The 54,278-nt window shown below is 51.2% G+C and overlaps 1 protein-coding gene across 2 annotated transcripts; it reads left to right on the forward strand.

Annotated features, from left to right (window-relative positions):
- The first annotated feature begins 20,773 nt into the window (after nt 1-20,773).
- MAP2K2 (mitogen-activated protein kinase kinase 2) lies at nt 20,774-42,126 on the forward strand. Of its 2 annotated transcripts, none has more exons than XM_005208931.5 (11): nt 20,774-21,174; nt 24,831-25,041; nt 29,332-29,478; nt 34,392-34,469; nt 35,123-35,174; nt 35,245-35,369; nt 35,937-36,150; nt 37,975-38,039; nt 39,185-39,246; nt 40,132-40,177; nt 41,461-41,826. In XM_005208931.5, exons 1-11 carry the CDS (start codon nt 21,083-21,085, stop codon nt 41,758-41,760), a joined length of 1,392 nt encoding a protein of 463 aa, XP_005208988.3. In that variant the 5' UTR covers nt 20,774-21,082; the 3' UTR covers nt 41,761-41,826. The 2 variants fall into 2 exon arrangements, with proteins under 2 accessions (XP_005208988.3, NP_001033160.2); NM_001038071.2 differs by lacking the exon at nt 41,461-41,826 and adding an exon at nt 41,847-42,126 and having other exon boundaries at nt 20,822-21,174.
- The last annotated feature ends 12,152 nt before the right edge of the window (nt 42,127-54,278 follow it).

Genomic DNA, 54,278 nt, shown 5'->3' on the forward strand with positions numbered 1-54,278 from the left:
TCTAGGCATGTGGGATCTTTTAGTTCCCCAACGAGGGATCAAACCCAAACCCCCTGCACTGAAAGTTGAAATCTTAACCAGTGGATCATCAGGGAAGTCTCAACAAATATATCTTGAAAGGAAATATAACACTGGGATAATTTTTTTTATAAGTATTAGGTGCCTACAACAGATGCAAAGGAAAGTAAACAGTATTATTAAATTCTGGGCAGCTGCTTTTGCCTGTGGGAGGTTCTGGATTAGGTGACTGTTAAAGAAGTCAGCAAATACGTGTTCACGACTCAGCAGCACCCAACTTGAGTGCTTCTTGGTAGAATCCGTTTAACAGAGGACTGAAAAGGAAGTCATTTCTTACCTTTCATTAGGTTTATTTCGCATATGCAGTTTGCATCCAAACATGCGTGGAGAACCCCAGTGGGGTTTTAAAACAAACAACAAACATGCGTGGAGAACTCTGTGCATGGAATTCTCTCAAACCATTCCCCGCCAGCTCCCGCCCCCAACACACACAGACTTCCCTTCTCCAAGAAAAACAGTGCCATTCCTCCTAGACCCAGCTCCTGGGTATAAGCACCCAGTCTCATCAAAACCACAGCTAAAGTTTGTTGGTTACTCATCTTGCCAGAGACTGTATGAAGTACGCAAATAAACTTGATCTTCCAAAACCCCCAAATGAGCGAGGGACTTTGTTATATCCATTTTGCAGATGAATAAACTGAGGCTTGAGGAAGGATGTTCTCACCCAAGGCTGTGCAGCTTGTAAGCAGGGATGCTGAAATCACAGGCAGTGATGCTAAGTTGGAGCTGCCCCCAGGGGGAGCCAGGACTGACATCAGGTGGCAATGCCTGGGGCAGGATCAGGCAGGGTGCTGGCTTCTTTGTCGTCTTTCTGCACAGAGGGGATGTCAAGGTTACCCCTCTCCGGATTCAATTCCAGCCCCTCCTCTTGCAAGCTGTGTGATCTTGGGCAAGTCACTTGGCTTCTCTGTGCCACTACTTCCTCCTCTCTAAATAGTAAAGATCTAGTGAGTTCTCATATGTAAGCAGTAGCATACCATGGCTGGGGCCAGGGGAGGAGCCCACCCCAGTTCAGTTCAGTTCAGTTCGGTCGCTCAGTTGTGTCCGACTCTTTGCAACCCCATGAATCACAGCACGCCAGGCCTCCCTGTCCATCACCAACTCCCGGAGTTCACTCAGACTCACGTCCATCGAGTCAGTGATGCCATCCAGCCATCTCATCCTCTGTCGTCCCCTTCTCCTCTTGCCCCCAATCCCTCCCAGCATCAGAGTCTTTTCCAATGAGTCAACTCTTCTCATGAGGTGGCCAAAGTACTGGAGTTTCAGCTTCAGCATAATTCCGTCCAAAGAAATCCCAGGGCTGATCTCCTTCAGAATGGACTGGTTGGATCTCCTTGCAGTCCAAGGGACTCTCAAGAGTCTTCTCCAACACCACACTTCAAAAGCATCAATTCTTTTTTTTTTTTTTTTGGTCTTACGTTGAGATCTTTAATCCATTTTGAGTTTATTTTTGTATATGGTGTTAGAAAGTGTTCTAGTTTCATTCTTTTACAAGTGGTTGACCAGATTTCCCAGCACCACTTGTCAAAGAGATTGTCTTTAATCCATTGTATATTCTTGCCTCCTTTGTCAAAGATAAGGTGTCCATATGTGCATGGATTTATCTCTGGGCTTTCTATTTTGTTCCATTGATCCATATTTCTGTCTTTGTGCCAGTACCATACTGTCTTGATAACTGTGGCTTTGTAGTAGAGCCTGAAGTCAGGTAGGTTGATTCCTCCAGTTCCATTTTTCTTTCTCAAGATCGCTTTGGCTATTCAAGGTTTTTTGTATTTCCATACAAATTGTGAAATTATTTGTTCTAGCTCTGTGAAGAATACTGTTGGTAGCTTGATAGGGATTGCACTGAATCTATAAATTGCTTTGGGTAGTATACTCATTTTCACAATATTGATTCTTCCAATCCATGAACATGGTATATTTCTCCATCTATTAGTGTCCTCTCTGATTTCTTTCACCAGTGTTTTATAGTTTTCTATATATAGGTCTTTAGCTTCTTTAGGTAGATATATTCCTAAGTATTTTATTCTTTTCGTTGCAATGGTGAATGGAATTGTTTCCTTAATTTCTCTTTCTGTTTTCTCATTATTAGTGTATAGGAATGCAAGGGATTTCTGTGTGTTGATTTTATATCCTGCAACTTTACTATAATCATTGATTAGTTCTAGTAATTTTCTGGTGGAGTCTTTAGGGTTTTCTATGTAGAGGATCATGTCATCTGCAAATAGTGAGAGTTTTACTTCTTCTTTTCCAATTTGGATTCCTTTTATTTCTTTTTCTGCTCTGATTGCTGTGGCCAAAACTTCCAAAACTATGTTGAATAGTAATGGTGAAAGTGGGCACCCTTGTCTTGTTCCTGACTTTAGAGGAAATGCTTTCAATTTTTCACCATTGAGGATAATGTTTGCTGTGGGTTTGTCATATATAGCTTTTATTATGTTGAGGTATGTTCCTTCTATTCCTGCTTTCTGGAGAGTTTTTATCATAAATGGGTGTTGAATTTTGTCAAAGGCTTTCTCTGCATCTATTGAGATAATCATATGGTTTTTATTTTTCAATTTGTTAATGTGGTGTATTACATTGATTGATTTGCAGATATTGAAGAATCCTTGCATGCCTGGGATAAAGCCCACTTGGTCATGGTGTATGATCTTTTTAATGTGTTGTTGGATTCTGATTGCTAGAATTTTGTTTAGGATTTTTGCATCTATGTTCATCAGTGATATTGGCCTGTAGTTTTCTTTTTTTGTGGGATCTTTGTCAGGTTTTGGTATTAGGGTGATGGTGGCCTCATAGAATGAGTTTGGAAGTTTACCTTCCTCTGCAATTTTCTGGAAGAGTTTGAGCAGGATAGGTGTTAGCTCTTCTCTAAATTTTTGGTAGAATTCAGCTGTGAAGCCGTCTGGACCTGGGCTTTTGTTTGCTGGAAGATTTTTGATTACAGTTTCAATTTCCGTGCTTGTGATGGGTCTGTTAAGGTTTTCTATTTCTTCCTGGTCGAGTTTTGGAAAGTTGTACTTTTCTAAGAATTTGTCCATTTCTTCTTCGTTGTCCATTTTATTGGCATATAATTGTTGATAGTAGTCTCTTATGATCCTTTGTATTTCTGTGTTGTCTGTTGTGATCTCTCCATTTTCGTTTCTAATTTTATTGATTTGATTTTTCTCCCTTTGTTTCTTGATGAGTCTGGCTAATGGTTTGTCAATTTTATTTATCCTTTCAAAGAACCAGCTTTTGGCTTTGTTGATTTTTGCTATGGTCTCTTTTGTTTCTTTTGCATTTATTTCTGCTCTAATTTTTAAGATTTCTTTCCTTCTACTAACCCTGGGGTTCTTCATTTCTTCCTTTTCTAGTTGCTTTAGGTGTAGAGTTAGGTTATTTATTTGACTTTTTTCTTGTTTCTTGAGGTGTGCCTGTATTGCTATGAACTTTCCCCTTAGGACTGCAAAAGCATCAATTCTTCAGCGCTCAGCCTTCTTCACAGTCCAACTCTCACATCCATACATGACCACAGGAAAAACCATAGCCTTAACTAGACGAACCTTTGTTGGCAAAGTAATGTCTCTGCTTTTGAATATGCTATCTAGGTTGGTCATCACTTTCCTTCCAAAGAGTAAGCGTCTTTAATTTCATGGCTGCAGTCACCCCAGGTGCTATCAAAAAAGAGGCCGATTCATGATCATTCAATGGATTCATGATCATTCTGTGGACAAAAAAAAGAGATGTGCCACACATACACTATAGAATACTACTCAGCCATAAAAAAAGAATGAATAGTGTCATTTGCAGCATCATGAATGGACCTAGAGATGATCACATAAGTGAAGTCAGACAGAGAGGAAAATGCCATATGATGTCAACCATATGTGGCATCTAAAATATAATATGATACAAATGAACTTATTTACAAAACAGAAACAGACTCACAGACAGAGAACAGACTTTTGGTTACCAAAGGGGAAAATTGGGGGTGGGAGGGATAAATTAGGATTCTGGGATTAACAGATACACACTACTATATATACAATAAACAGAGGTCCTACTGCATAGCACCGGGAACTATATTCAATATCTTAAATCATAATGGGAAAGAATCTGAAAAAGAAAATAAATATATGTATACCTGAATCACTCTGCCGTATACCAGAAACTAGCACAACACTTAAATCAACTATCCTTCAATTTTTAAAAAAATCTGGAAAAAAAGGAGGGCATTGTAGAGAATTCAAAAAATTATAATAAACCTGATTTTATTATTTGCTTTTTTCATATTACCATGTATAGACAATTCTGAGCAATGTCAGAATAACCTCCCTTAAGACATCTCTTATTGATCTAAACCAGTAAGAGGGTCTGCAAAGTTGACAGCTTCTCAGCTTGTGAGCCCAGTGATAAAACTGTCAATGAACATGGCCCAGTGCCAAAAAGGTTTTTTATGGGCGCTGAAATTTGAATCCTCTGTACTTTGCACATGTGAAATATCAATCTCCTTTTGATTCTTTTCCCAAGCAGTTAAAAAAAAAAAACCTCCTTAGCTCTTATAAAAATAGACTGGATTTGGCAAGTCGTGGTCTGTCCAGTCCTGGTATGAGCAATTGCTGTGGTTTGGCCACTGGAAGTTTTGAATTATCACATTTTATTATGTAGCCTTTAATAAACATTGTCTTGTACACAGAAGTGAACTGGGAGAATTTCAGGCAATACATTTGGCCCCAGACTCACACAGACTCAGTGACACACATTCATTTGGAGAGTTAGTTCTTATTGATCCTAATTCTTTGGAATTCCCTTTGGACACAGTTCATATTTCCAACCCTTGTGGTGATACACGAGCTTGTGTTTAAACAATAGATTTGAAACAAACAATGATGGACCAGTGATTTTTAATGCCAAGAAAAAGAGTTTGAACTGCTTCACTTTTTTTTTTTTTTAATCTGTCCACTTGGACTCTCTGAGTGAGTGAGTGAAGTCGCTCAGTCGTGTCCGACTCTTTGCGACCCTGTGGACTATAGCCCGCCAGGCTCCTCTGTCCATGGGATTCTCCAGGCAAGAATACTGGAGTGGATTGCCATTTCCTTCTCCAGGGGATCTTCCCAACCCAAGGATCGAACCCGGGTCTCCTGCGTTGCAGGCAGACTCTTTATCCTCTGAGCCACTAGGGAAGCCTGGACTTTCTATTTCTGTTTAAAAGTTTAGTTGTTGTGTGCTGATGTTTAGTTGCTAAGTTGTGTCTGACTCTTATGACCCCATGGACTGTATAGCACTCCAGGCTCATCTGTCCATTGGATTTCTCAGGCAAGAATACTGGAGTGGGTTGCCATTTCCCTCTCCAGGGGATCTTCTCGACCCAGGGATTGAACATGTGTCTCTTGAGTCTCCTGCATTGGCAGGCGGATTCTTTACCACTGGGCCACCAGGGAAGCATAGACAGTGCACCAATTGGAAAAGATAATATTCTTGTTTGGTAAGCTCTATTTTTAATTCAAACTCAGGTCATTTTTACTGGATTTGAGCCATATCTTTAAAATAGAAATATTTTCTTCCTTTAAATTATTATTCTTATTTAATGATTTACTTCTTACTAAACTGTAATGTTGGACTTCCCAGATGGCCAATGCAGGAGAGTTCGATCACTGGGTCAGGAAGATCCCCTGGAGACGGAACTGGCAACCCACTCCAGTATTCTTGCCTGGAAAATTCCAAGGACAGAGGAGTCTGGTGGGCTACAGTCCATGGGGTCACAGAGTCAGACATGATTGAGCACAACTCTAATGTTATTATTCATTGTTGTGATAGACCGATAAAGACATGTACATCATGTGAACACATGTAGAAAGAAGTTTTTCCTTTAAAAAAAATCATTAATGAAATTAAAAGGTATTCATTCATTACCATTTTTCCTTTACTGGACTGGATATTTTTTTATGTATATTAATGGTGTGATTATATAGAGCTGGTGTCCAATAAAAGAAAAAAATTCACTCAATATTTCTTTCTTGGCTATTACAATTATTGGTTGTTTTTCATAATTTTTACTGATAAACCTTTTGGCTTAAAGAGGAGTAAATGATAAAACAAGATTTTTCCCAGCTTTTAAATGTGCTATGTAAGCCTCAGCATTTAAGCACTTAATACGTGGTTCCCAGTGTCAGACAAATATTTATTAACATCCATACTTCATTGAGGGTTTCCCCGGTGGCTCAGAGGTAAGGAATCTGCCTGCAGAGCAGGAGACACAGGAGACTTGGGTTCGGTCACTTGGTCGGGAAGATTCCCTGGAGAAGGAAATGGCAACCCACTCCAGAATTCTTGCCTGGAAAATCCCATGGACAGAGGAGCCCATGGGTTTGCAAAAAGGCAGATATGACTGGGCAACTGAGCGTGTGTGCACACACATACACACATACACACACATACTTTACTGACAAACTATACTTCCGTTGTCTGTCTTTAAAAAGACTGAGAGCAAAAAGCAGCTTTCACATTTTTAAATAATTTTAAAATATAGAGTAAAGCAATCCAATCAAATTAATTAAATAAAATATGGAGTAATTATTTAGGAGAAACATTATTTCCCAACACAAGAAAACTACCATGAAATAAAAATTTCGGCCTCCAAAAATAAAATTCAAATTTCAGCCTCCAAAAATAACATTTCATTGGTGCACAGCCACGCCCTTTTGTGGACTGTATGGCTTGTGGCTGTTTGGGAAGCTAAAAGGGCAGAGTTGACTAACTGTGACAGACTGTGTTTAAACTATTTGCTGCATGGCCCTCTAAGAAAAAGTTGCCAGACTCCTGCTCTAATTTTTCAACTCCTTTCCTCCAAACTTCCAGCTCTGAAAGCACAGAAATAGCCCTCCAGTTACCAAGACTTAGACCCTCGCCTCTTCTTCCAGCCCTCTGGATCCCCAGTGGACCCCTCGCCTTAACCAGGCCAAGCCTGAGGATGGGGGAGATGGGTCAGCATATCAATCCCTGGCGCCCTCTAGTGGGCGCCATGAGCAATTGCCTCTTCAACCTCCCTCCCTGGCAGCCGACACCTAGCCGCCGGCCTGCCAGGTCTCTCTGCAAGTGGGAGGTTTATTTTGTGCGCCCTTCTGGCCCTGATTCAGCTCCCTGCCCCGGGCCAACGTCTCCAGGGCTACCCCCTCCTGGAACCATGCTTCCACTCTCCCATATGCTTTACACACTAGAAGGACTCTGAATGAATTAAATCCCACTCTGTGACACTCTGCCAGTGTCAGAGATGTTGACTAGTTTGAATAGCATTGTGTTGTTACTTTCCAAAGCTTCCTGGTGCATGAACACACCATGTCTTAACTTGTGCTTTTTACCTGTATGTATGCCTTGCATCTGTGTAGAATGGCAGTTTTTCCTTCTGTTGTTGTTTTCATTTTAATATTTATTTATTTTTTGGTTGCACTGGGTCTTAGTTGTAGTATGTGGGATCTAGTTCTTTGACCAGGGATCAAACTCAGAGCCCCCTGCATTGAGAGCTTGGAGTCTTAGCCACTGGACCACCAGGGAAGTCCCTCCCCGGAAGTGTTTTGACCTGCATCATTTCAACCAATATCTGCAGGGACTGGCTGGTGTTTCACTGTGAAAACATAGAAGGTCGGAGGAGGTGATATATATGCTCAGACTGACAGAGGATGTTGGCACCAAGGCGAGAAGAGACCCAGGTACAGTGGTGAGCTGGAGCTGGCTTCCTCTGGCTGGTGAGATTCAGTGACATCACAAGGGTAGCTTGAAACTGGCCATGGTTGGGGTATTTACACCACAGGAATTGTCAGGTGCTACAAATTACAGATTTTCTGTGTGTTTCATGTAAGGGAAGAGCTAGCCATTGCGTTTTGTGATGTGAGCCAAGCATCACCAGCATGGCAGCCAGGTAGGAAGATGGGCCTCCTGGGAGAGGGTATCCATATCAGTTGTGCCAGGGACTGTTTGGAAGATAAATCACTCTTCTTCAGAGCCTTCCTTTCTTCATCACTCATTCATTCATTCAATTCACTCATCAAATATTTATCAAAAAATTTAATATGTTTATTTATTTGGCTGCACCAGGTCTTAGCTGCAGCATGTGGGATCTGGTTCCTTGACCAGGGATGGAACCCAGGCCCCCTGCATTGGGAGCAGGGGATTCAATTGCTGAACCACCAGGGAAGTCCCAAATATTTATCAAATATTACCTAAAGTAACAAGAAGGCTTCCCTGGTAGCTCAGATAGTAAAGAATCTGCCTGCAATGCAGGAGACCTAAGTTTGATCCCTGGGCCAAGAAGATCTCCTGAAGGAGGGCATAGCAAACCACTCCAGTATTCTTGCCTGGAGAATCCCATGGACAGGGGAGCCTGGTGGGCTGCAGTCCATGGGGTCAAAAGGAGTCAGACACAACTGAGCGACTAACACTCACTTTCACTTTTTTCAGTGTGATAAGACTTTACCCATTCCTTCTCAAATATTAAAATAATGCTTTGATATTTCTCCTAATAAAAAAAAAAAAGCAGTGATTATTTATAAAGTCCAGTACTTAACCTTTCCAAGATATCAGATGTGAGATATTAGACTAGCTTAATCCCTACCGCAAATGCAGCAAGTGTTTCTGCTATGCCTGTCATTTCTAGTAAGTCTGAGCTTGTTTTGGGGGTCTGCTGCGGAGGGTTGGAAAATGGTTTGTATATCTGATTGCCTTTTGACATCTCCAAGTGCGGATCTCACAAGCCTCCAAAATCCAACCTTGCTGACATCACCTTCCCTTCCTCCCAACCTGCTCCTCTCTCTGCCCTTCCTGTCTCCCTAAATGGAAGCTCCAGGCTCCCAGGGCTCCAGGTCAAAATGTGGGGTTGTCCTTGCGTTTTCTCTTTCCCTGACACCCTGACATCCATCCATCAGCAGTCTTGTCCACTCTGCTTCACTCTGTTCCAGCCACTAGGGCCTCCCTTCTGTTCCTCCAACACTCCAGGCCTGGTTCTGCCCCAGGGCCTTTGCACCTTTCTGTCCACCTCTAAAATCTTCCTCCAGGGACCTCCCTGGTGCTTCAGTGGTTAAGACTCCCCCTTCCAACCCAGGGGATTTGGGTTTGTTCCCTGGTCAGGGAGCTAAGATCCACATTTCCTTGGGGCCAAAAAAAACAAAAAACAGAAGCAAAACTGTAACAAATTCAATAAAGACTTTTAAAAAATGTCCACATAAAGAAAGTCTTATTAAAAAAAAACAAAACCCTCTTTTTCCAGATCTCAATGGGGCACACTCCCAACTTTCTGTGCTTTTGCCCAGATGTCACCTTCTTGATGAGACCTTCCCTGTTGTCTTATTTAAAACCGTGACCTTTGCCCTGTTCCCACCTTCTGTGCATCATCCTTCCTTACCTCTGCTCTTTTCTTCCAGGGCGTTTAACCAATGTGGGACATGGTCTTTATTTTGCCTGTTTGTGGCCTATTTCTTCCCTCATCAGACTGTGAGCTCCGTGAGAGCTTAGTGCAGAGTAGGGGTTCAATAAAAACTTGTTGGGACTTCCCTGGTGGTCCAGTGGTTGGGAATCCGCCTGCCAGTGGATTCAATCCCTGGTCCGGGAGGATTCCATGTGATGCCAGGTGGCTGGGCCCTTGAGCCACAACTACTGAGCTCGAGTGCATGCATGCTAAGTCACATCGGACCCTTTGTGACTCCATGGACTATAGCTCCCACTGCACAATTTGAGAAAGTCTGCACACAGCAATGAAGACCCAGTGCAGCCAATAAATTAATGAAAATAAAATAAAATGAAAAATCTTTAAAAAAGAAAGGTTAAGATAAATAAATAATAATGGACCATTCAGCTACTACCATAGGGGAAAGGAATCTGGATTCAAAGCACATATGACATACAAAACTGATGAATTAGAAATCTAATTGCAAATTATAAATTTAATCGTAAGATGTAAAACAGGAAAATGTCTTTAAAAATATTTTTTGAGTGAATGAACGGTATAGTTGTTGAATGAGTGGATTATTTGCCTTCACTTTATGAGGAACATGCCGTGTTTATGCTGCAAATGCCTCCTTGTGGAACAGATGTTCCAATGCCCTAGACCAGGGATTGGCAAACCACAGCCCAGGACCAAAGCCAGCTCACCACCTGCTGTCATACTGTCTTCAAGTTAAGAATGAATTTTACTGAGGGAGGCTCAAGGCAGATGGGTATGTGTATACTTACTGCTGATTCGCGCTGTTGCACACAGAAGCCCACGTAACACTGTGAAGCAATTATCTTCGTGCATTCACGCATGCTCAGTTGCTCATGTCTGATTTGTGACCCCATAGACTGTAGCCCACCAGGCTCCTCCTCCAGGGGATCTTCCCCACCCAGGGAGGAAACCTGCATCCCCTGCATCTCCTGCATTGCAAGCAGGTTCTTTACCACTAACGCCACCTGGGAAGCATGAAGAAATGACCCTCCAATCAAAAATTTTAAAAAATGGAGAAGGAAATGGCAACTCACTTCAGTATCTTGCCTGGGAAACCCCATGGATAGAGGAGCCTGGTGGGCTACAGTCCATGGGATCACAAACAGCCGGACTTATCAACTAAACAACAACATAAGATGGATAACCAATAAGGGCCTACTGTACAGCGTAGGGAATCTGCTCGATGTTATGCGGAAGCCCGGATGGGAGGGGAGTTTAGGGGAGGATGGACACATATTTATGTATGGCTGAGTCCCTTTGCTGTCCATCTGAAACTATCACAACATTGTTAGTTGGCTATACTCCAATATAAAATAAAATGTTTAAAAATAGTATTTTAAAAAAATACGCTACAGGAGTACACTGATAGCAAAAATCTCTCTCCTACTTGGGAGTTGAGGACTGACCTAGTTGTAATCAAAGAAATACTATAGAAATAAAAAATTTATGAATTTTATACTATTTAACTGCTTGAAAAAATTTTAAGAATGTTTTCTGATACTGAAAATTATATAAAATGCAAATGTCAGTGTCCCGTGGTCATACCCATTTGTCTACAGATTTTTTCAACAGAGACTGGCCCTCAAAACTGAAAATACTTATTATCTGGTCCTTTACAGAAAAAGTTTGCAGAGCCCTGTTCATGTGTCAAAGGAGAAAATCCTGTTGCCCAGGGGGATGCTGAGACCTACAGGGTTGAAATGAGCTTTCAAAGGTCCCCGTGTTTCCTTTTTAAAAATACTTATTTATTCATTTGTTTGGCTGCATCAGGTCTTTCTTGCAGCACTTGGGTCATGCAGTATCTTTCATTGCGGTGCACAGGCTTAGTTGCTCCACAGAATTTGAGAATCTTAATTACCTGACCAGGGATTGAACCCATGTACCCTGCATTGCAAGGAGGATTCTTTTTTTTTTCTTTTATATATATATATATTATTGCAATGTTTCAGGTACGCAGCAAGGTGATTCAGTTATACATATACACATATATTATTTTTCAAATTATTTTCCATTATAGGTTATTACAAGATATTGACTATACTTTTCTGTGCTATACCGTAAAGCAAGGTAGATTCTTAACCACTGGACCACCGGGAAAGTTTCCCAGGGCCCCACGTTTCTGAGGGACTCTGCATTTGCTGAATTACCTGAACTGTGTCTCTGATGCTTTATAGGAAACAGAACTCAGACTGATGAAGCCATACCTTCAGAAACTGAAGGTCACCTGAGGTACTGTCCTTGAGAGACAAATCTGCAACCAACCATCTGATCTTGCCTAGCCCCAGAGATTTTTAATTGCCCCTGTAAAAAGAGAAGAAAAAAAAGTACTCGCTCTTTCTAGAAACTCTGAGTTTGGGACTTTGATCACAGTGATGACAACATCCGATCAGAACTCTATTCTGCTTCACTCCTTCTGCAGGCATTTATGGGCAGTCAGAAGCTGGCGGTGAAAGCAGCGTGCCCCACGGAGGCAGAAAAATTAGTTTCTGGGGGCTGCGGAGTGACTGCTAATGGGGAAGGGAAAGTTTCTTTTGGGGTGATGGAATGTTCTGGAGATAGATAGTTAACATAGCAGTGAGGGTTTCACAACACCGTAAATATGCTAGAAAATCACTTATCTGTATACTTAATTTTTAATCTTATTTATTTATTTTGGCTGCACCACAGGATCTTAGCTCCCAACCAAGGCTCAAACCAGCACCCCCTTCAGTGGAAGCTCTTATCCACTGGTAAAGTAATGTAATGTTAGTCTCTCTCAGTTGTGTCCTACTCTTTGTGACCCCATGGACTCTAGCCTGCCAGGCTCCTCTCCCCGTGGAATTCTCCAGGCAAGAGTACTGGAGTTGGTTGCCATTCCCCTCTCCAGGGAATCTTCCCAACCCAGTACCACCAGGGAAGTCCCTGACCCACACATTTAAAAAATAGAGTGGATTTTTACTGTTGTATGAAAATTGTATACATTGTAATTAAGTTGAATTGGTTCATGGTGCTTTTCAGGTCTACTCTATCCTTCTACTTTTCTATATATTCATTCTAATTTTTGAGAGTTTGATATTGAAACTCCAACTGAAGATCTTAATTTATCCACTTAAACATAATTTTAATATAAAGTGAAACTATATAACTTAAATGGCTTCCTTGGTGGCACTAGGGGTAAAGAACCCACTTGCCAATGCAGGAGACCCGAGAGACACAGGTTTGATCCCTGGGTTGAGAAGATCCCCTGAAGAAGGGCATGGAAACCTACTCCAGTTTTCATGCCTGGGAAATACTATGGACAGAGAAGCCTGGTGGGCTATGCTCCATGGGGTCACAAAGAGCTGGACATGACTGAAGCAATTGAGCCCACAGGCATATGTAACTTTGTTCTGCATTCTCCAAGTCTCCTGTAAGTGTGTTATCAAACTTTCATAATTTAAAAAATAAAAAAGAAAGAAAAAAATAGAGTGCATTTTACATTGCATTTATGATGCCTTAATAAAAATAAGTTATTTTAAAATAACTTTTAAAAATAATTAAAAAGGCAATACTATCTCTTTCTTACTAAGTAATAGTGCTATGAAATAAGTAAATAATAGTAAATAAGTAAATAATAGTAAATAAGTAAATAAATTTCACCTATTAAAACTCCTGCCCCAAATCACACTTCTTTTCTGTGTTCCCTCCTGATTCTTGTCCATCTGCATGGACTCTTTTTGCACGGCTATAAAGTAGATATCATGTTGACCATCCATTGGTCACGACATGGTACAATATCATTAAAAAAGAAAAACAACTCCAGGGCAGAGGGTGGGAGAAAGGGGTGAAGCAGGTCAAAAGGGACAAAGTTACTATCAAAAAAAAAAAAGGGACAAACTTGTAGTTATAAAATAAGTCCTGAGGACATCACGAACAGGATGGTGACTGAAAGTAAGAACACTGTGCTGTGTATTTGAAGGATGCAAAGAGAGGAGATCTTAGAAGTTTCCATCACAAGAAGAAAAAGAAAAACATGTGTGTTAACTGTGTATGGTGATGGATGTTAACTAGTCTTGTTGCAATGATCGCTTCTCAATATATATTTACATAAACCAAATCATTATGTTGTACACCTGAAACTAATATAATGTTGTATGTCAATTATATCTCAAGAAAAATACTAATATAATAAAAGAAGGACTCCCCGGTAGTTCAGTGGTTAAGAATCCTGCCATTGCTGGGAACCTGGTTTCGATCCCAGGCCCGGGGAAGATCCCACATGCTGTGGGCCAATTAAGCCCATGAGCCACAACTGTGAGCCCATGTGCCTAGAGCCCGTGCTCTGCAACAAGAGAAGCCACTGCAATAAGTCCTCCGGTGAAGCTAGAGAAAGCCCATGCGTGGCAACAAAGACACAGCACAGCCAAAAATCAATTTTAAAAAAAATAAAATGAGGTAAAAATAAAGAAAAAGGAAAAATGGAAAGGAAGAAGAAAGAAAGAAGGAGGAAGGGAGGGAGGGAAAGAAAGGAAAGAAAAGGAAGAAAACTCTAGGGATGGCATGTCAGAGATGAACCTCCATGCTTCTACACATATTAGCTACTTCCTGAGTCCCTGCCCCACCCCACACCCCTTCCTCTGTCTGGGTAGTTAAGCATCTGGAGCGATGCTGATGCAGGGCAGGATTACAAACATTTCTACTGAATGGAGTAACTCATGAATATCCACATTCCCTGGGGTAGGTCTTTACTTCTGGCAGGGAGTGGACACTCATTACATGTTAGATGAATGAATGCACACAGCGCTGGTGGGGGAAGATCTCAGCTTGTCAAAGTGTAACAATAGTGGTAGGCTGGTCAGTGTTTAACAATCAGCTCTCTTGGAGGGGAATTTAGATACCTCTATATATCCAATATGGGGCTTCTCTGGTGGCTCAGCAGTAAATAATCTACCTGTGATGCAGGAGATGCAGGAGTCATGGGTTGGATCCCTGTATCGGGAAGATCCCCTGGAGGAGCGCATGGCAACTCCCTCCAGTATTCTTGCCTGGAGAACCCATGAACAGAGAAGCCTGGTGGGCTACAGTCCATGGAGTCACAAAGAGTTGGACACGACTGAAGTGATTAAGCATGCATATATCTAATACACATATAAAATACATGCATTATAGACATCTCTACATGTCGAATATATTACACATATAATAACATACATGCATGGTGGGTATTTATATGTGTAGAATACACATACATGTGTGTAACATACATGCATTGTGGGTTTCTCTATATGTTGAACATACACTACATGTATATAATATACATGTATTACATAATATACAACTTTATTATAAATGTTTTCAAAATAAAGGAGGTATAGGATACAGTTTACAAGTAATAATCACAGGACTTCCCTGGTGGCCTGGTGGTTAAGAATCTGCCTGCCAATGCAGGGGATGGGGGTTCTATCCTTGGTCCAGGAGGATCCCACATGTCACAGAGCAACTACGCCCATGTACCACAACTACTGAGGCCATGCACCTTGGAGCCTGTGCTCTGCAAGAGAAGTCACCGCGATGAGAAGCCTGCGCATCACAATTAGAGAGTAGTCCCCGCTTGCCACAACCAGAGAAAAGTCAGAGAAGCAACCAAGACCCAGCATGGCTAAAAAAATTTTTTTAATAAAAGAAATGTTTTAAAAGAATGTCATATGAATGAAACAGTGCACCATGTTACTTTTTGAGACTGCCTTCTTTTGGTGACTGTAATGTCTGTGATGCTCACCCAAGTTCATGCATGTACCTATAGTGTGTTCCTTTTTGTTACTGAGTAGCATTCCATTGTGTGGAATTAATCCTCATTTTCTTTTTTCTTTTTAAACTTTATGTATTACTTCTTTGTGGTTGTGCTGGGTCTTCACCGCTGCCCAAGGACTTTCTCTAGCTGTGGCAAGCAGGGGTTACCCTCTTGCTGCGAAGCACAGGCTCTGGGGTGCGAGGGCTCCAGTAGTTTTGGTACACAGGCTTAGTTGCTCCTCGGAGTGGGAAACTTCCCAGAGCAAGAATCGAACCCGTGTCCTCTGCATTGTCAGGCAGATTCTTAACCACTGGACTACCAAGGAAGTTCTAATCTACATTTTCTTAATTCATTCTATTCACAGTTTGCTTGCTCGGTTTACCCATTGAAGGACTTTTGGGCAGTTTTTATGAATATTCATGTTCAGGATTTTGTGCGAACCTGAGCATTCTTTTCTCCTAGTAAACACCCAGAAGTGGGATTGCTGGGTCATTTGTGTGTTTAACTCTCTAAGAAACTGCCAAGTCATTTTCCAGAGGGGTTGGACTATTTTTGTATTCCCACCAGGAACACAGGAGGGTCCCAGGTGAACTGTAGCTTCACCAGAAGTTGGTATTGTCAGCCTTTTTTATTTTAGCCATTCTAACAAGCACAAGCTCCAGGAGACAGTGAAGGACAAGGGAGCCTGGCACACTGCAGTCCATGGGGTCATAAAGAGTTGGACACGACTGAACAACTGAACAGCAACAAGCATGTGGTAGTATCTCACTGTGGTTTTTAATTTGCGTCTCCCCAGTGGGGATAGGTTTCTAGCCATCTTCATTTTATAAAAGCAGTGTCATAAAATATCTTCTGTAACTTCCTGTTTCCAAGACTTTTACATTGTTGTTGTCATTTGTGAGTTTTGTTGTTTCGCCGCTAAGTCGTGCCCGACTCTTTTGCGACCCCATGGACTGTAGTCCACCAGGCTCCTCTGTCCATGGGACTTCCCAGGCAAGAATACTGGAGTAGGTTGCCATTTCCTTCTCCAGGGGAACTTATAGACCCAGAGATGGAACCCGGGTTTCCTGCATTGGCAGGCAGATTCTTTACCACTGAGCCACCGGAGAAGCCCAGTATTGGTGAATTTACTATTGCCTAATATTTCTTTAGGGGCTATACGGGAACATGTTTTTCCATCAGTGGCTGTTTCTGTTGCTTCTAGATTTTTGCCATGGAGAACATTAGTTCCACTCGCACTACCATGTAAGAACTGTGCGCTAACCGATTGTGCCACTGGAGCTTCAGTGGAGGACATTAGTGTATGTGTTCCCTGGTTACACAAGGGCTTGTGCCTAGAGGTAGAATTGCTGGGTTGTAGGTAATCTAGATGGAGTTCAACTGCAGTATTCAAAAGGGTCAAGTCAGCCGTTCCTTCAGTTAATCCCTTGCCCAGGTGAGAGAGATAAAGTTCAGGGTGCATTCTGAGATAGGCAGCGTGTACCCATGTGATATTAATACTAAACTGTGCCTGAGCAAGATAAATGTCACTGTGGATTGAATCAACAAAGCTATTAGAAATTAATTTCCAGGATGGGGGAGGGGAGATTTCAGAGACCAAGTCTCTGTGACCAAGGAACAGATGTATTACGAAAGATGTGATTGGAACTGAAGTAAAGAGATAGGTAAGAGGGTGAGGTTACAGAACAAAATGTCCTCAGCAGGTCAAGATAGAGAAGGGGGTGGAGGTGACAGTCTGTTGTAATCGCAACAATAAAAGCTTGTGTTGCCTGACAAGGCTGAGCATCAGGTGATTGGCAGGAAATGTGTCTGCTGAGGACAGAAGCATCCATTTCTTTCATTCAGATAGTCTATATTCTGAGCTTCCACCGTCCAAGGAGCTGGGCTGGGAGAGAGAGAGACAAATGCAACATCTTCCTTGCTTTCAAAATGTTCATAATGAGAAGGGAAAGGAGAGCAAGATAGAGGGGATGGGAATTAGAATACAGCAAGAGCCAAATGCCAGAAACAAGCAAGTGTATTGGGAATTCCAAGAAATAGGGAACTGGTAGAAATGGGGAGAACTGAAATTTTTTTGCACCGAGCCCCCAGCTAGGAATCGAGGAGAAAATTCTGCTCGTTAGAAAAGGTCTGATCTCTTGATCCTCCTCAAAATTGGGGATCCCTTGATCCACAATTTAACTCAGCCATAAAAAAGAATGAAATAATGCCATTTGGAGCCACATGGATGGACCTAGAGATGATCGTATTAAGTGAAGTCAGGCAGACAAATATCATATGATATTACTTATCTGTAGAATCTAAAATAGGATACAATAAACTTTACAAAACAGAAAGAGACACAAAGACGTAGAAAATAAACTTATGGTTGCCAAAGGGAAAAGGGGGAAGATAAATTAGGAATTTGGGATTGACAGAAATATACCACTATACATAAAATAAGCAACAAAGATGTATAGCACAGGGAAATATATTTAATATCTTATAATAACCTGAAATGGAAAATAGATTCATATACATATATATATAGATATTGTAAATCACTTTGCTGTATACCTGAATCATTGTAAATCAACTATACTTCAATTTAAAAAAAAAAGAACTGATTTATTGTTCTACTTGAAGGGCAGTCCCCAAAATACACATGATGGAGTATCATACAGCAAGGGAACAAACAAATTACTGTTACATGCAATCACATAGATGAATAACAAAAATATTTTGCTGAGCAAAAGAAGTTGGATACAAGAGCATGTACTGTACAATTCCATTTTCACAAAGCTTTAGAACAGGCAAAACTAATCTCTGGGGATAGAAATCAGAATCTAGGATGCCTGTGGGGGAGTGGGGGGGCTTCAGCCAGCTTGTCCTGGCTCATAAGTGCCTTCCGGTACCATCCTTTCCAACTTCATGGTAGTTGGAAATTAGTCTTGGTAGGAATATACACACCACCGAAAATGACAAATACTGCAAATTAAAAACCAGCCTTTCTCTCTCTCTCTCTGTTCCCCCACCCCCTCCTATTTCACAAGCCCATTGTTAAACATTTACCAGCAGACTACTGCTGCTCGGGGCAAGGGAGATTAACTGAACAGGACACTGAGAAAACTTTCTGGACTAATGGAAATGTTCTGCTTCTTGTTTCCGGGAATGGCTTCACGGGTATATATAATTGTAAAAGCTTAAGGAATTGAACATTCAAGAACTGTAAGTTACAGCTCAATAAAAGAAAGACTATAGCCTTTCTTTTATATATAGCCTAAAATAAAATGGTAGAGAAATCACTTTGCAGAACAGAAGGACTCTGCAAACGCCCACATCTGGGAAAGGTCATGGTGTTTTTTGAAGCTAGATGGGCATTCTGAATTTTGAGTGAGTGACTGGGAATGGTGAGAGGCAAAATGAAAAAGGCTCAGATTGGAGAAGTGGAGGGGCAGGTGTGTCTGGTAGCAGTTTTCATCAGGGGAGGGATGGTTATATCTTTGTCTTTTTAAAGCATTGCCACATTTTGCAATTATGTTTATTTAGATTATGTAGCTATTTTTAAAAAACATTGTATCTCTCAGTGTCTATGGGGTCTAATACTTAAAAGGCTTGCAAATTAACTGTTAAAAGAATGACTGCAGGAACTTCCCTGGTGGTCTAGTGGCTAAGACTCCTCCTAGGGGTCCCAGGTTTGATTCCTGATCAGGGAAGGAGATTCCACATGCTATGAGTAAGACATCTTATGCAGCTTAAAAAAAGATCCCTCTTCAATGACGATCGAAGATCCCAAGTGTCACAACCAAGACCTGGTGCAGCCAAATAAATAAATATGAAAAAAAAAAAAAAAGACTGCAGGGTGGCCGGACAGGAAGTGGGCAAGACTGAGCCAGGGGAACCAGGGGACCTGAGCTGGACCCAGAAGAAGTGGATCAAATCTCCCTCTCTATTTCTTCCCACGTGAAGATGCACCCCACCATGAAACATGCACAGGTGCTCAGAAATGTGAGCCGCCTCAAAACAATGTGGTGAGTTTTTCAGGAAGTCAACATTTTCCTATTTAAATGACTGTCCTTTATTCTCTCCTATGTACTGCCTTTTTTTTTTTTTTTTAACTGATGTTAAAATCACTTTTCTTGTAAAATGGTTTAGCCATTGTGGAAAACAGTACGATGATCCCTCAAACAATTAAACATAGGGACTTCCCTGGTGGCCCAGTGGCTATGACTCCACCCTCCCCAATGCAAGGGGCGTGGGTTTGATCCCTGGTGAGGAAACTAGATCCCACATGCTGCAACTAACAGCACAGATAATAATAATGATGTAAATTTTATTTAATTATGCAGCTAAAGATCCCACATGCTGCAATGGACCTGGTGCCGCCAAATATTTTTAAAAAATAAAAACGTAGAAACGCCACATGATCCAACAATTCCACTTCTAAGTAGATATCCAAAATAATTGCAGACAGGAATTTCAACAGATATTGGTACACCCTTGTCCATAGCAGCCCTATTTACAACAGCCAAAAGGGAGACACACCCAAAAGTCCATCAGTGGATAAACCGACAAACAAAATGTGGTCCAACCATGCAGTGGAACACTGCTGCTGCTGCTGCTGCTGCTAAGTCGCTTCAGTCGTGTCCGACTCTGTGCGACCCCATAGACGGCAGCCCACCAGGCTCCCCCATCCCAGGAATTCTCCAGGCAAGAACACTAGAGTGGGTTGCCATTTCCTTCTCCAATGCATGAAAGTGAAAAGTGAAAGTAAAGTGGAACACTATTCAGCCTTAAAAAGGAAAGAAATTCTGACAGACGCGAGAACGTAGTTGGACCTTGAGGATATAGATGGACCTTGAGGATATTACACTGAGTGAAATAAGCCAGTCACAAAGGACAATTACTATAGAGTGGAGGTCTGGGGAAGTCAGTGTTTCATGGGGACAAAGTTTCAGTTTGGAAACTGAGAAAGTTGTGGAGATGTTTGCGGGGATGGTTGCAAAACAATGTGAACGTACTTAATGCCACTGAGCCATGCATCTACCAGTGGTAAGTTTTATATTAGGTATACTCACAACAACAAAAGTTTTTAAATGACGTCTCTCTCATGAAGGAATGAATGGTAATTGACATTATGAGTTTACAGGACATGTTCATAATTGGCAAAAAGTCTTCAGTTGACTCTGACAACTTAAGTGTCCCACAACTGTTGAGGATTTTGCTGGCTGACGCAGTCCCAGTATGGAAACCACAAGGTTCTGAGGAGCTGACCTCTCCCCCACGCACACCTGCCTATCCATTCTCCGTCTCGCCCTGCCTCCCCCTGCGCCCGTTCCTGCTGCCCCAGGCGCATGCGCACTTGCTCGGTGGGAGGTGAGTGAATGCGCACGCTCCGGGCACAGTCTCGCGTCAATCTCCGCCCCTTTTCCCTTCTAGGAGGCAGCCTCAGGCTGGTGCGCACGCGTCGGGGCGAGGGGCGGGTACCAGCACGGCTCCCCCAGGTGGTGGCTCTCGCGAGAGGCCGGCCCGCGATCTTGTAGCTCCCCCTCCCCTCCCTCCGCCTCCCGGGCTCCTGCTGCAGCGTCAGCCCCTGTCCGGCTTCGGTGGCTGCGGCGGCCCCGATCCCGTGGCTTCAGCCCCGGCGACCTTTGGGGCCCCTCGGCCCAGATCCGCAGCACCGCCCATCTTCGTCGCCTCGGCGCCGGCCTAGGCCGCGGCCGCAGCCCCGGGCTCGCGTCGGTGCCGCCCGCTCCCGGCCCGCCCCCTATGGGCCCCGGCTAGAGGCGCCGCCGCCGCCGCCGCCGCCGGCCCGCGGAGCCCCGATGCTGGCCCGGAGGAAGCCGGTGCTGCCGGCGCTCACCATCAACCCCGCCATCGCCGAGGGCCCGTCCCCTACCAGCGAGGGCGCCTCCGAGTGAGTGGGCCGGGCCGGGGCCGGGGAGAGGACAGGATGTGTGTGTGGGGGGGGTGTCCCAGAGTCGCGAGGTCTGGGGACGGGGTCGAGGAGAGAAGAGGGGAGAGGCCCCGAGTAGCGAGATCTGGGAAGGGGGAGTCCCCGAAAGGAGGAGAGAAGGCCCAGGTAAGGTCGGAGGAGGGATCCTTGAAGAGGAGAGGAGAGGATGAGGGACTCTGAGTATGATATTGGCGGGAGGGGGGTCCCTGAATGGTGAAATTGGGCTCTGGCAGGGTTCTTGCTGGAGGATGATGGTCTGATAGTGAATCGGTCCCTGCGGGGATAAGACGGGGATATGAGACCCTACAGAGTGAAGCTATGGTAGTGATCCTCACCTGAGGGGAGAGGATGGGTCAGGGGTCCCTAGTGGTGAAATCGGAGGAAGGGGGAGGAGTCCCTGAGTAGTGATGTAGAGGGAAGGAAGGGGTCCTTGCATTCTAAGAACAGGGCGCACGGGGTTCCTGAAAGGAGAGGATGGGGCTGGCAGGGTCCCTGGGAGTGAGCATGGGGTAGGGGCGTCCAAGAAAAGGGGAAGAGGGTGTCTGAGAGATGAGGGAGGGTCTTAGGGAATTTGGGGGGAAGGGAGCCTGAGAAGATTTTGCTGGTGGGGAGAGAAGCTGCTGAACCTGGGGAGAATGGTGAGGCATCCTGACAGGGGCAGAGAGGCTGGAGAAGTGGGGAGTGAGGGGGATTTGGAGGGCCAGAGGTGGGGAGAACTCGGAGCAAGAAAGAAGTCAGGGGATCTGCCGGGACCCCTGAAAGCAAATGAACAGAGAGATTCTGAATTGAATGGATTAACAAATCCTTGAGGGGCTGGAGAAGTGGTGGTGGTGATTTGAGGCCATGGAGGGGGATGGGAGGACTTGAGGGGAAAGAACGGGACAGAGAAAGAACCTGGGCCTTTGGGGGTTGCCCGATGGCAGACTTGTCTTCAGAGCACATCCCTGACCTCCCCGCTTCGATTCTCCATGCTGGAGTGGAGCAGGACGGTCCTAGAAACACCTGGCCTGGGTCCGTGTGCCTTGTGCAGGTGTGATCTGTGAGAACCCAGAGGTGATGGGCGAATGGCATGTTTCGTGCCTCTCAGGGGACTTGGCCTCCCTGTAACCAAATGAAGGAGGAGCGCCTTGATGCACATGAGTGTGAGTTCACATCTTTCTCTGTCCCTGAGGGCAGCTCAATGTGGGGATGCGTTCCTGATTCTCAAAAAATTCGCTTATTCTAGGGACTTCTCTGGCAGTCCAATGGTTAAGACCCGAGCTTCCAATGCAGGAGACACAGGTTCGATCCTTGGTCAGGGAACTAAGATCCCACAGGCAGTGTGGCTCAGCACCCTCCACCCTCCAAAAAAATCCACTTATTCTTACAAGAGAGCTCCTTCATCATAGTTGCTCTCTCTCTCTTTTTTTTCTTAAAATGTGATCTGTGATTTCCATCCCTTCAAAAATTTCCCTAGTAGAAGCCAGCCATTGGAATTCCAGAGTGTTGTTTTGTTTTTTAATAACCACAGTGGAGTTGCCATTAAATGTAAGATGGATTAATCAGCTGACTCCAGAATGCATTTTAGATGTCTGTTGGGCAGGCTGAAGACTTTCCAGGGTCTGAGGGTCTAGCCACAAAAGCTGCCTCTTCAGCCCTTCAGTGGAGGAGTTGTGGCACATACATTTACTCCTTTGCCTCCCCTCCTCTGTCCATCGCATCCTTCTTCCCCCTTTATCCAGGTCCCGGCTCAGGCGGCCGCTCCCATGAGCCCAGGCTTTGCAGGCAGACTGGACACAGGTGTCATTCACTCCAGCCTGTGCCACTTCCTTGCCTGTGATCCTCAGGCAGGTTACTGACCCTCTGAGCCTTCTCCCTCCCTTGTGGGCTGGGGTCTGCAAGAGACTCGCCTCCCAGGAGGATCATGAGAACTCAGCAAACTGGTTAAAGCTCTGGTACCTGCTCGCGATGTGGCACCTACCTCCCAGCGACCTCTTCTTGCTACCAGCTCAGGTTGACATCACCCAGCAGCAGGTCATCTTGCTCCAGGGTGTCCTTTTGCTTACATCTCTTTAAGTTGTAGGCAAGTCATGATTGATCTTGGGGATTGGAAGGTTCCTGCCAGAACTCCAGTCTACCCCTTTATCTCCTGCTTGAATCCCCCCTACAAGATCTCCCCGAGCTGGGCAGTCAGCTTTGGCCTAAATGCCCTGGAGACAGACTTCCCTGGATGCCCAGTGGTTAGGGCTCTGAGCTTCCACTGCAGGGGACACAGGTTTGATCCTTGGTTGGGGAACTAAGATCCCATGTGCTGCACAGTGCGGCCGCTAAATAAATTAATAAATTGTATAAATGCCCTGGGGAGTGGTGGCTGGGGGGACCTCTTCTTCTTCTCTAGAGCTGCACTCACGGTTTGGCTAGAGCTCCAGGCCATGCCAGCCCTTGACACATGGCGTGTCCAAATTCAGGGGAGCTGTAAGCATAATATGCTTTCCAGATGAGTTCATTTCACCTGTTTTTTTTTTTTTTTTTTTTCAAATGTGGCTAGAAAATTTTTAATTGCACACATAGCTTATGTTCTTTTTCTTAAAAAAAAAAAAAAAAATTATTTGGTTGCATCCGGTCTTAGTTGTGGCACGTGGGATCTTTAGTTGTGGCCTGCAGGCTTAGTTGCTCCACGGCATGTGGGGTCTTAGTTCCCCAACCAGAGACTGACCCACCTCCTCTGCATTGCAAGGCGGATTCTTAAGCCCTGGACAACCAGGGAAGTCCCTGTTCTCTTTCGGGCAGCCCCGAGTTAGTCCTCCTGGGCACTGAGCATTGAGCTGGCGTCCACCTGCCTGTTACAGGGAGCTGCCTTCAACTTCAGGATTTGATTCAAAGTCAAGTCACCAGGGAAAATAGCATACTGTCAACATTTCCTTTGAAAGTTCCCTGAATCACCCAATAAAGTGCCATATATGTGGTTGGTTTTTAATCACCGGGTCTAGGAATGTGTGTGCGTATAAATGCTTGGTGTTTACAGTAATGCTTGGGATATAATAAGCGCGTGCTGGTGGAACGGAATGCCCTGCATTTGTCCGCACCATTTATAAATTATGCCCCTGTCTTTCCCCATCCAGTGGCTGTGTGTAATCCATTTAAATTAGAGGCACAGGTGTAGCAGCTTCTTGTCGTCCTCCCCTAGGTTCTGGTTCCTTGCTCTGAGGCCACTCTGACTCTCAATTTGCTCCTCCATCCTCGTGAAAAATCCTGGGGACCTCCACTCCCTGACACCTGGGCTTCTCCCCATGGTTCCTTCATCTCCTTCCCTTGTGGTCTGAGCCTTTGTGTCAGGAAAGAGGCCTCCTGGATCTGATATCAGAGCCATCAACCTACAGCTCATCACCGAGATCTAACCTTTATGATGTGGTGAGGGGTGGCTGGTTCTCGGGGAGGCCGGCTGTGTGTCTGTGGATTGTCTGTCTTTCCTACCAGATGGTAGGCTCTTGAAGCACAAGAGTCAAGTCTGATTCACCTGCCGGCCCCAAACCCCAGGGCCCAGGATGCAGTGGTGGCTCGGTGACCCTGGCTCAGACTGAGTCATCTCCTGGTGGCTCCCACACTCTCGCTCACCCTTGCCCTTGGGGTCTCTGCAGAGCACATCTGGTGGACCTCCAGAAGAAGCTAGAGGAGCTAGAGCTCGACGAGCAGCAGAAGAAGCGGCTGGAAGCCTTCCTTACCCAGAAGGCCAAGGTTGGTGAGCTCAAGGACGATGACTTTGAACGGATCTCCGAGCTGGGAGCCGGCAATGGCGGAGTGGTCACCAAGGTCCAGCACAGACCTTCGGGCCTCATCATGGCCAGAAAGGTGAGCTGCAGCTGGCAGTAGGGCGACTGCTCTGTCCCTATGCTCTGTGGGCAGGTTCCCTGGAGATGGAAGGGAAGGTTAAAGGGTGCAGGCATCTGCTTTCTGATTGGCTCCTGGGCTCAGAGGCCCCACCCCCCCAGCTTGGGTTCTAATTAGATTGTGGCAATGCAGGCTTGCCTCAGGCAGCTCCTCCTCTAAGACTGCCCTGTGCCTTCCCAGCTGTGGCTGCAGTTCAGATTCGCAGGAATGGACTGGCTTGAGAAAGGAGCAGATGGAAGAGAGGAGAGTCAGGTTCCCTTAGAGCCAGCTGCCCCCTGACATCAGAGCCAGAAGAAAACCCTGCCCACCAAGACCAGCTGCTAGGAGCGACAGTCACCTTTGGGGGATGGGGTCCAAATGACGCGTGTTAGCCAGTATTCTCCAGAGAGAGGGAACCACTGGGGGTGTAGGGGGGAAGAGTAGACACTGGCTCAGGCAGTCATAGCGGCTGGCAGGTCTGAAGTCCGTGGGGCAGGCCTGTGGGCTGCAGACCCAGGGAAGAGTTGAATCTGGAGGTGAATCCCCATCCCTTCTAGGAAGGCCTTCACCTGATTGGATAAGGCCCACCACTTAGAGAGTCATCTGCTTCCTTGAGAATCTGATGATTCCTGTGTTAAATCACATCTAAAAATACCAAAATACCTCCACAGTGATGTCTAGATGGGTACCTGACCCAACAACTGGGTGCTGTGGCCTTACCAAGGGGTCATGTGAAGTGACCATCACCTCCCTGTTCAGTGCAGACCCCGATGCTGAGACGTCCCTCATTGGGGCTGCTGTGCAGCTGCCCTGCTGGTCTGAGGGGGAGGGTCCCTGAGAGACACTGGGGGTGGGGAACAGAAGGAGGTCCCCACCGGGGGACAGTGGCTCCTGCACACGTCCCCAGGGCCGTCGTGTTGACGTGTGACTCAGTTCATACAGTCATCTTCCTTCAGACGTAGAAAGCTCCCTCTTTGGATCCCATCATCTGGACCCCATGGTTTCAGAATCGCATTCTTGGACACTTGACCACCCCGTACCCTGGTGACGGGATCTGCACAGGGCCCGCTTTTCCTGGGAGACCTGTACTTAGGGCTTCCGCTGGGGTCTGTCACTTGGCTGTCCCTCTGCCTGCCGAGCTCCTCCCTCCTGAAACGTACAGCCCCTTGTTTTCTATTTCTGAGTGCTTTCCGCAGGCCTTCTTTTCCAAACCAGAGCAGCCCCAGAAATCCCTGCTCTGCCTGAAGCACCCCCAACTCCAGGGAGCAGAAGGGCAGCCATGAAATTCAGACAACAGTTGGGGGTGGGAGGGACTTGGACTCAGAGTGCTTCTCAGGGTCAGAAGGGTCTTCAGGCTGGCCAGGACTCTTCCGGGTGGTAGATAACCTGACTTATGTAACCATGGATCTCTGAAAGTTTGTCTACAGCTTCCTTAAAGCCTGTGAAGTGGGGCTTCAGAGTTTAAAGTTGGAGAGTTGGGCAGGTGTAGTCTAGCTAGGAGCCCTGCCCCATGTATGCCTGTGCCCAGCTTTGACCCCTGCCTCAGTCACAGACTCTCTTTGCTGTTTTTGCAACTTTCCAGAGCTTCTATAATCCTTTAAAAATAAAATCTTTGGAAGGGGAGGGAGGGGAAGGGACTCCCCTTAGCAGTCCAGTGGTTAGGACTTGGCACTTTCACTGCCAGGGCCAGGGTTTGATCCCTCGTTGGGAAACTGAGTCCAAAAAAAGAAAAAAAAAGAAGGGTCCAAAAACTGGGGGGAATGGGTCTCAGATTTTGTTCCGCATCAGGCGTGGTCTCCTCTAGTCGCCTGTGGCCTGTGCAGCCATGCACCCAGGGTCACACAGTTCAGGGAGACCTTCCCCAGTGGCCCTGGAGCCCTCAACCGGTCTATGGGGGTCCAGAGCTCCTGGAGGGCCAGTTCACCCCAAAGGCCTGTTTGCCAGTGAGGGACACAGGTGGGGAAATTGAGGCTCAGTGACCTTCCTCCACTACCCTTGGTGGAATTCTGAGCTCCCAGGAAGCTGAGTCTGAATTCCATGCATTCCAAGGGTGTGAGCTTATCAGATGGCCCAGGTGTAAGGGTGAAGGTGGGGCTGGCCGGCAGGATCAGCAGGCATCCTGCTGTGGGCTGCGGTCCCTCCTGGCCCTCTGATGGGCAGGGCAGTATCCTGACCAGTCCCACACGAGCAGTGAGGCCAGTCCCACAGGACCCAAGGGAGCTCGTCTCCAAATGTTCTCTGGACTCCAGCGTGGCATCCCTACTCCTCCTGCGTCCTTGTGAGAGCCCCAGGCTCGAGTCCCGGGAGTGTGTTGCGCCCACATGGGTCTCCTGACTTCCTGTGCTCCCAGCAAAGGAATGTGTGTTCAGCCTCTGTGTGTGTTCCTCCCCTCAGCCCCTCTGGCTTTAAGAACGGAGGTTACAGGCCTACCAAAGGCCACGTCCCAACACTGGCCCCCTTCTTTGGAGTGATGGCCCTGAGTCAAAGCTGGCACAAAATGTGCACTCCTGTGCCTGTAGACCAGCAGCTCTGTTCTACTGAGAACCTGAGGCTGAGCTGGTCGGTGTCTGGCTTGGGCTTGAATCCTCTTGGATCTGTTCTTTGCAGTTGACCTAGTCTGTGGGCACGTGCTGGGTGTCCTCTCACAAGAGAGAGCCATCCTACTGGAGGTGGCTGTAGGAAGGCACGCTGTCCGAGGGCCTGTGACCAGAGCTCGGCTCTGCAGGCAACCTTCAAGTAGGGGTGGGAGGTTTTGCCTGGGGGCCTCATGGGTACCAGGCATCGTGTTGCCAGAGTCTTCCACAGTTCTCCAGGTTTTGAGGGGCATTCGTGTGGGTCCCACACATACACTGTGCCCCCTGAACTCGGCCCACACCCCTCTAACAGGCAGCTCTCTGTCCTTCTACCTGGCACCCCCACCTTCCCTTGTCCATCTGGCTGAATCCCACCCATCCTTTGAGGCCTGGCTTCAGTGTCACTGGAATCCTGGGGCACCTGTCTGATTCCTCCATCAGCACCTCTACCACCTGGGGTTGCTCTTCCTGTGTCTCACCCATTCCCGGTGGCATGTCCCCTCCAAGCAGGACCTTCTCTGCTGTCTGCTCATCACTGGCCCTGCGTGTAATCAACTCCACAGAAATGTCTGTTGAATTGGTCATTTTCAGATACCTGGGCTCTGGCTCTGCCTCTCTGACAGGGGTGGGTGGGAATTATACCCTTTCCTTGTGGTATTGCGATGGCTTGGGCACCTGGGACTCGGAGCAGCCAGGTCAAGGATCCACAGCCTGGCTCTCTCCCACCACGCGGGGAATCTTGGCTTCCCTGGGGTTTGTAGCTGGGCATTACTCTGGGCCCTTTGTCAGCTGTCTTCTGCGTCTCTCTAGGCGGTCCTTCCTCGTCTTTCCAGGTATCGTGATGAATTTGGTGACAATCCTTTCTGTCGACTTGGACTCAAGGGGAAGGGGAGCCACGCTCCCAGCGGGGCAGCAGAAGGCTCACTGTGGTCTCTCGGCTGGCAGGGGAAGGGGAACCCACCCCAATGAGGGGCAGCGGTGAAGCAATTGCCCTGTTGAACAGGGTACTGCTGGGTCTGCTCCTGGAAGGGCTGACACTGTACAATTTGATTCACAGAGCTCCCCCTGTAACCAAGTGGACAGTGTTGCCTTTGATGATACTTTTTTTAAACAGCTTTAATGAGGTGTAATTCACCTACCATACAATTGAGCCTTTTAGAGTATTTAACTCAGTGATTTTTAGTATATTCGTGGAGCTGTGCATCCATCACCATCATCAATTTGAGAACATTTTCATCACCCCAAGATACATTCCATCCCCATGAACAGTCACTCCCCCGCCCACCCTCAGGCCCTGGCAACCAGAGACCCGCTCTCTGTGACTGAGGGTCAGCCTGTTCTGGACGTTTCCTGTTCTGGACGTTTCCCATTAATGGAATCACACCCTGTGTGTCCTTCTGTGTCTGCTCCTCTCACTTAGCGTTATGTTCTCAGGCTGCATCCATGTGGTAGCCTGTTGGGGCTTCTCTCCTCATCATGGCTGAGTGGTGCTCGCATGCATGGAGGGACAGCATCCTTGGCCTGTCCCTCCTTCAGTTGATTCAGGGCGTACGGGTTGCTCCCATCTTCTAGATTCTGTGAACATTCCTGTTCAAGTCTGCACTTGGGTGTGCGTCCTCGGCGCCCAGGTAGGTGGATGACCCCTCCTTTCCCGCCCCCTCAGCCGTGCGGCCCTGACCCCACCCCCTCTTCCCCACAGCTGATCCACCTGGAGATCAAGCCGGCCATCCGGAACCAGATCATCCGAGAGCTACAGGTGCTGCATGAGTGCAACTCCCCGTACATTGTGGGCTTCTACGGGGCCTTCTACAGCGACGGCGAGATCAGCATCTGCATGGAGCACATGGTGAGCCCACCCGTTCCCCCACCCCCTAGAGCCCTGGCCTGTTCCGGGGGCCTAGGGCAGGTGGGGAGGCGGTGCAGCTGTGTACACACTGCACATAGCTTCCTTTGTTTCTTAAGCACCACAGAGCCTCCTCTCAATTTTGCTTTCTCCCTGGATCCACGGGAGACACTGCTCTCTGTGGGCTGAGCTGGCCCCATCTTGTTCCCTCCGTTGGTCATCCCGGCGTCCATGTGCACCCATTGGGTAATTTACGAAGCACTGTTGACAGACACTGAGGTTGTTCCCAGTCCCTGCTGCGTTATGAATAATGCTACGTTGAAAGTCCTTGCACCTGGGACTTCCCTGGTGGTCCAATGGTGAAGACTCTGCATCCACTGCAGGGGATGCAAGTTCAATCCCCGGCCAGGGCACTAAGATCCTACATGCTGTGTGGTGCGGCCAAAAAAAAAAAAACAGGAAAGTCTGTGAACCTAAGCAGGCCCACCTGGGGAGGGCTGCTTGAAGAAATGCTTGACTGCTCCTTCCCACATGCCCTCTAGCCAGAGTGCATGGTCTGGGACACAGCTCTGGACCCCCAGCTCAGGCCTGTGGGGACCAGGTCTCTGCAGTGGAGGGTGGGCGCCCATCTCCTTTAAACCACGGCTGATTCCTATGCGCCCCGTCATTAAGGAACTCTGGTCTCAAGGCTCAGAAATGGGTGGGATTGAATGTCATGAAAGCAGAAGTGGTCAGAGCTGAAGGCCCCTGGAGGAAACACTGCCGGCCCTCTGCCACCCGCCCTCGGCAGGTAGAGCCCTGCCTGAGCCCAGCCGTCCAGGCCCCGGACCTCGGGGGCCCTTGCAAAACCAGGATGCAGTGTGGCTTTCAGCAGGCAGCTTCCGTTACGCCCAGCCTCCAGCCCACTGTCCTCTCTGATGGTTTTGTAATGAAGACAGGAAACGAATTTGAGCAAGAGCCCACCAGGAATGCTTGTGAGCCACAGGGAGGGTTCCCCCCCAGCTGCTTTGCCCCCACCTGGCAGTGCCCAACGGGTGCCCTTTCCTTACTGGGGAGAAGGCAGTCGTATCTGCCCGCCCACCTGGCCACCTCCTTGCAGATGAGAGTCAGGCAGAGTCAGGGCGAGAAATGGACGGGAAGTCACTCTGGTCTGAGGGGGCCTCTGCTGTATTGTAATGAACCCCCCACTCCCACCCCGACCTCTCCTTCTTCCCTCCCCCCCGTCACCTCCTCTGTGTGTTTTTGGCCACAGTACACAGGTGTGGCACGTGCAATCTTAGTTCCCCGACCAGGGATCAAACCCGCACTCCCCGCTTTGGAAGCACGGGGTCATTAAGACCCCGTGAAACCACCAGGGACGTCTCCCCATCTCCTCTTCAGCCACCCCCACCCCTGCTCCCTGCATATCCTGAGTCAGGAGGCTCTTCTTTCCTGGCAGAGGAGAGGCAGCGTCCCAGCCCCGCCCCTCCTCTTCCCCCTCCACTCAGTGGGTGTGAAGCATCGGCTCCTGTGAGGCTCCTTCCGGGAGCACGCATGATGCTGGGGAGAGGCTGGATTCTCTTTGCTTGCTGGGCTCGTGCTTAAAGCTCCTGGTTGGGCTCTTCTGGTTCACTTTCATAGCGAGCATAAGAGGACGGTGGACACGTAGATCACACGCAGACTCCAAGACACGGGCCCCAGTGTGGCCCACGCACCCTGCTTTCTGCTAACAGGTGAGGGCCCACAGAGCTGTGCCTTAGGGAGGGGGCGCCCTGGGCGGGGAGGGTGTGAGGAGGGACAAGACAACAGGAAGCGGCGAGAGAGCCCGGACCAGTCATGCCTTTGGGATCCCGCACTTAGTGGTGAGGGGGCACTCGCAGCCCCCCACCTCCTTTTGCGGGACTCTGGAAAAATGTCACACTGGGTCTGTCCGAGAGGGTGAGGATGGGGCAAGGTTTCACCTGCACGCAGGGTCCTGCTCTTTGGTTCTCCTCTCCCACCAGAGAGCTTCCAGCTCTAGCTTGTGGGAAAAGCCCCCCGGCTGTGATGAGCAGCCTCAGTTCAGCCCAGGAGGAACTCACCTGCCAGTGTGGAAAACAGCAGAATTGGCAGCTGCCCCGGCACCCAGACCTGTTCCTGGGGAAAACAAGGGGCCCAGACCAGTGGACAGTGGTGTCTCGGGGCTGCAGCGGCCAGGGAGCAGCCGACAGACCGCTCAGAGGCACCTCTTGGTATTTCTTGGCCTGCAGTCAAATCTACCAAAGAATGCAGTCCCTTTTCTACAATAATGAAAAATCAGATGTGTCCTTCAGCAAAGGGGAGGTAAAGAATGACAGCAGGCAGCTTCCCAGGGGAGAAACGAAACCCACAGTTACGCTCCAGAGGAGCAGTCCTCCAGGAGAAAAGAGTGCATCGTACGAACCCACGGATGAATGGACAGACAGACAGGCTGAAAACGTGGTCTTCCTCTGTGCACATGGATGTGTATACAGGAGCATGGAAGAATCTGGAAGAAAATAACACACTTCAGGAAGGCTGGTGGAATTTCTGGGAGATCAGGGTACAGTTCATCTGCGTTTGAATTTTGAAGAGGAATGTATCAGGTTTCTTTGGAGGTCCAGTGGTTAAGAATCCGCCTGCCAGTGCAGGGGACACGGGTTCTATCCCTGGTCCAGAAAGAGTCCACACGCCCTGGAGCAGCTACGCCTGTGCACGACAACTACTGAGCCTGTGCTCCACCCCAGGAGAGGCCGCCGCAGTGAGAAGCTCTCACGTGGCAACAAAGACCCAGGGCAGCCAAAAACAAATTTTTAAAAATCTTAAAAAAAAATGGTACTAAAAGAAAGATGTATTCGTGTGCTCCGTTCTCAATGAGTGGAGGGCTTTGGGATGCTCAGAGGACACAGGCAAACTGAAAGCTCACAGTCACGCATAAGGAGTAAGACCCGGGCTCAGAGGGACCTTGCCGTGGGCCTGTCACGCCACATCCTGTCCCATGTCTCCTCAGCTGTGGACCAGGGGCTCTCCACTGGGCAACGTGGGGGCCCTTCACGGCTGTCACAGCCAGGGAGATGCTTCTGGGGGGCAGGGACGCTACCCATGGTGCCCAGGATGGTCCCTCATAGAGAATGGTCCGTTCTGATGTTGGGGGCGAGGTAAAGAAGAACCTCACTGTGTTCTGAGCCACCTCTAGACCCCAGCCTGGGGCCTCTCCTGCCCCCATCTCCACATGAATGTTCTCCCTAAACACCAACCTACAGGCGTATCACAGCCCTTCAGAAAATTAGGAGTGTGAGGAGCCAAGTCGGAGAGCAGAAACCACGATCCTTTTTAAACATTCCTTTAAGGTTGAGAAAATGAGAAGGGCTTCCCTGGCAGTCCAATGGTTAAGAGTCTGCCTGAGAGTATGGGGGGACACGGGTTCCATCCCTAGTCCAGGAAGATCCCACATGCCATGGAGCAACTGAGCCCCTACCCAAAAACTCCTGAGGCTGTGCTCCAGAGCCCGTGCTCCACAAGAGAAGCCACCGCAATGAGAAGCCCTGCACACTGCAACGGAAAAAACCCCCTGCTTGCTGCAACTGAAGAAAGCCCAAGTGTAGCAGTGAAGACCCAGCACAGGCAAAAATAAATAGTTTTTTGTTTTTTTTTAATGAGAAGAAAAGGAATTCCCATCTCACCAAGCATGTAGAATGGGGCTGGGCCGGCAGCCTGTCTGCTGGGTGCACCAGGCCGCCTGGTCCCGTGGGTTCCTCTCCAGCCACCCACCATGGGCGCGTGCACGGCCACTCGCCCCCTCTGGGGCAAGTCCATAGAGCCTACATGGATTCCCAAAGTGTCAGAGGGCTGGGGTTTTCCAGAACTCTCACCACAGCCCTTCTCACCAGACACAGTGGGGACAGAGGCCTGGGAAGGGGGACTAGACATCCCCAAGGCTGCAGGCTTCTTCCCCACTGCCCAGCGAAGTGAGAGGCCTCCTGGGGCAGCAGGTGGCCACAGGGGCCCTGGAGCAGGGGAGAGAGAAAACAGGCTGTCCTCCCTGCCTCGAGTTCACATTTCGACCACCTCTCCCAGCATCCCCCAGGTCCAGCTCTGGCTGTCAAACATCCTGGGGGCTTTTCCGCCTGGCCAAGAGGTGCTGTGGGCCGGTCGGCGACCCCTGGGCTTGTGGTCTCCACGTTTGCACAAGACCTTGCACAAGACACTGGGTTTCTGTCGTTTCCTCATTAGCGTGTGGATTTGGGTCCCCGCCCGGGTCGGGGAACCGACTAGGGTGACCTGTGTCAGGTCCTTTGCTGGACATCCCAGGAGCAGGACAGTGAGCAGTGGCTGTCGCTTGCTCCCCTTCCCTGTGCCCCTCAGCCATCAGGCCTTCCTGGTGGAGCCAGGGAGGCTTCGGCCAGGGAGCAGTGAGGGAACCCATGGGCTTGGCCTCCCTTCTGCGCTGGACCCTTGCCGCTGGCACCCCTGTGGTCTCGCTCCCCTTTCCGCGGCCTGGCCGGCTGGCTAGAAGGGGACCCAGGCCCCAGAGCTGCGAGTCCACTCAGGTACACTCTCTGGTGCTCCGGCTGTGAGCTCAACCTCTACCCCATGGAGCACTGGCCTCTGTGGCTCCGCTCTGCCTGCTGCTAACTGGCAGCCTCGAGAAGGTTGAATCCTGTTGTCCAGCCAGGGCCTTGGTTCCAGGAAGCTCAGCCGCCTGGGAGCACGCTGGCAGCCTTTCTGGTTCTTGAGCCTTTGAAGCAATGGGAGTCCCTGCCTTGGGCCCGTGGGTCGCCTCTGGCTGTGGTCTGGCCTCTTTCCTGCAGACGTGAGTGAGCACCCACTCGCCAGGAGCCTGGGAAGTGGTTTGTTTTCCAGCCTGCTGCTTTGGTGTCCCGAGGCCCTGGCCTGGCAATGGCTCAGAGCAGCTTGCCTCTCCCCTGTGCTGTCCCCAGGATGGCGGCTCCCTGGACCAGGTGTTGAAAGAAGCCAAGAGAATCCCTGAAGAGATCCTGGGCAAGGTCAGCATTGCGGTAAGTGTGTAGGCACACTCCTGGCCCTGCACTCTCGGGGTTCATTACTGCTTCTCCCCGCTTCCAGGTGACCAGGCTTCAAGGAGCCCCTGGAAGCCAGTGGTGGGCGTCAGCGTGGTCCCCTTCAAAGAGGCAGAGGTGCCATTGCCAGCCTCCACCAGCTGTGTGCCTGAGTGGGCCAAGTCCTTTGCCCATGAAGTGGGGTAATGCTCCCCAACCCATGCAGGCCTTGGGCAGGGGATGGAGACGCTGTGACCCCAGACACGTGGTGTCCCACGGTGCTGTCATCGTTGACTGTGGCCTCGCTGACTCGGTGAAACAGCCTCTCCATCCTTCACCCTATCAGCCTGGGAAGCCTGAGCACAGTCCCAACAGCGAAGGGCTTAACAGAGGATGCCCCTGGGGCTGGGGTGACCTCCAGGGCAGGAGGCTGGCTGGACAGTTATAACCTCGGGCCTTGTCTCAGCTCCCAGGGATCCCAGCCCCTCCTCAGATGAGGAGAGAGCATTGCCCACGTCACAGGCAGGGGGCTTTGTGAGAGTCGATGAGGTGGGTGACTGTTCCCACCCCAAGGATGTGGTGACTGTCTCGTGGCCACTGTGGCCTGGCCCTGGGGACAGTCCCCCTGACGGTGCCCTGCGGCTCCCCTGCAGGTTCTGCGGGGCCTGGCATACCTCCGGGAGAAACACCAGATCATGCACCGAGGTAAGGGGAGGGCACCCCGGCCTTGGGGTGTGCGGGGCGGCAGTGTCCTCACTTCCAGCTCTGCCCCCAGACGTGAAGCCGTCCAACATCCTGGTCAACTCCCGGGGGGAGATCAAGCTGTGTGACTTCGGGGTGAGCGGCCAGCTCATCGACTCCATGGCCAACTCCTTCGTGGGGACGCGGTCCTACATGTCTGTGAGTCCCTCGATCCGCTGTGCCCCCGGGTTCTTCTGCGGTCCTCCCTGCCACCAACCCCATCAGTTTTTCCCCGATTTCCAGGTTTTCCAGAAGCCTGCTCTTCCCTGTTGTGCCATTTCTGTCTTTGCTGGGTTTCTCCTCTCCTTTGAATTTCCAGTCTCCTTCATCTTCTCACTTAGGTTTTTGTCTCTCTGCCCAGCTTCTCTCCACTGCTGGTAAAAGTCCAGTCGGGGAGAATCGTCAGTCAATTTCTGAGCCAGGCAACTGGCCCTGCATTATTTTAGTAGCCATCCAGGCGATTTTTAGAGCAAATTACGAGAAGTCAGTCTTGGGATTGTCCTAAGAGCAAGACGTCCCTGGGCAGGGCACTGTCCAGCTGTGGGTTGTGGGTTTGTGGGGGGCTGCCGTCAGCTCAGATGGATGGAGTGGAAAGAAGAGACAGAACGGCCTGCTTTCTGTTGCTGGGTCTCTGGAGGGATCCCAGAGTGGGACAAGGGTGCAGGGGGACCCCAGGGTGCCGGTCCCTCCTCATCACCCTCGGGGTGTCTCCCTGTCTCCCTGCAGCCGGAGCGGCTACAAGGCACACACTACTCGGTGCAGTCAGACATCTGGAGCATGGGCCTGTCCCTGGTGGAACTGTCCATCGGCAGGTACCCCATCCCCCCGCCGGACGCCAAGGAGCTGGAGGCCATATTCGGCCGGCCCATGGTTGATGGCGCAGAAGGAGAACCTCCTAGCATCTCTCCACGGCCGAGGCCCCCTGGACGCCCCATCAGCGGTAGGGCTCCAGGCCAGGGCTTCCGGCTTGGATGGGCCCCAGAGCCTGGGGATGGCAGCTGCCTCCCCACGGGCCCCTCTCAGCACCAACTGTCCCCCTGGGCCACGCTCCCTGAGGTCAGTAGTCCTCAGATGGTCCTGTGGCTTCTGGGGACAGCACTGCAAGTGCCCCAGACCCTCCCGTCTGGGGCTGCTGCACCTGTTGCTACCAGCTGGCTGCGTCGAGAGGCTCAGTCCTCAGCCAAGGCAGGGGTGGGGTAGAGGGGTGGTTTCTCCCACATTTTATCACGAGAACGTTCAAGCATACAGAAAAGCCAAAGGGTTGCCCAGCAGGCTCGCACCCACCACCTGCCATGGCTGTTCTCCTGTGTCAGGCCCAGTCTTTTGGGGAGTGCAAATTGAAAGGAATTCAACTCAGGGTCTCCTCCAGTGGCTGCTTGGCTTCAGCTCTGTTGCACAGCCCAGTGTGGGCGGGAAGAGGGGTGTCCTGCAGAGGTCTCGTGGTACCTGGACCAGCCACCTGTGAGATTCAGGCTGATGCTTGCACCATATTGAGGGCTGGCTCAGGGTCAGGATCAAGGTCCCAGCTCAAATGGTATAATTAGGCAATGGCACTTAGGGATCTGTGACTTTATTTTTCTTAAGTCAAGTGACCAGAAGAGAGTTGAATTAAGTTTGAGACCAAAGGACCATGCAGTGGACTGCAGTTGGTTGGCTGGCTGGTTCCTAACAGCTTTTTTGAGATAGAATTCACATAGCAAAGGATCCACTCAATTCATGTTAACAACACTGGATTTCTGTACCTTCACAAGGATGTCCGACCATCACCTTATGTGAGTCCAAAACATCCTCGTCACCTCAGAAGGAACCCCTGTCCCTCTCCCCTCCGCTGACACCCAGGAACCCACTTTCTGTCTCTGTGGATTGGCATGTTCTGGACATTTCCCATTAGTGGAATCACACCCTGTGTGTCCTTCTGTGTCTGCTTGGGGTCTGTCTACGTCACAAGTGTTGGTGCCTAGCTCCTTTTTTATGGTCACATAATATTCCACTACTTGCGTCATTAGTTGGTTTTCACAATATTTTCAAGCCCAGACCGTTGCTTCCCTGCTGCCATGCCCAGACTACTGGGCTATTGTAACTTCCTCCGAGGGGAGAACCTCCCCCACCCAAATCTGTGTCCTCAGACCCTGGCCCCTCCTTTCCCTGCCTGACTCCCAGATGGCGCCCCGACCTTCCAGGCAGGGAGGAGCAGTGGGCTATGCCAGGCCATTTGCCTGCCAGCACCTCCCCCAGCCCGGCCCCAGCCCGAGTGCCCATTTCAGGCCAGGGGACAGAAGGCAAAAGTCCAGCTGCCAAATGCAGGCCTGGCCAGCTGGGTCTAAGACAGGGGTCAGCCACCTCAGCCGGCCACCACTGTGAGCCCACAGGTCTGGGCAAGGTCATACACACAGCTGCCCGCCCACTGCCAGCCCCACCCCCACCCCCACCCCCACCCCCCGCCAAATGCCCTGCCTGCACAGGGAGCAGGGGTTTGGATTTGGGACAGCCCAGACGCAGCCCCATGCCAGATGTATGCCTTGTCAACCAACGTTCCTATTTGTTTCCATGTTTGGGGTTTGTTTCCTTTTTCTCATTCACTGGAGGGTCAGGAGAGAAGTTCCTTTCCCAGGAGGGCAGCCAGGCCAGGGAGCCTGCCCTGTGGTTCGGGCCAGGTGGGAGGAGGGTGGTCGGCCTCACGTTCCACACACTCAGGCCTTGATGCCAGACAGAAGCACAGTGGCCACCTGCCCATCTCACCCGAATTCATTTCTGCCCCGGGCAGGTCACGGGATGGACAGCCGGCCTGCCATGGCGATCTTTGAGCTGCTGGACTACATTGTGAACGAGGTGCGTGCCCAGAGCCCCGCTGGCAGGTTCTCCACACCAACGGGAGTAAGCTATTCCTGTTGGAAGGCATCCCCCCAAGAAGAGAACTGGACACGTAGACCGTGGGGTGTGCGGGGGAGGGGCCGCAGGGAGAGATGGAGACCCTAGTCTTCAATAGGATGTTGTTATGTTACCAGGTGTGAAGACATGTGGCCTCACTTCTACCTGTGATACATAGACCTACTCTCCCCAAGGGGCTGTTTTCTTATCTTTATAGAGATGAACCCAGAATTGTTACTCTGAGCCCAGGGGCTAAGTGCTGGGGTCCAGGTGCCCTGACACCCGCACCTCCTTTTCTGAGCATCTTGGTGTCTGTGTGAACTCATGAGTCCTCCCACTTCCTCAGAGAAGGTTCAGGCATTCCCCGCCACCCCCCACCCCACCCCACCCCAGCCTCAGGGAGCCCCCAGCCCATGAGAGGGCAGTGTGGATGCCCACTGTACAGATGGGTACATCAGGGCAGGAGGAGGGGAATGGCACAGGGCCCAGCAGGAACTGACCCCAGAGCCAGCCCTCTCAGTATGGCCGCATCGCTGTCCTGGGCCCTCTGGGACAGACATGGTTTCCGGTAGCCCTGGGGCATTGGGGCGGCTGGGCTTGGGCCAGGCTTGGCTCTCAAGGTGAGCAGCTCAGAGCAGGGTCAGTGATGACAGAGCAGGGTGGGTGGCTCTGGTGACAGCACTTCCTGCACCCAGCAGCGCTGCCCGGGCCCGGCTAGCACGTCCTCCCCTGGAGGTGGAGGAGTGGGCTTCTCCAGTTTTCAGGCCCAAACCCCAGCAGCTGCTGCCTCCCTGAGATCCAGACCCTCAGCTCACTCCAGGCACTTCCAGAGGGGGCGGACGGGATGGCCCTCTCCTTCTCTCCAGAACCAGTTGTGATCCCAACATGGGAGCTCTTGAAAGAAAACCTGGGAAGAGCCTGACCCAGGTGGCAGGGCAGGCGGCAGGGCTCCCAGGGAAGCTGCTGGAGGGAGTGGGATGGTGCCCTCTGCCTCCATGAGAGGTGTCCTGAGGGTCCCCACGGCCGCACGGCTAGGAGGCATCTCTCCCCCTGATTCCCAAACCATCCTTGACCTCTGACTCCCACCCATCTGGTCTGTCCTTCAGCCTCCTCCCAAGCTGCCCAACGGTGTGTTCACCCAGGACTTCCAGGAGTTTGTAAATAAATGGTAAGATGGGGCGGGTGGGGGGAGCAGGCTGCCTGCTTCCTGGGGTGACTGCCAGGGCCTCAGGGATGCTAAACAATGGCAGCATCTGGTGGGACCAGAGCTCACCTGAGAATCGGTCCCCCTCCCAAAGCTGCTGAGTCTCATCCCCAGCTCAGCTCATCCCCACCACCCCGAGTGAAACCAGGCTCTTTGGAAATCACACAATTTCCACCCTGCCTTCTGCCAGCAGGCACCCCAGATTGCTGGCCCTTCAAGCCCGTCACCTCCCAGCTCCCAGGTCAACCTTCCAAGCCTCTTTCAAGGAGGCAGCCCTCTTCGCCCTCTGTGGGTGATGCAGCCTCAAGCCAGCGGACCGTGGACCTGGAGGGCCGGTCTGCCAGGCGCCCTGCGTGTTTAGACGCACACATGGCAGCCCGGGCTTGCACGTCCCACAGCTGATCTGCAGCTGTGGGTGCTGCCATCCCCCACCACCCTGTGAACCTCTCTGTGCCCCGGGAGGCTGTCAGTTTAAAGAACTGCCACTCAGCCCTGAGCTGCCATGAACAACTGCCTTTACATAGTTCTGCTTTTCTGAAGGAAAAACATCCATTTTGACACTTGGACTCCTGAGCTCGGGGTTTTTTATTAGACGTTTAGCTGCGGTTGCTACTAGGTCTCTAAGCTAGCAGCAGCCTGGGGCTTTCCCACCCTCTGTCCCTTTCCCTCTTGTCCTGGCCCCAGGCCCTTGCCCTTCCCTTCTGGGCCAGGCGTCCTGCTCTCACACCAAAGGGTGCGGTGGGGCCCCTCGCCCCAACGGTCCAGGCGGCCAAGGGCAGAAGGACGCAGGCTCCTCCCCTTGGCACTGACAGCCCACTTCTCCTCTCTCCCACCTCCTGGGACCCGCAGCCTAATTAAGAACCCAGCTGAGCGAGCAGACCTGAAGATGCTCATGGTGAGTGACACCCAGATTTTGAAGATTCAGGGGTCCCTAGCAGGCCCTCCATGCCCCAAGTGAACACCTGAGTGGGCTCTGATGACGTGGGCTGGCATGTGGAAGCCGGGCGAGCTGCAGAACCCATGTGGGTCTCCCTGGCTCACTGGAGGGTTCCACGCAGACCAGCTGAGTTCCTCCCAGCTCCCCAGGGACAGAAGGGCCTGCATGCCCAGGGCTAGGGCTCAGAATGACTGGCCTCTGAGGCATTGGGGGCACCGCGGGGTTATCTGCCTTCCTCTAAACCACACTGCTCGATGTCCTTGGAAACCAAGGTGGTCACCAGAACTGACCTTCTACCAGCAGAGCTGCCTGCCAGCCTTAGGTGGCCATCACAGCACCTTCCACCCACGTCTGCTGAGGACATTAGGCCTTCCTCCACTGCCCAGTCTGACTATCTTGAGTCTCAGAGAGAAAATACTTCCAGGCACTCTTGGTGTCCACAGGGGAGAGAAGCAGCCTCTTGGGGTGGCTGCGATGTGGAAGTGTGAATAACCTAGCCATGCCCCCTGGTGGGCTTTTGTGCCCTGCCCACACCTGCAGAGGCCCCCCGCCCAGCCTTCCTCCAGCTCTGCACCTCGGGACCTTTGCACAGGATGGTCCTGATCCTCTGGGGCCGTGTCCTGTTGCTCTCTCCCCAGCTGTGGCCCCTGCTCCAGCACCTTCCCCAGAAAGGCACCTTGTCTGAGCCCACCCCTGTTAGCTGTGGGTCCCGGCTGTAGTTAGTCTGCTGTGAGCCTGGCCTGGCACACCTTGTAGGGTAGGGTCAGCATCAACCTGCTTCTTTCTAGAAGTTTCTTATTAAGTCCAGTGACGTGTGCTTCGGGTATGCATGACAAAAGAAGCCCATGTTCATGGTGGACATTACAGACCAAGGGGACAGCAGCACAAACTTTGAAACCCCCACGGTCTCCCCCCAACCCAGCTCTGTGCAGTTCACACAGTTCAGGCCCACATCCAGGTCTCTGCCTGGGCGACACCACGCGCTGGGTGGGGCTGACTGCTGTCTTGACCACAGGGACCCTGGTCCCTTGATTTGGTTTTTTTCACCCAAGCCTGAGCCCCCTTTAGGAAGGTGGGAGTATTCTTGCCTCCCCAGCTGGTGAAAGAGACAGATGTCGCTTGGGGGCGTAGACCCCCACCCTTCTGAACCAGGGACCTCTGGCGAGTCCAAATGGGAAGTGTGACTGTGAGGGTCACTTAAACTGATGGAGGAGGTGCGATCCTGCTCCCCGGCCACACAGGCCCTGTTTCCAGGCTCAGGAGCCTCAGCTGGTGGTTGCCACCTGGACAGGACGCTCGGGGAACTTGCTGTCCTCACAGAGACCTGTGGTTCAGATCAGATGTCCTCACGCAGGCAGCCCTGCCCCCTGCGACACGGGGCCACACCTGAGGACATCTGTGTTTGTCGCACTGGGGGGCTTCTAGCATCAGGTGAGGGGGGGCCAGGGAGGCTGCTCCACAACCCACCGCAGCACCCAGAGAGCCCCACAGAGGGTCACCCTGGGCTCCAAGGGGCACGGAGCGGCCTGCCCCTTGCCTGAGACCCTGTCCCACGTCGCTGGCCCTGGGGTGGGGGTCCAGCCATCTGTCCAGAGCCAGACTGCTCAGGCCACTCCTTCCCTTTCAGAACCACACCTTCATCAAGCGGTCCGAGGTGGAAGAAGTGGATTTTGCTGGCTGGTTGTGTAAAACACTGCGGCTAAACCAGCCCAGCACGCCCACACGCACCGCCGTGTGACGGTGGTCCTGCTGCCGCCACCAGGCCTTCCCCCCTGCCCCATCCCTCCTGCCATGCCCTCCGAGGGGACGCACACGTGGCCCTCAGGCCCGGGGAGGCCGATACCGCTGTGCTGTCTTCTCAGATCCTGCTTCCTTAGGTTTAAAGAAAAAAGAAAAAAAAAAAAAAACAGGGAAAGAAAAAGCAAATGTGCCAGTCGTGCTTCTTGTTCCTTATCCTTGGGGTCTCGGTCCCTGTCCAGCCGGGGTGGACGCCTCCACCAGGGCAGCCCAGCCCCCAGGAGACGGTGACCTTGGGCACTGACTTTGCTCCTTTCCAAGCTGTGAAGCCTTGGAACGGCCCCCAGAGAGAGGGGGTGCCATCTTGGGGTGGATATGTGCCCCTCGCCTAGCGTCTGCCCCTTGGAGGTGGTCCCCCCAGCCCAGAGGAACAGTCGGGTCCCTGATGGCTGTCGTGGGGTCCCCTCCCCAAGCTGCTTCTGCCTCTGGCTGCACAGCCTGTCCTTGGCAGAACGTGACCTGCCCCCCAGGAGGTACCCTCCTGTCCCCTCCTGTGCTTCGGGGAGCAGACTCTTCTGACAGCAGCCTGAGCTGACACTCGCTCGGCAGAAAGGAAGCCTTGGGTTTCCAAGCTGTCGTGTGGTTGAAACCCCAGCAGATCGTGCAGATAAGGCCTCTCCCCCCACGCTTGCCACCCAACAGATGTGGGCGGGTGGCTCTGTGTCACCTCCACTCGCCCAGCAAATCAGAAGTGACCACCTGGGGCACGTCACTCTCTTGGGGCCTTGAACTCTCCAGCCGCAACTGATGAGAAATGAGTCGGTGGCTGTGAGGTTGTCCCGGCTCCCAGTGTCCACTGGGGTGCCCAGCCAGGCCCCCTGCCGTGGTCTGTGTGAGACTCGAAGCTGAGACCCAGCCTTTCCACCTTCAGGGCTGTCCCGCCTCCGATGGTGGAGGCCGCCTCTGAGCCGTCAGGCAGTAGGAAGTGGTGGAGGGCAGGGCCTCTTCTAAGGCTTCCCCTCCTCCAGGCTCTCCGAAGATGAAGCTCTGAGCCTCCCCCCAACCCCAATACTTCCTGAAGGCTTGAAACAAGTTGATATTTATCTGTGATAAGTTTCAGAGGAAGGTTCTCCGAGGGCAGTGGGCCTGGGGTGAGCCAGCCCTTCGTTTCTGGAGAGGGGGGCTGCAGAAGATGGGGGTGTGTGGCCCTGTGGGAGCTGCTGGATTCTTTTCTTCTCTGGGAGACCCTTCTAGTCTTGTGTGTTTTTTTCCCCCCTCTGTGGTCACCAAAGAGAAGACGAGTTGGTAGCTCTTCCAACCAGGTTTCTGCCACTTCATCGTTGCCCCTGAAATCTCACCTAATTTAGAAAAGAATAAAAAAGATAACTAAAAGTAGCAGAGGTGTGGCTCTGTGGGCACCCTGGCTCCCTCCAGAGCCTCAGAGGGGGAAGGGGACCTAACGGGTGAACTGTGACTCAGCATCTTGGCCCGTGGGCGCCCAGCACTGGCAGTCACAGACAGGCCCATCGTCGGGCCAGTCCTGTACACAGTCAGGCTTCGGGCCTGACCGCTTTCTGTTAACAGAGCCGACAGCCACTTGGAAGGAGGAAGAGACCACGTCAATAGGGGTCCTAGGGGTGCCGGAGAATTTGGGGTAGGTGGGATGAGGCCTCCAGGGTTGGTGAGGGAGCCCAGAGAGGAGGATTCGAAAGCAGGCGCCTCTCCCAGCCCATCGGCTCCCCACAGCCGCTGCCTGCTGTGCCACTTTGCCAGGACCCCAGGGGCCCTAGGGAAAGGACCAGCAACATGTGGCTTCTCCCTTTTCCCATTCCAAGGCTCATCCAGGAACATACTGGAGCCCTGGAGACCACAATGAAAGTGACTTTCGACAGCCCGAGGTCTCCTCTCTATCCCGCCCCCTGCAAATGTCCCTAGACTGGCACCCTCTGCTCTGACATCTCATTTCTTCCGAGTTTGTGGGGGTCCAACCCTGGCTCCTCCCCACAACCTGGTGGCCACAGACAGGCCTAGGGATTCTGTTCCCTGTCCTGCCGAAGCCCTCTCCTGCGAGGGGGCAGGCTCTTAATTCCTGAAATGTGCAACTTCTGTAGCTTTGTTTCCTGACATGTGGGGGTCCAGGCAGAAGGCAGAGTCAGTCTGCTGGGTACTCCCAGGCCCATCCCCAGCTTCTTGTGAAAGACTGCGTTCTGTGCAAGGTTCCTTGTGGCTGTTCCTTAAACCCTGAGACGGCCAAGGGCGTGAGATGACACAACTGCCATGTCCAGGGCCCCAGGGACGCCAGCGCCCCTCTGTCTGACCACATGTCAATCAGGAAACGAATCCAAGAGCTTCAGAATCTCACCTGTTGGTGTTTTCTCACTTGGGTTTTGAGTTTTCTTCACTTTTGGGAGTTTGGGGGCCTCTTTTGTTCTTTTGTGTGTGTACTTCGTTTGGAAGAAGATACCCAGCATCTTGTTGATACAAGTTTCTCTTCAGGTTGAAGTTCTCATATTAAACAGCACTGAGAAGGACTGATGCTGAAGCTCCAATACTTTGGCCACCTGATACAAAGAGCCAACTCATTGGAAAAGACATTGAGGCTGGGAAAGATTGAGGGCAAGTGGAGAAGGGGGTGACAGAGGATGAGATAGTTGGATGGCATCAGCGACTCAGTGAACATGAGTTTAAGGAAACTCTGGGAGATAGTGAAGGACAAGGAAGCCTGGCATGCTGCAGTCAATGGGATCGCAGAGTTGGACATGACTGAGGAACTGAAAAACAACAGCGCTGCAAGACCACGTGTGCTGTCCCCTGTGTCCCCAGAGAGAGCAGGCTCTGTCCCCGCATGGTTCTGAGCCCTGAGCAGCTCACAGATGACCTTGGAATAAGTGAGAAGCCAGAAAAGATGGCTCAGTTCAGGCTTCTCCCATCAACCCAGCCATGGGGCAGGAGCCATCTAAAAAGCTTAGGGTCACGGCTGAATGCCTGTTGGCTTCCACCAGTGGAATTCTCAGGTGGGACTGGCCCTTTCCCTGGGAATGTCACACTCCCTTCTCTGAGTGTTAAAGGCATTCCAGAGGTGGTGTGAAAGTCGCTCAGTCGTGTCTGATTCTTCGACCCCATGGACTGCCAGGCTTCTCTGTCCATGGAATTCTCCAGGCCAGAATACTGGAGTGGGTAGCCATTCCCTTCTCCAGGGGAATCTTCCCAACCCAGGGATCAAACCCAGGTCTCCCCCATTGCAAGTGGATTTTTACCACCTGAGCCACCAGGGAAGCCTAGGGGTGGGGCAGGGGGAAAATGGAAGGAAAAGAGGTGCACAGAACCAGCAGGCAGATTCCCGGTGGCTCTGTGCCCCGTGTGCCTGCCAGTATTACCAGGACACATATGTGTCATTCAGCTGCAAGCAAAACCTAAATTTCCTCAGATCACGTTTAAAATGAGAAAAAGAAACAGGTGAAGGTAATTTGATGGTGTGTTTTATTTAACCCATTATAGCCAAATATTAGGATTGCACTTCACAATCAACATGAAATATTAGTCTGGTCTATTGCTTTTTTTGTGGGGGGAAGAAGGTACAGAGTGCAGTGCTGTATGTTTTGCCCTTATGGTGCATCTGAATTCAGATGTCCTGCATCTCCAGCTCTTAAAGCCACACGTGGCCAGAGACAGTTCCATCGTCTCCCAGCTGGGTCTCAGTGGGGACAGTCTTGCCTCCTTAATCCAGAGGACACCGGTGTCTGGGGACACCTGTGAACATCACGACCGGGGTGGGGAGCTCCTGGCATCCAGTGGGTGGGGCCAGGGATGCTCTTTCACCCCCACTGTGCCCACGAGGGGCCTTGCAGAGTAACCCGGCCTGGGATCCGCAGAGGAGGGAGGAAGCTGGTTTAGGCCCACACCCCTCCCGGAATCCGGTGGTGTAAGAGGGCACAGTCCCGTAGCAGTGGAGGTCAGACTCTGGTTCTTCTATGTCCGGGGCAGCCCTGCCTGAAGCTACCAGGTGTCCTGTGTCCAGAGCTGGGGACACTCTGTGGCAGGAAGGTTCCAGAACCTTCTGGAAGGTGGACAGTCAGGAGCAGGGCGCTCCTTTAAGCTGGCCTGGGGCTTAGAGGTCTGTGCAAGCAGGAAGCCTCTGGTCCCAGGAGGCGGAACTTCGTGGAGTCCGGGTTAACAGAGTTCAGTTCAGAAGAAGCTGCCACTGGGTTTCCCAGAAAGTGGGGGGAGGCGGGTGTTGGGTGGGCGGAGTGGGAGTGAGGAAGGGGAAGGGACCGCCTCAAAACGAAACCAGCAGGGGCCCTGTGGGCCTCGCCCCGCCTCCCCTGGGGCTGCAGCTCCCAGCTGACCAGGTGTGCAGGCCCTGGGGCCTCCCCGGGGCTGGAGGCCACACCTCAGAACCACAGGCCAGGTGGGTGGAGGACCGGTTTGCAGTCCCCGTGGTAAAGGCAAGGTGGCTCTGGAGGAGGAAGGAGGGCGGAGGGAGAGGCCAGGCCCCATGGCAGCCTGAACCGAGGCTCAGGTTTCTGCCCAGTCTTCCCTGGGGACTCAGAGAGGCTGGTGGAGAAGCACCTGGAGAATCAGAGCGAGGCCCCAGGTGAGGGAGGGACCGAGACCGCAGCTGCGTCTCCTCCCTGCCCCCATCCCTCCCCTGAACCCACCCCTGGGGAGGACACGCCCCCTGAAAGGGGGGGTCATCACCGCGGACTAAATGAGATGGCTACTGCTGACTCCCGCCCCAAGAAGGAAGCAGACCCTCTCTTGAACATCCCGAATCCCCTTCACCTTCACCCTGGCCACACTCCATGAGTTTCTCAGAACGGGTAACCCCCGGCTTCCCTCCCTGAGCCCTGGTGACCTGGAACCTGTCCAGAGGCTCCGACTTTCCCAGACAGATGTTGACCCTCCCCACACCTCCACGCCCTGCATGCTGGAATGAGCTCACAGCATTAGGGCAGCGCTAGGCAGAAGGCTATGGACTGGGTGTTGATGTTGAGAGTCCTTGGGGGGCATAGAGCGGGGAACGCCTCACAGGAGAACCAATGTGAGCAAGAGCATGGTGATGGGTGCTAAGTCGCTTCAGTCATGTTCGACTCTTTGTGACCCTATGAACCATAGCACATCCGGCTCCTCTGTCTGTGGGATAGGGTGAAAAATCTTTCACCACCTCCAGCAGTGACCACTCCTAATGGGCCCAGAAGGGGGCCTCAGCTCAAAAGAGGGTCAGATCTGCCTCCACAGTGCCTCCTATGGACTGTTTAACTCTGAAGTGGCAGGTAGGGTGGCGGAGGTCACAGAGACTGGGATGTTGGCTGCCTACCAGGCGAACAGAAGCCTGTCTTCGTTTCAAACTCCACGGGCCTTGGGTGTGGGACCAGGTGGTGGCCAAGTAGGGAGCCAGATCACTAGGATATCTGGCTAAGAAACTGGAACTTTGGAGCTTCCCTGGTGGTCCAGGTGCTAAGACTGCACGCTCCCAATGCAGGGGTATTGGGTTCCATCCATGGTCAGGGAACTAGATCCCACATATCACAACTAAAAATCCTGAGTGCCACCACTAACACTCTGTGTAGCCAAATAAATTTTAAAAAATAAATATTAAAAGAAAAAGTCACAGAGAGAGTTGGGGGCAACGCCTTGGACCAGAGACCATCCTGCCAAAACCTTCCTGGTAGCCTGCCTCAGGTGGAGGCCCCTTACGTCCTGTCCCCCTGTCCCCTCTTCCTCCCAGAAGACCACACCCACCTCGAGGCACCAGCATTGCACTGATGTCCTTTTTTTTTTTTAATATTTATTTTTATTTATTTGGCTGTGTTGGGTCTTAGCTGGGGCATGTGGGGTCTAGTTCCCTGACCAGGGATCGAACCTGGCTGGCCTGCATTGGGAGCTCAGAGTCTTAGCCACTGGACCACTAGGGAAGTCCCTGTGGGTGTCTCCTGAGGAGGCCTCTCTGCCTTCTCGGAGCCCCCACAACCCTCCCCTGTGGCTGGGGTGCTCCCCACCACCACACTCATCTACAAGTTCATGCACAGGGTCAGCCCACTGCCCTCTCCCCTGCCGGGACACCCATCTCCTTTCTTCCTTAACAGCGTTGGATTTTGCAGTGGGGACCAATGAGATTTCAAGGGCAGCCACATCAGCCCCACCCCCACCCTGATGCCTGTGAGGGGACCAGTGTACAGGGGTAAGGGCTGCCCAGGGGTCAGAGTCAGGGAGGAGGGGAGGGAGGGAAAGAGGGAGGAGAGAAGGAAAGGGGATGGGGAGGGAGGGGGAGGGGAGAGATGGGGGGGAGGAAGGAGAGGGAGGTGGGAGGGAAGGGAAGAGGCAGTGCAAGTCTCACTCACTCTTGGCTCCCTGTCTTTGCACCTGCTGTTCCCTGTTCTGGAGTTCCTCTCCCATTCCCTCTTCCCACTCCCAACTCCTGCTTAAGCTTCAAGCACCCTGCTGCCAAGGACCGACAGACCCCTGAGTCACATAAAACCCTCAGCAAAACTGCCCTTTGACCTTCCCATCCCCCATCTTCATGGCCTTGAACTTGGCAATAGATTCTTCACCAAGACACATAGTGCACAAGCAGCAAAAGAAAACATAAATGAACTTGGACTTAATCAAAATTTAAAACTTGGGTGCACCAAAAAGAACACCATGGGGAGAGTGAAGAGAAAGCCCACGGAGTGGGAGAAAGTGTTTGTAAATCCTGTAGGGGAGACCGGTCTATGCCAAAAGAGATAAAGAATCCTTAACTAACAAAACAAAAGAAAGAAAAAATAATCCTTATACCTTAGCAACCAAAAGAATCACAATTAAAAAGGCCGGTATCTGGTCTTCCCTGGAAGTCCAGTGGTTAAGACTGGGCACTTCCAGTGCAGGGGACTAGGGTTCCCAAGTGCGTGGGTGTGTGCTCAGTCACTAAGTCGTGTCTGATTCTTTGCGGCCCCGTGGACTGTAGTCCGCCAAGCTCCTCTGTCCATGGAATTTTCCAGGCAAGAAACCTAGAGTGGGTTGCCATTTCCTTCTCCAGGGGATCTTCCCCACCCAGGGATCAAACCCGTCGTCTGCATTGCAGGCGAATTCTTTTACCGCTGAGCCATCGGGGAAGCTGCTGGTGCGGCCAAAAAAAAAAAAAAAATCCTGATTCATACCGATAGGTCATTCTATGGGATTACATCTAAAATAATATTTACATTTTTTAAAAAAGGCGGTTATCTCCCCAAAGATGTACAGGTGCCCAGTGAGCACGTGAAGAGCTGCGGGGGCGGGGGGGGTCTCCCCACACTTGGAGTTGGGCTGGAGGAGAGGGCAGGGCGAGGAGGATCCGCCTCCACACACAGGGCTGGGGTCTCCCTGTGATGTGTGAACCCGGAGGTGCGCTGTCTCCTCTTTACCCCCACATTAAAGAGCAGGAAGTGGCTCCGGAGTGACAGGAACGGGGTCCTGTGTGACTCCCCTCACTCCTCCTCCTCCCCTGCGCTAGGGGCTACCCTCCAAAAGAGAGGCGGGAAGCCAGGCACAGGTGCGAGTAAGCCGCCTGCCTACCTGCCCTTAGAGGAAGCCCCGCCCCCGCGCTCCTCCTCGCTCCCCCTCCCTCCCCTCCTCCTGCCGCTCCTCTCCTCTCCCCGCCCCTCTCCTCCCCGGCCGCGTCCTGCCCACCCCCAGCCCAGCTCTTCTCCTCATTAAAAGGGAGTGGCCGCTTTCCGGCCGGTGTTCCAGACTGCCGGCCCTGCTGCTGCTCCGGGTCGGCCCCTGAGGTTCTGGGAGGTTCTCAAACGCTCCCTTTTGAAGTTCTGGCTTCCCAGTGGAACCAGCCAGGTTATGGGTAGGGAAGAGGTTTCCCCAGCATCCAGCACAGACCCAGGGAGTCTGGGCGCCAGGCTTGCCCCTGGGGGGTGCTCCTTGTTTCTGTGTCTTTTAGTGTACTCACCCTAATCGCCCAGAAAACTCGGGGTCCCCAGATATCAGTTATGGTGGGTTGACATGCACCAGTCAACACCAACTTGGGTTAACACCTGCCTTCATTCACAGTAGCCCAAAGTGCAGACCATCCAATATTCATCAGTGCATAGTGGATACACGAAAAGTGCTCCCTCCACAGCTGGGAGCATCACTCAACCATGAAAAGGAGAGAAGCCCTGACACTTGCCACCACGTGGACCGATCCTGAGAACACGATGCTCAATGAGAGAGGCAGACACAGAAGAACACACAGGGTGTGACTCCACTGATGGGAAACGTCCAGAACAGGCAGGTCCACAGACACAGAGAGTGGGTTCCTGGTTGTAAGGGGCTGGGGGAGGGGATGGGGTTGATGCTAATGAGGATGGGGTTTCCTTCTGGGGTGATGAGAGTGTTCTAAGATTAGATAGAACTGTTGCACAACACAGTGAATGTCCTCAAAACCAGTGAATTGCACACTTTAAGTGGGTAAACTGTATGGTAGGTGAATTATATCTCAGTAAAGCTGCTATACTAAAAACGAACCACCGTCTCTCATTGGCTCCCGCCCACATTCTATCTTGCTGAGTTGTTTGTTTGCTTTTTTTTTTTTTTAATATTTATTTTGATTTATTCATTTGACTGCATTGGGTCTTGGTTGCGGCCCATGGGATCTAGTTTCCTGATCAGGGATCTGAACCCAGGCCCCCTGCATTGGGAATGTGGAGTCTCAAGCCACCAAATCACCAGGAAAATCCCTGAGCTGTGTTCTTGACATCCCCAAGGTGACTCTCCCTGGCCTCTTCTCGCCCAGTCTGGGGAGTCCTTTTTAGGCCCTGAACAGGGTTCTGGGGAGAGAAGACTGGGCCCAGGTCCTGGCATCCAGGGCACTCAGCCCAGCCCAGAAGACAGTGGATATGTGGCCCAGAGGTCAGCTGTGGACCCCCTACCCTGCAGGAAGAAGAGCAGTAGTGAGGGGAACAAGGGCACACCATTGTCCAGAGACAGGCAGGCCTACTGGAAAGCCACTGGAGCAACTGGGCCTCCAGAGGCTTCTGCCAGAACAGGAGCCCCAAGCCACGGCAGGTGAGTCCAGGGGACTCCCGCCCATCCCGGACTCTGGCCACATGGAGGGAGCCTCCTTCCTGGTGCTTTCTGGGCCAAGGGTCCCTGCTGGGTGAAGACAGCAGACATCCCGTTCTGCCTGGGACCATGCTCCGCCCTCTCCCTAAGGGGATGTTGTGAGACTGTCCTGGGTCAGCAGTCAGCAGGGCTTTGATCTTCCCAGCACCCCATGGGGGCCGACATGATCCCCAGCCCCACTTTGACAGGAGGCTGAGGGTGGGATGGTGCGGGGAAGGAGTCCAGGATAAGAGGGTGGCTTGTGAAACCCAAGGTCGCAGTGGGAACTTGCCCTTGACCCCTTGACCTTTACTCTCAGAATCTACCCTTCAGAGGAAGGTCAGGGAGGGAGCTGCAAGGCAGGCGGTGGCCCCGCCGGACAGGACAGGGCAGAGGCTGACCCCCGCCGCGCCCCCCCCCCCCCCGCCCCCCGCCCCGCACCTGATACGGCTGCCCTCCTTCTCTCTCTGTCTCCCTCTTCTCCTCTCTGTCTCTGTCTCTCTTCTTTCTCTCCCCGAAAGTGAAACCAGTGACACCAAACTGAAACTGAAGCTACTGCCTGGCCGCCAAGCTGGCGGAGGGAGAGAGCAGACAGGCGGGCCAGTGGGCGACTCCTCCGGCCAGCCCACGTGGCGGGCCGCGGGATGGAGGGAGGAGCCGCTCCTTAAATTGCGGTGATTTTAAAAAAAGAAAAATCCGAGGCGGAGGTCTGGCCGACCGGCAAGGCTGCCACGTTCTCCTCTTCGGCTCCCCTGCTGCCTTTCCTGGCTGTGGTCCCCTGCTGCTCTGTAGGCTCCCCTGGGGAGGGGGGTTGCCATCTTGTAGAAGGTCCTGGGGAGGCGGGCGGGGCGGGAGACAGGACTGGCCTGGTTCACTAGGGGTCCCTCGGGTGAAGCGGACCCATGGAGACCATCTCCACTGAATATCCAGTCCCGGGCCCCTTGCACAGATAAAAAGCCAAGCCTGGAAACAGGCATGGAGACAGGCGGCCTGAGACAGTGTGGGGGTGGGGAAGAGGCTTTGCTGGAGGAGTAGGGGTGGAGGAGGGGGAGGGTAGAGGGACGGCTCCAGTGCTGGGACCGGGCCACTGGTCAAGCTGAGGCCACAATGCAGTGGTTTTCCTTCTCTGCAGAGCATAGGAAGTAAGCTGGCATGTTAGATCCAGGCTGGTGTTTCTGCCCCCTGGTCACTGTGGGCACTTGGGACCAATTGTTTTCTGGTTTGGGGCTGTCCTGGCCACTGGGGGGCTGCTGAGTGGCACCCCTGGCCTCCACCAGCTCCATGCCAGAAGCTCCCCTAATATGACAAGCACAGTTGTCCCCAAGGGGTGGGGGAAATCACACACACCCTGTCCCCCACCAATGTGACCCTTTTGCCCTAAGCAAACACCCTCGTGGGACCCTGCTACAGAAAGAGGGAAAGAGACAGGGCTCTGGGGTGGACCCCAGAGGCAGCCAGGCAGGTTGGCCCCCAGCTTTGGAGCACTCCTTCGAGGTCCTGAGAGGCCCCGGGGAGCTGTCACCCAGCCTGGAGTGAGGGGGCGTCTGGGAGACCAGCACTATTATGCTGGGTGGAGACTGGGAGCTTCGGGCTGGAAGGACCCATTGCACAGACGGGAATCCTGAGGGGTGAGTGGATGGAGGGAGGGATGGAGGGACAGCAGTGCTAGATCAGACCACCACTTCCATCTCTTAAGTGAGGCTCCCTAGCCCCCCAGGAAAGCATGGACCACCATCACCCCACCCTCTGCTTCTTAGAAACATTTCTCAGTGATGCTGGGGGCCATGCATGCAGCTGCTGAAGCATTTTGATACTTGCACACCTGGTTTGACAACCCCAGGGTGTGCTGGTTAAATGTTAGCTCATCTGGGAGGGGCCCTGGGGACCTGGGAGGAGCCTGGGTGGGAGGAGACAACCGTCCACCCACCAGGGAACCAGGGGCTTCCGGCTGCTCACCTGGCCTGCCCTGCAACTGGGGTACCAGTTCCGGGTCTATGGGGCACCGGGGACAGGCAAAGTCCCTGCACAAACCCATCGATGTGCCTGTGAGTGGTCCTGGCAGGGCTGGAAGTCTCCAGAAGCCGAGCTGGGAGCCATTTGTCTCTGCACTTGCGGCTGGTGGCTCCCGGGTTCTTTTCTTTCCAATGTCATCACTTGCCAAAATAAAACGGCTGGACTCTCTTTAGTTGGGCCCCAAAATAGTTTCTTTTGGTTTTATTTTTTTAGTCCTTTTTTTTTTTTAAACAGACCTGGATTTTTTCACTGTATTAAATTATACACAGAAGTTACTATCTTAACCACTTTTAAGTGCACAACTCAGTGGCATTCAGTACGTTCACATTGTTGGGCAAATATCTCCAGAATTTTCTCATCTTCCCAAACTGACTCTCAGTCCCGATTAAACACTGACTCTCCATCCCCCTCCCCCAGACCCTGTCTCCTCCCCATCTTACCTTCTGTCTCTAGGGATTTGATTTCTCTAGGGACCTTCTGTGAGTGGAATCAGATACTATTTACCCTTCTGTGTCTGGCTTCTCTCACTGAGCATCATGACCTTGGGGGTCCTTCCACATGGCAACAGGTATCAGAACCTCCTTCCTTTTTATGGCTGAGTAATAATCCACTGCATGGATGTACCACAATTTGTTTATTCATCATATGTCTACTTGACTGCTCTGGACTGCTGTGATAAACACAGGGGTGCAAACACCTGCACAGTTTCAGAAATTGAACTTTGCTCTGGATTCTCTGATTTAGGCCTCAGCAGCTCTGTCAGCACTTTGACCCAGTGAGTCTGGTGGAAAGACCCCCACAAGGCTCCCAGAAGATTCTCTTGATATTGTGCTGATCCAGCCCCCAGGAGTAAAGTGAGCCACCCATTGCCTGAGTCCAGTGCTGTATGCCAGGCAGTGAGAGGAACTCAGATAGGACTGGGACCATGTCTGACATTCATCCTTCCATCCCTCCCTTGGGAAGACCCCAGAATCAACTTCACCTTCCACCCATAAGCCATACAGAGGACTTCTGTGAACCAGACCTGGTTGTCGTCTATCTGCCTTTTCCTTGTGGGACATGACTCTCTATCTTTTTTCAGCATCCTGGTCTCATCCCTGGAATGTTTTGGTAAGACCCATCATCTCCCTTGAACTGAATGCTAGACCTCTATTAATGTGGCCTGAAATCACATCAGCTTTTTCAGAATCTCAGCTGCATTTTTTTTTTTTTTTTTACCCCATGCCATACAACATGTGGGATCTTAGTTCCCTGACCA

This window comes from Bos taurus, chromosome 7 (genome assembly GCF_002263795.3).
Source record: "Bos taurus isolate L1 Dominette 01449 registration number 42190680 breed Hereford chromosome 7, ARS-UCD2.0, whole genome shotgun sequence".
Taxonomy (NCBI): domain Eukaryota; kingdom Metazoa; phylum Chordata; class Mammalia; order Artiodactyla; family Bovidae; genus Bos; species Bos taurus.

Excerpts from the sequence above, each read along its gene's own strand:
- MAP2K2 (XM_005208931.5), top strand. The coding sequence starts at position 21,083 with ATGCTGGCCCGGAGGAAGCCGGTGCTGCCGGCGCTCACCATCAACCCC. Across the intron at positions 35,175-35,244 it reads ACACCAGATCATGCACCGAG|ACGTGAAGCCGTCCAACATC; the intron begins GTAAGGGGAGGG and ends CTCTGCCCCCAG. Across the intron at positions 38,040-39,184 it reads TGGACTACATTGTGAACGAG|CCTCCTCCCAAGCTGCCCAA; the intron begins GTGCGTGCCCAG and ends TCTGTCCTTCAG.